The sequence below is a fragment of the Capricornis sumatraensis genome, chromosome 5 (genome assembly GCF_032405125.1).
Source record: "Capricornis sumatraensis isolate serow.1 chromosome 5, serow.2, whole genome shotgun sequence".
Taxonomy (NCBI): Eukaryota; Metazoa; Chordata; class Mammalia; order Artiodactyla; family Bovidae; genus Capricornis; species Capricornis sumatraensis.
Window position 1 is genome coordinate 56,906,567 of NC_091073.1, and position 72,089 is coordinate 56,978,655.

Consider the following 72,089-nt stretch of genomic DNA (forward strand, 5'->3'; position numbering starts at 1 on the left):
ATTTCTCTGGGAAAACTCAACATTGTAAAGATGTTGATGAACTGGTTCTCAAGCATATATGAAAGAAAGAACAGCAATACTTAGGAAGTTACATTTTTGAAAAAGAGAATCATGGGATTTGCTCCACTACTAATAATCAGAACATAATATAAGGCATTTTGGCTTAGGAATAGGCAAACACTATTAATAGAAAAAATAGGATGAAAAATGAGGAATAAGGTTTATAGTAAAGATGTCAACTCTAATCAGTAAAAATGTTCAGAGCTTCTCAGTTAATCACATTATGACAGTTGATTCTCCTTTTGGGGAAAATATTAAACTTGTAGTTCATATCATAAACAAAGGTACATATTGGAGAGCCTAATTAGAGTAAGTGTTGAGAACAAATTATAAAAGTATTTGAAGAGGATATAGAAAAATTATAACTCTGAGAATTAGGAAAGTTTTCCTAAGTAATGGATAAAATTTATATACCATAAAAGAAATTGTATAAATGTATAAATAAAAACCTTCTGTGAGATAGCAATTTGAAAACGAAGTTAAATTATATGCTACAAACTAGTAGAAACATTTGCAACGTGTACAAAAGATTTGCATTATATAAAGGGTGCCTCCATATGAGTATGCAAAACACAAAGAACCAGATAGAACGCAGACAAAGGATATAAAATACCCTTTGCAAAAGAAACGCATGTGGCATACATACGATGCTCAGCATATATAAATTAGACAATATTTATGAGAATTTAAACTAAACCTATTCTCTGACCTTGCAGTCTATTTCTGTGAATCTGTCCCACAGAAATACTCACTCATAGTATAGTACATTTATAAGAATATTCTCTTTTATAATAGCAAATAATAGAAACAATATCATCAACAAAGAAGATAGTAGTAAACTTACAGAACATTTTATTATTATAAAAAAAGAGTAATATCTGTATATATTAAAGTAGAAAATTCTTTAAGACCCAGGTGAAAACAAATTGACATAGTATAATAGAATCATGTATAAATGTATATGACCTATGCTGCTGCTGCTGCTAAGTCGTTTCAGTCGTGTCCGATGCTGTGCAACCCAATGGACGGCAGCCCACCAGGCTCCCCCGTCCCTGGGATTCTCCAGGCAAGAACACTAGAGTGGGTTGCCATTTCCTTCTCCAATGCATGAAAGTGAAAAGTGAAAGTGAAGTCGCTCAGTCGTGTCTGACTAGTAGCGACCCCATGGACTGCAACCTACCAGGCTCCTCTGTCCATGGGATTTTCCAGGCAAGAGTACTGGAGTGGGGTGCCATCGCCTTCTCTGTATATGACCTATATATATACACAAATACTTTGTGTTTATTTGTTTTTTAATTTCATATGCTTTTGTATGGATTGATTCTTCTACTGTGAGAATATATTCACATGTTTCTTAACTGAAAACAATTTTTTTTTTAATCAAAGAGGAGTATTCAAGGAAGATCATGCCTAGTGGCGCAAACTCTTTTTCACATGATAGATAACTGCTTCAAGGAGCATTTGAGAATCACATGTCTGTCACTGCTGTGGTTTGGACCTTTCTCTAATTATATTTTCTCTTGACCTCTGGCTGTGCTACCAGTTTTCCTTTTCTGGCGCATGTTGAAATGGACATAAAAGGAAATTCTTTAAGAATGTTCAAATTCTTGTTATGCAAAATTGTGTTTCTGGAAGGGGTTTTAGATATGATCTAATCCAACTCTCAAGTTTTGCATGGAGTCCTCATTTCCGAGATGGCCAGGAAATGTTAATGGGAATGTCACATTTCTCACGCTTGAGTCACATCCCCTTGTCCAGAAACCTGGGAAAACTTTACCACTGAAAACTCAAATAGGGTGGTACTATTCTCCCAGCTCTTAAGCCAACAAATATAAGAAAACAAAAAGATAATTTCATTCAAAAGAATAAAAATTAATAAATATTTTTTCAGCAAACAAATGAGTATTGTGCTGCTATCTGATGACCCACAAAAAATGACTCAATATTATTTAAATTCTTTGTATTAGTACCTTTTAATCCATGGTTTGGATTAAAAGGTAATCTCGTCCAACACTTGCAAACCTTTGGTCTGTAGCATGCCAGGCTCTTCCATCCATGGGATTTCCCAGGCAAGAATATTGGAATGGGTTGCCATTTCCTTCTTCAGGGATTCTTCCTGACCCAGGGATCAAACTCTGGTCTCTTGCATTTCAGGCAGATTCTTTACCACTGAGCCACCGGGGAAGCCCTTTTTAACCCATAAACTCTGCCATGTAACCATCCATCATCTCTGTCCATCACTAGCCTGGTTGTTTTATCTCCATTTGACGAATCACTCTAGAGAGGGCCAAGTTGCTATGTTTAAACCATGTCATATTCTCTTAGTCAAGCCCTGTGTGTCCTAAGAGCCCTTCAAGAAGCTCACTTATCATTAGATGTTAGCAAGGAAAAGTCATAAATCTCTCCTCCCAATTTGGTGATTTTTTTTCTTAGCAAGAGCACTACTTTGGCAATAATGTGCCCTATACCTTTGCTCAGAGCCTATCTGATTTGCATCCAGCTAGACTGTCTCTGTTCACTCAGATGTATTTCCCTATAAGAAGACATCTCTCCACTTTTAGAACTCCACTCTACCTTAACTTATGCTTGAATGGACTATGTTATTGTTCAGTCGCCAAGTCGTGTCTGACTCTGTGATCCCATGGACTGCAGCTCACCAGGCCTCCTCCTGGACTATAGCTTCACCTATAAGATCAAATAGATCCTTAAACTCCCTGAGCCAGTGAATCGCTTTCATTTAGCCCTCAAATGAATAATATGCATTGTGCAAAGGTCATTGGAAAGTCATAATTCCTCTCTGGAGATCCAAACTGGTTTCCCATGGGGACCCATGTTCCATTTTAACTGAGTTTATCAAGCTCTAAATTCCTGATTAAAGCCCAGAACCTTGAGATACAGGAGGTTAGCAGAATGACTGCTCCAACCTCTCCCATCACCCAGATATTTGTAGAACGTACACAAGGACCTTGGACTCCTGAATCTAAGGCTATTATAATAAATTAATATAAATTATAATAATATAATAACTTAAGAAATGTGTTTTTCTATTTTAAAAATTTTAATGTAAAAATGAAAATCACTATGATGGAAATGTTCTTTTTTTCCTAAGTTCTTTAATGTTGTATTATCTTTATATGTTTTCAGTGTAAGGAAATGATCCTATTGGCTGTCAGTGAATGAGGGAGTGGAATAGAGCTGATGAAACAGAGCTAATATTCAGCATAAATGCCTATAGTTTTGTTTGTTTGATGTGGTGGCTCTTGGGCCTACAGAAAGACACCTTCTGTTTGTGCTTCCAAGTGTTCCTTTTATCTTCAGATAAAAGTGTACAGGGGAAGTTGCCAAAATTATCCCACCTTTTGGGCCCAAGCCATAGTTAAACTTAGATGTAAAAGAGATCAAAGCTTTTCCATTTGATCCAAATAGCTGCAGACCAGCAGTGTAGCTCCTGGTGGTGTGGAAATGGCTGAACACTTTCTGATTTGGAACATCTAAGTGATACATTCTAGCCTGCAGGGCAGAAAGAGAGGCAGCATGCATATCTGGTTTTGAAATGACTGCCTGCCTTCTAGGATTTGATAAAGAAACACTTGTTTGGAGGTTGGTATGTAATCTAGTGAGAAGCTCCTAGTTACTTCTGAAAGTTGCCTCAGGGGGGCTCTATGGGTGGGATATTTTCTCTCCTTTCTCCCAGAATGAGTTTGTTCATGGTCCTTATGTGCTTCTTTTAGGTGAAGCCAAGCTACTGAGAATTCCTCTTTGCAAGATGACAGAAACTCTCCTTTCCCCTGCTTCTTATATACATTCTTTTAGGTTCTAAGATCGGTAAAGCATCAGACTGGTATCCATGATAGACTGAAGACTCTTGGTCTCCGTAGGAGTTTGGTCACTAAATTATTTGTTATCCCAACCACTGTTGTGAGTGAAAGGGGCACTATTAGTAACTAAACCTAGATAATTGGAGTAAACTTAGACTGCCTTGGCAAATGGGAATGTATGGTCACCCGTTGTGTGGAATGTGTGATGTCTGGTATCTAGAACCTCAATTCTAATACTTCTTTACCTGTGCAAAACTGGACATTTTCTAGTTACTCCCTTAAATTATTAGGTGATCATTTTCTGCTGTTGATAGCAGATATTTAGTAATAAGATAGTTAATTTCCATATAACTTAGAAATTACTTAATAGCCCTCTTGTTAAGTAATATAGTTCTGGAATAGAATTTGTTGCAAAGCAAATATTCTATACAAATTCTTTAAAGAAGTCTTTCAAGTGTATCTTTTTTTTTTTTTTTGGATGCCATCACCCGCTGTTTACAAAGAAAGTCTTTAAGGGAAGCAGCAGGCCCCTCAGGCCATTTCTAGCAAAGATGTACATTTAGTACCAAGAACACAAAAGCACTGTTGTAACTACACACAAACTATTTTTTGTGTCCAATGTATTTTTGTCTTCAAACTGCAGTCAGATTGCAGTTTCCCTTCTGTTTGTTTTACCACTTCCCTTCTAAATATTTTGCATCATCCTGGAGATTTTCCCAAACGTGGTCTGCTCACTGGAGGGCCACATTCCTCTAACTCGTGGCATTAGTCTTGTCACCATGGCAAGGCTTGTTTATCATAAGGGAATACTTTACGGGATGGGCACCTCTCACAACAATTTCAACCTCTTTTCCTGTTCTCCCACATGCTCAGATATTCTGAGACAGCAGCCCAGATATGGCTTTCTCTAATCATAAGCTGCATTCCTAGAGTGTGAACTTTTCTTTGCTCTGCTTTCAAGATAGGGAAATTTTTGGCTTTGTTTATTTCTTTCAAACTGGGCAGTGCCCTCTTGACTATTATGACTAATTCACTTGTCAGGACTGGAATCTCCTAATAGTTCTCTCCAGGTAAATCCCATTGCTCAAACTTGTGGGGAAAAAATTGCCATAGAGGTCAAAGGGTGACCCTGTGGTGGCCACAGGCTGTCCACTGGACAGAGATCTCTGTTGACCATGGAGATTTTTTTCCATGAGAAGGAGAGGTTCGTCAGAACCTGACAGTTCTTACATTCTTGCAGAGGAACCCACTTGGGAAGAGATAAGAACTATAGGTTGACACCCTGATTATGCCTACCTTTTTATTTGTTAAATGTGGAAATTGACTTCATCCAATTAATAAGAACAGGAAACAGTTTTTGTTTTCTCTTTGTAGGAAAACATGAAGTAACAGTTTTATCTTAATTTGTCAGGCATTGCCCAAGAGACTACAGCCATGTGGGCTGCTGGCCAAAAAATCGCTCTAAGTCCCAAGTATTAACACTCAGATATAAAAAGAATGCTAATTGGTTTTCCAGCTGAAAAATAATAAGGTACTTGGTGCCAAAAATGCTGTATGGCATGGAAACCCCATGTTTATACAATAGGGCCTGATTACAATCTGGGGTCTCCATTTGTACTCATACGTAGAGCTAAACAAAGAGAGGTGTTTCGCTCCTCTGCCTTTGTAGAAAGCCTCTGCTCCAGATCTCAGCCTGGTGTTGCACCAGACTTCCCACAGTCTTCCTGCCAAATCTCCAAGTTTTTTCCTGGCTGCTATTCAGGAAAGTACAGCTCCGTTCGTAGGATGGAAAGTTAAAAAGGCCTTGCTTGGATACGCTGAAATATATACAAACACTGCTTGACGTATGGAGCAGGCAGGGTTTGCACAGGCTGCTCCTGCCTACATTCTAAGAAAAAAGAATGCAAGACTTTAAAAAGTCATTTTAGTAGAGCAATGGAGATATGAGCTGGAAAAAAAAAATTTTTTTTTTTAAGCAAATTCACTGTTCCCCTTTAGGCCAACAAGTAACTATCTTGCCCAACCTGTCCAGCTTGGGCAATCTTTAACCTAAAGACATGTTTCGTATATACAGAAGATACTGAATGTAGATACTTCAGTGAGAAGATCACTGGGAATGATCTGGTGAGAGTCACTCCGGGCTATGGGTACAGCTCAGGTCGGGGCTGGCACTGTGATGCTTATTGGCTGATTGCCAGCCTTACTATGGCTTAACACATTGACTCCAGATCTACATAACTGATGGGAAAGTGCTTGGATTAAAAAAGATCTCTTAATAATTAGAACCTTACTCTCATTATTTACAGCTGATGGTAAATACCACTGCTGAATTCTCAGCATTTAACCAATATTATCCAGGTAAGAATACTGGAGTGGGTTGCCATTCCCTTCTCCAGAGGATCTTCCCCACCCAGGGAACAAACCCAGGTCTCCTCCATTGCAAGAAGATTCTTTACCATCTGCACCACCAAGGAAGCCCATACATTATCCAAAATGCTTTTAAGTTATGTTGTTGTTGTTTATTTGCTAAGTCCGATTCTTTTGCAGTCCCATGGATTGTAGTCCACTAGGCTCCTCTGTCACGAAGGCAATGGCAACCCACTCCAGTGTTCTTGCCTGGAGAATCCCAGGGATGGGGAAGCCTGGTGGGCTGCCGTCTATGGGGTCACACAGAGTCAGACACGACTGAAGCAACTTAACAGCAGCAGCCACAACAGCAGCAGCAGCAGCAGCAGGCTTCTCTGTCCATGGGATTTCCCAGGCATGAATATTGAAGTGGTCTGCCATTTCTTTCTCCAGGGCATCCTCCCAACTCATCAATCCAATCTGCCTCTCCTGCATTGGCAGGCAGGTTCTTTACCACTGAGCCACCAAGGAAGTCCTTATAGTTAATACTGAAAGTAAAAGTGTTAGTTGCTCTGTCTTGTCTGACTCTTTGCAACCTAATGAACTGTAGCCCACCAGGCTCCTCTGTCCATGGAATTTTCCAGGCAAGAATACTGGAGTGGGTAGCTATTCCTTTCTCTAGGGGATCTTCCCAACCCAGGGATAGAAACCAGGTTTCTTGCATTGCAGGAAGATTCTTCACCATCTGAGCCACCAGGAAAACCCATAGTTAATACTAAAATTCACTATTTCCTGTCACCAATAATGATTATAGACTATGGCCATGTCATAGTCTAGTCATGTATATAAAAGTGAAAGTGAAAGTTGCTCAGTTGTGTCCAACTCTTTGCGGCCCCATGGACTGTCCATGAAATTCTCCAGGCCAGAATAGTGGAGTGGGTAGCCTTTCCTTTCTCCAGGGGATCTTCCCAACCCAGGGATTGAACCCAGGTCTCCAGCTGCAGGTGGATTCTTTACCAGCTGAGCCACAAGGGAAGCCCATGTATATAAACATGCAACTAAGTTTAAAATTTTGTTAAAAAAGAATTACTTTGGTGATAGAAGTAAAACATTGTCTCAAAATAACCCACTTTTGTCAAAGTATACAGAAGATAAAACAGGCTATAAGGGTCCACTGATATGTAAAAAATAAACTTTTTTTAACAGAAACTGGCAAGCATTGTCTGTTTCTTTCTACAGTGCTTTTCATTTGTTTATTTATTTATTTTTGGTTGTTATTATGAGAGTGTTTCCGCTAGAATAGTGAGATAGAATGGGATGTATTTAAGCATTTAAAAAGCATTTATTTAGAAGTATTGAGCATTAGGATTTTTTTTTAACATGCAGGAGAAACCAAGAAATAGAAGACCATTGAATTATTATGTCTGCCCTTTAATCAGGTTCATCCTCACCAAGCTAAATTATTTTTCCTGTGTTCCTCTTCCTAAACACAGGTGCCTTCTTTGGTGCATTTCTGCTTCTGTGGCTTTGTGCTTGCTCTTTCTCTCACCTGGAGTGAGCTCTCTTTTCCCCTCCATCTTCTAGATCCCAGTTCAGTTCCCACATCATCTGTAAAGCCTCCCAGTCCACTCCAGGACCCTTTACTTACATCTTACAGTTCTTACTGTTTTCACAAGAAAAAAGAAGGATGTTGAGGGTTCACAAATCATGTGGGAATCCAACTGGGACCCAGAAAATGAAGAGGAAGAAGGAGCATTTTTTTTATTGCAAGAAGCAGAAACTCACGCAACTAACCTACAACAAGGAGAAGGTATTATAAACCTACAGCGGGCCCTGCAGGGTATGCAGTGGAACCAGTCTGAAGGCTAAATGGCTCTCTCTCTCCTGTTATCAGGATCATATTACCCCTCTGACTCTTTCCCAGGAATATTTACTTTCATACTCTTCTCTTTTCCCTCTGCCAAATTTTCCTGCCTTATTTCAGTTTTTTTCAGCTCAGCTACCCACAAATGGCTGAGTTAGACTTTGGGGATCTTAATTCCAAACTTCCAGAGATTTAGTTTTCTTACCTTGAACTCTATATGCAGATCTTCATTTAATCAGTGTGGTTAGCAGGAGCAGCAGTGATTTTTTGGTATAGACAGTTGCCTAAGCCCATTCATGTGACAGCTTACGGGTGATGTTTCAAGGAAGGGTGCAATGAGTAGGTAGCCATAAGATATACTGTATTGTTCCTTCAAGACAAATTCCTTAGGGGCAAGGAAAAGTTTCTAGTTGCTTATTTCCATTACTGTGTTTAACACAGTGCTATTCACCCACCACAGTGATTCATAAACCTGGCTGCACAGTAGACTCACCCGGGGAACTTTCAGAAGCATTTCCATGTCCAGTCCTCCCCCTTGCCACCACCAGAGATTCTGATTTCGTTCGTGGTGGGTATGGCCCAGACACCAGACATGGAACACTACTGCGCTTTCCAGATGCCAGATTTATTTTATTTTATATTTATTTATTTATATATATATAAATATTTATATTTATATTTATTTATATTTATTTATTTTATATTTATTTTATATTTATGGCTCTGAGCCACAGAAAACTTTACTCCTATAGGTGAAAAAGTGATTACCCTCATAACTAAAACAAGACCTGTTAAATAGCTTAAAATTCTTGCTTGGCCTTAGCAGGAGGGTAATTATTTTCAACTATATACATGTTGTCTTAGGTAAGGCGAATAACAGTAATATTGGTGACTTTAGAAAGAGCATAGAAATTTTTGATTTTACACTTTTAATTTTCTCCCATTCATGTAACTGATTTCATTAAATCATCAGTAGTTATTTATGCAAGATTTTTTGATTATATAATTTAATACATCTATAAAATGCAGCCCTATTCGTGGATTCTTTGAAGAATAAGTCTCACTGTTGTTGTTCACTCACCCAGTCATATCTGACTCTCTGTGACCCTCTGGACTGCAGCACACCAGACCTCCCCGTCCCTCACCACCTCCCGGAGTTTGCCCAAGTTCACATCCACTGCATTCCTCATTTAATCAGGAAAATTTAAGATTTAATAGTAACTTCTGAACTGATGACAACTCATAGTGCCACTTGGATGATAATTGTTTTTGTGGTAACTCTGAAATTGGCATTTGATTAATTTGGACTAGGCAAAGTAAGGAGCTGTTTTATTGCAGACGCTATACAGAGATGTTCTTTCAGCAAACTCTTGGTGGTATCTTTGGGGTTGCTAAGGTTTGCCTTGAGCTTTCAAACCATAGTTGTGGTGACTATTAATAGTTGGAGAATTCCTGGGAAATAGTTTCTGGAATTCTTCAGTATTATCAGTGAAACCAAGGGGGAGAATGCAAGCTTTCAAGTAAATGAGCTCAATTACTATGTCCTGAGGAAATCACAATTTCTGGCAGTTGCCTCTGAGACCACCTTAGGATGTTTGCTAACAACTTCTAGAAGTCAAACCATCTCGGTCTTATGAACACATTGGGCATTAATTTCTGTACAGAATGTGATTCATGGATCTTCACTTTTCCTACCCCGTTTTCCTTCTCTAACAGGGAGCCATTTTACCCAATGCATCTGATGTACTCCTAAGGAAGACCTGGTAACATCCACCTCTTTGGCAAAGAGTCTAGAGAGAGAATACTGTGGAATACATTGTTACCAAGTTTTGACTGAGCATAATCAGACTAGTTTCCTTTTTGTACCATGGCACAGACCAGGGCAGGCAAACACTTTGTTATCCATAGCTTATTGTCTTGCCTGGACCCTCTGGGTATGAGGATCCCTTCATGGAGTTGCCACCATATATCCAATGGTCAGTAATGTAAATTGTGATGCTAGTTCTTAAACTTCCTTTGGGGGTGATGTGAATGGTTTACTCTTTTCTTTGTAAGATATCAGATTTGCTTGGAAAGGAGCAGAAATGCTACTCTTGCAGGATAAACAGGGGCTGGTGTGTCTGCGCTAAGCGGCAGGTACTCTGGAGTACTAATTGCTGTGCAGCAGGCTCCAGTGACCAGCTTGGCAAGAAGGCTATGCTTGCTTGAGGCGTACAGGAGTTAGGCAAGAACTTGTGTCCTTACTTACTGTTTGCTTGTCTGCATCGTTGATTCTAGGACCTTTGCCTATGTTGGGTTTGATCCCAGCCAGATGGTCCAAAAATAGTCACTAAAGGTTTCACTGTAAAATCCTTCTCTAAAACTACTGTGCTATATGTTGTCAAAGTGGTCCCTTGAATTGTACAACTCAGAACAATAAATAGTTCTCTAGTTCTGCTTTAAAAAAGTCTAAACTTGAAAAAAATTGACTGTCACTGATGAAAGCTGTGTTCTATTCTCCACAAGGCTGTCAGTTATGCTTATAAAGCAGGAACAAAATTGTCGAATATAAGTTATATTATGGGCTTCACAACTCTTCAGAGCAACATGCCTTTTCTTTTAAGGACTTTGATTTTGTTGCCTCAAGATTTGAATTCTTATCATCATATGGTTCCCAGGGAGCAAATTTCTGAGCAGAAAACTTTCAATGTGCCCCCTGAATAGAATTTTAAGCGCAGGGCCTTAAGTGGTGGTTTGAGTCAGCTGTCTTCCAGAATTATTTGTTTTTCAGCTTAATTTTGAAGAAAAACTCCCCAGTATTTCCTTCTTGACCCCCTCCCTCACTCTCTCCCATCCTCTCCTCTATGCTTTCTTCATTTCCTGTCCTTCCTTCTCCCCTTCCCTCTCTCTTACTTCATTTTTCTTTCACCAAAACTTTTTGAGTTATTTACATCATGATGGACTTTTTCTGAAGATGTAAGTATTAAAATATGATCATGATCCTGAGAAAACTTTCTTCTTGGTGGGGAGGGAGTGGAAAAGTAAACATGACGAGCATCCTGATAAGGTCTTGATATTTAAGGTGTTGTGGGGAAGTGTAGTTGGATACGTAAGCCATTCTGGGTGGAGTAGGGCAATCTGAGATGGGAGAGTTAGGGTTAAGTAGTGATAGGAAAGGTGTCCTGGAAGAGACAACTTTGAGTCTCTTTGGTAAGTGGAAGAAAACCTGTTTCAAGATGTAGAGGTGGAGAAAAGAAGACAAACAATTGAACATAAAGGCAAGAGAGTATGGGGCAGTGAGGGAGTGACAAATATTTCTGTGTTAGTGAAATGTAAGGTGGGGGGTCGGGAGAGAACAGGAAGTGACTCTAGCGAGGTTGACAGAAACTAAAGCAAAATTAGCATTACATTTTTGTTAAGGATTGGGGATTTTCCTAAAGAAGTGTGGATACCTTAGAGAATTGTAATGATTGGATTTTCCTGTTACCTAGATCATTCTAGTGATATGCAGAACGTAGACTGGAGGGTTGAGACTGAAGGTGAGTAGATTTATTAGAAAGGTATTGCTATAGGCCAGGGAAGAAATGATGAGGGTCTGACATAAGGCAATGAGAGTGCAGTAGAGGCGAGGATATAGATTGAAATAATTTGAAAAGGTACAATGGACAGGACTTAAATAGATTTTGTGAAGAAGAAAGCACAAAACCTTCATCAATGAGGTCCTTATTGCTGCAAAGACCATCTATTCCAAATATATCTAAAGTCACTGAAGATTCAACCAGAGAAATTCAAACTGAACAACTGCAACCAACATAACTGTTGAAGCTGTAATTCCTTGATACACATATCATGCACCCTCTGCTATGTTAGATGCTTGCTGAAGACCATGTTGGAGATTCTGTCAAGTTATCTTCTAGTTTTTCTCATGGAAATCCTCTCTAAACAACTCTTGTAGATACCACAATATATTTTTCTAGCATAGAGCCTCAGAGTTACCTTTCATGTACTTTTCCTTCTATTGGTAATTTGTTCTTTTTCAAACTCTGTCATAAATTATGCTCCCCTGATGACTCAGCCGTAAAGAATCCTCCTGCAAATGCAGGAGACATGGGTTCAATCCCTGGGTCAGGAAGATCCCCTGGAAGAGCAAATGGCAACCTACTCCAGTATTCTTGCCTGGGAAATCCCATGGACAGAGGACCTGGTGGGCTACAGTCCATGGGTTGCAAAGAGTCAGACTTGACTTAGTGACTAAACAATAACAACAAATCACAAACTGTAGCTATTAAATAAGTATTTCCATAACAAAGACACCTGTCTAGTGAGTCATGACAGCCAGCATAATTTAAACTACTGACTTCCCTTTTTGCAAGTTTTCCTTGTGGAAAGTAAATGGTGGTAGTGACTTATCCTCCCCACTCTAAAACCCAAGTTGCAGCTGTTTAGAGAGATGGAATAATGAACCTGAGAAGGACTATGGCTTCTTACTCATTTATTAAGAAGTCAGAATGTGAACATTCTTACTTATTGGGTGTAAGAGAGAAAGGCTCCCACACATCAGAATGACTATTGGGAAGCTCAGAGGCTAAGTCTAGGCCCTTGTGCTAAACTTTGCTGCCTTGAATCTAACTTATCTTACATATAATTCTTAGAAAGCTCAGTTATCTATTTTCCAAGCTCAGAAAAGATTAGAAGCAAAGTAAAGGCAGACATTCTGGCAGAAGCAGACAGATTTGAGAACTAAGTGAGGGAAAGGTCTAAAAATTGAACGTAGGTACAAAATTGTGTTTTGCATTATAGCATAGTGTAAAAAAAGATAAAAATTATGGATCACTGCTATCAAGGAAATTAACTATGACTTGTGTTTTTTATTTGGAACACAGGAAGATTGCCATCAAATTTTGTTAAAATAAACAGAGCTTAGGAATTCAAGATTTTCATTGCTTAAAGAATTAATGACATAAAACATATCTTTCTCCTATAGTTTCTGCCATTAACCTTTCAGAAAAGTCACAGAAAGACCATGGAAGTGAATGTCTCTCTTTTATGGACATTCTCAAAATAGCCCATTTCACTTTTTAGTTGCAATCTTACTTTCTCTCTTACCTGCTATCCTCATCTTTTTTCCTATAATTTGTACTTCATACTCTATATATTTCCTTAGCCCCTGTGTTGGTAGTTGAGAGCTTAATAGCTATGGTTTGAGTATCTGTGTCCTTCAAAAATTCATATGTTGAAACCCTAACCCCAAGGATGGTGGTATTGGATGTGGGACCCATGGGAGTTGCTTAAATCATGAGAGTAGAAACAAATTCTGAAACATTTACAACTAAAATGCTGAGAGATAATCAAGAGATTTGAATTTCAAGTGTTATAATTATTATTAATAACTTGGCAAACTAACTTTGCCAGAATAGATAAAGCTTCATTTTATATCAAAAAGCAACTCTCTCACCGATTCTCATAAATCATATCATTCCACTTTGTAGCAGGTGTTTCTACCATATATTTGTGGTTAAATGTTAAAGTTAATATATCCATTTACTCAGAAATCATATCTCTGTAGAAACAAAGCACTCAAAGTTGCAAATATACTCTTAAAATGACTCAACTGTTATGGAATGAATGTTTATATGTGTCACCCTTGTGTTGGAGATGCCTGGAGCAGAAGGACTGTGATTAATTTATATTGGTATCATGCTTTAATTGGGTTAAGTTCCTACTTAAAGGTCTGGGAAAAATCTCTTCACTGATCATTCAGTCCAAAAAATTGTCATCAGCTTCCATATTTGGAGGTTTAACCAATGTGACAAAATATCAGAAGGAAGTCATATCAGAGAAAAGAAAGCTAACAAGTGCTACAGTTAGTTACTGGCTATTCCCAAATGACATACTCAATTCCTTTTTCTGCAAACTCTGTCCGAGGGGTTTTCTAACACTAATCCAGGGTTTCTCACCTCAACGTTATTTGTATTTTTGACTGAAAATTTTTTTGTATTGTGGGGAATATCTTATGCATTTTAGGATGTTTAGCAACATCTCTTGCCTCTGCCCAAAGATGCCAGCAGCATCTTCTAATGTTAACAACCAAAACTATCTTCCTACATTGACAAATGTTGTGTGTGTGTGTGTGTGTGTGTGTGTGTGTGTGTATGTGCCTGTGTGTCTGGTGTGATAGAAAGATACAAGGGAAGACAAATTAACCTCAGTTGAGAATCACTTCCTTTACCATAACCCTACCCCTTGAATTAACACCCTATTATTGCTCTTGAAACGTAATATCCAAGAAAAGTTTCTGTTGTTCATTGAAATAACAAAAGGGATATTGTTCTCTAAGCTGTTCTACTTGATTATAACTCCATTCATTACCTGTAAGATATCCTGGTTGCATCAGACCCAAAGTACCCAGGAGGATACTTTATATCTCCTCACAGAATGGTATACTTCTCTTATTTCATTTTCTTTTCTTTGGACTAAAGTCTTTTTGCAACTGATCCTACACCTAGTTAAGCTTACCTTTTGTGGGGTGAGCATGCATTCTGGTTTATCCAGATCAGTCCTGAAGCATGCTTGTTAACCAGGCATCATTATTACTAGCACCCAGAGAAGACTATCGAGAGTCCCTTGGACAGCAAGGAAATCAAACCATTCCTAAAGGGAATCAATCCTGAATATTCATTGGGAGGACTGATGCTGAAGCTGAAGCTCCAATACTGATACGAAGAGCCAACTTATTGGAAAAGACCTTGATGCTGGGAAAGATTGAGAGCAGGAGGATAAGGGGGCAACAGAGGATGAGATGGTCGGATGGCATCACTGACTCAATAGACATGAGTTTGAGCAAACTCCAGGAGATAGTGAAGGACAGGGAAACTTGGCGTGCTGCAGTCTATGGTATCACAGAGTCAGACATGACTTAGGGTCTGAGCAGTTCAGTCTGAAAGTGTCCTGGTTTGGATGATTAATCAAAGTTATCTTTTTTTACTTCTCTGGAAAATTTTTCATTTTAATTTTACCAAAAAAAAGTGTGAGATAAAATTCCATTTATGATAGAATGTATGAGAAAGTACATTTACTGTACCCCCCACCACTATTTTCTTATTCCATTATTCTGAAGAGAAATCACTTAGGGTGGAAGGGTGCTCGTGATTAGACCCAGCAGTTTGAATACATTTCAAGGCAGAAGCATCTAAATAGTTACTGATAGATGAATCAGAATGGAACTGGAATCGGGATACAACTGGCAGTAGAAAAGGAGGTTCCAGGCTATAGCTCTTTTTTCTGACAAGTCTCTGTGGAGTTTTCATGTCCTTTCAGCAGCTGTTCTGCCAGGCAGAACTGGGAGAGAGGAATTGATTGAAGGACTAGCCATGGAACTGAGTTACAATTCTTGCCAAAAGTGGAATTTTTTTTATGTGTACCATCTTTTCACTCCATGACTATGTATTAATTACTTTTACCTTGATGAATGCTATATGTGTTTCATCAAGTGTACAGTAGATCCCATTTAGAAATGTGTATCTAATGCACTTAGTTATGACAACAAAGTATTTTTAGTATGCAAAAAATTAGCAGCTTTCAACCCATCTTTACAGCCCCTTTCTAAATCAGAGGACTGATCTCCAAAGAAATTGACCAATCATCCCAAGTCCTACAACATCTAATATGGATTTTGGCACTTCAGAACAAAATGTGAGATGATAGGGAACCCAGCTTGCATCACTTTCTCCCACATTCCTTCCGAAGGTGTAGACACTGTACACTATAAAGAAACAGAAATCCTGAAGAAACCCATACCAACTATATATGCTAATTTAGTTTTTTGTTAGCTAATATGAATAGCCAACTGTGGGCCAACAATTATTAAGGAAAATCTGTAAGGCAAAAAGCATAATACAAATGAACAAACAGAGTAATTGGCTTCAAAGGAAACAAGTGAAAAAAGTAAAATTATTTTTATCAGAAAGATCAGACTAGTTGCAGTAATAAAATAAGCTTAGGTTGCCATAGAGGATGAGCACTTGAAGACTAAGCAAGAGATTTTGGAAATTGAAAAACAGTTACCAATGCAAAAAGTGAAAGGAAATAGTAGAAGACAAAGTCAGTTAAATATCTCAGGATACAGAGCAAAAAAGATATAAAAGTTAAATACGAAGAGCCAATTTAGGACAGTGAGTACCTATTAAAACTTCTAAGAAGAGTGGAAAATGGAAGAATTAAAATAATCCAAGATGTAATAGAGGAAAATTATCCAGAGTTGAAAAGAGACACAAGTCTGAAATTTGAAAAAGGCCACAAAGTGCTAAATGGGATGAACGAAAACACCCAACCTGGACATATCCAAGTAAATTTTCAGAAATTTAAAAACTTGAAAAGAATATACAGAGAAAGAGCAGACTATTTACTTCTATAGTAAATAATACTGCTAAAAACATGATATTGTAAATGTTGTTTATTGTTTTTTACGTATAATGAATCACTTATAGATAAGGCTTTAAAGATTGATTATAGATATACAAGGATAAAATGTAAATATGATTAAGGCATCTATGTGAACCCACGTGGTTGTACACTGCCTAACTCTAGGAGGCAGCAGCTTAGCAGCATTGACTATTAAAATCTTTGCTGATGGAAAGTAAAGATGCTACAGAGGATGAAGAGAGAGCAATGGAGGGCACAGTGTTGAGACAATATGCAGGACCTGAAGTTGAAACAGGGCTTCCCCGGTGGCTCAGTGGTAAAGAATCCGCCTGCCAATGCAGGAGACATGGGTTCAATCCTTGGGTTGAGAAAATCCCCTGGAGAAGGAAATGGCAACCCACTCCAGTATTCTTGCCTGGAAAGAATACTGAGAGCCTGGCGGGCCACAGTCCATGGTGCTGCAAAGAGTCAGACATGACTGAGCGACTAAACAATAACAAAGTTGAAACAAGGACTCATGGTTTGGTATATTATTTAACAATTATTAAACTGCTAAAAGAGCATGTGTGTGGGTATGCTTATTTGTGTTCATACATGTGCATAAAACAAAACTCAGAAGAAAGGACAGATGGGAAGCAGTGTGTTTTCTGAATGTCTTCTATTGAGAATCCAATGATATTATCTAAACTTTATTAATCAGAAAGTGGAAGTATAAACATATCAGTCAGAGTGAAGAAGAAAGAGAAAACCACCAGAACTAAAAATGGAAACTTAGGGAAGCAGGATAAATGGCAGAAGGTAGGACAGGAAATGTAACTTTCTGTTTAATTCCATTTGAATTTTTCCATATATGTATGTTGTTAAATTAATTAAACAATGAGGCCATTGGACCTGAGATGGCTCTAATGCCATGGTGGCCTACATGTGCAACCCAAAATCTAAGCCAGTAAATGCCTTGAGGTGATGGAATCAAAATGCTAAGGACAACCAATCACAACCAGCCAACTAGGCTTTAAGTTACAGTCAAGCAACAGTATCTTTTCTTTTTTTCTGCACTTTCTCTATGTAAGTCATTCCCTGGGTCCTGTCAGGCAGAGTGGTCTTAAACACTTCTAATCTGTCACTGTCCCATTGGAATCTGCCTTTGCTCAAATAAACCCTTTAAATATTTAATATGCTTTAGTTTATCTTTATTGATGTATTGTTTGATAATAATAATAATGTAGGGGGAGGGGATGTCAGTCTGTTTTTTTTTTTTTTTTTCACATCATTAGCAGTCACTCAGTTGCCAATGACTTTGTAGAATGACACTAGTCGCTCAGTTGTGTCCAACTCTTTGTGACTCCATGGACTGTAGCCTGTCGTGTAGGCTCCTCTGTTCATGGAATTCTTCAGCAAGAATACTGGAGTGGGTAGCCATTTCCTTCTCCAGGTGATCTTCCTGACTCAGGGATCGAGCCTGGGTCTCCTGCATTGCAGGCAGATTCTTTACCGTCTGAGCCATGGCATGTAAAAATGTACAAAAGTACAAAAATCAAACAGACCTCAAATCACTTCAGAATTACTATGCCTCATGTTTTTTTGGCCTTGATGAAATTGAGGCATGGGGTACTATTTTTATATTATAATTTTTGTGAACAAATTATCAATGGGTCATACTTCTCATGGGGCATAGAACTCTTTTCTTTTTGGGTATTGATGAATTTATCTATTTCAAATATAACTAGTACTAACACTTCAAGATCTTTATTATATATTGATTCCTCAAATATAAAATATATACATTTTATTTGAGCCTCATCAAAATTCTGTGACCGTTGAAGCCAGCCCTTACTGTTTCCATTTTATTGATAAAGTTGAGTGAGGTTAAAAAGCTTGTCTTAGGTCACTGAGATTGATGGGGAAAGAACCTGCAGTTAATCTGTCTCCCTTCCTCTGCACAACATGGTTTCTTAAGGAGAAAGGAAGATTGATAATATTAAAACAAAAAGGTAGCTTTTTAAAAATGTCAAAAACACATTATCACAGAGCAAGAGCCATCAAAACCAGGAAATCCTTGTGAATTCTCACCCTGAATTCTTTTTGAAATTGAACAATATAGTAGTTAAAAATGTATCTTGCAAGACTTCCCTGGTGACCCAGTGGTAAAGAATTCACCTGCCAATGCAGGGGACATGGGTTCGATCTCTGATCCAGGGAGATTCCACATGCCTCAGAGTAACTAAACCTGTGTGGCACAGCTACTGAGCCTGTGCTCTGGGGTCTGTGAACCACAACTACTGAAGCCTGCATGCTCTAGAGCTCATGCTCTGCAACAGAGAAAAGCCACTGCAACAAAGAGAAACCCACGCACCAAGCTAGAGAGTAGCCCTCATTGGCCACAACTAGAGAAAACCCTTGCAATGAATACCCAGCGCAGCCAAAAACAAAATTAAATAAATAAATTGTTGTTTAGTCGCTAAGTCATGTACAACTCTTTTGCGACCTCATGGACTGTAACCTACCAGTCTTCTCTGTCCATGGGATTTCCCAGGCAAGAATATTGGAGTGGATTGTCATTTCGTTATCCAGGGGCTCTTCCTGACCCAGGGATTGAACCCGTGTCTCCCACATTGTCAGGTGGATTCTTTACTGCTGAGCCACCAGGGAAGCCCTAAATGGATAAACAAATAAAATGTATCTTGTAAAAAAAAGCTACTGAAAAATGCTGAAAAAGTGAAGAGAAGTAAGTTAAAGGAAAAAAAGCAAAAAACTTTTCTTAAAATCTATAGTCTTTTAAAATTTCTGTGCCAATCTCAGTACTTGCCTTTGTCTTATGAAGCATCATATGATTTAAAATTAAAATTTGGTTGTAATGGAGATGAAAAAAAAAGAAAAAAACCAGTATAGGGTTAATCTACTTACCTCCCTTCCTACATTTCTTAACCTTTTCTTTCTTTGCTCAGAATCTATGCAAAAAAAAAAAAAAAATGGGGATGGAGGAAGTGGGTAGGGGACATGGGAAAAATAGGAGGTTATTGAATAGGAAGTGTAAATTATCTCACACATTTGAATTTGTTGAATATATGCAAGTATGGAGAGAAGTGATTAAACCATAGGTATGAGAGTACAGACACTGATGGATCCTTTTCCATAATGCTGTCTGATTTTTTAAAAGTTAAAATTTTATTAGAAGATCAAAAATCTAATCAGAAAATTTCAGGGAATATTCTGTTTCTGTTTTTCTATTACAGATTTGAAGCTTTGCCTTCATAAAGCAGAACGTTTGACTTAAATTCAATATAAAAAAAAACTTAAAGGAATTCAGTGCAGGAAAGTCACTTTTTTCTGTGTGAACCTTTGATGAACTTTATCCAAATTTTGGTTCTTCCCACATTGACTCAGTTTCTATCCAATAGAACAAGGTGACCTGTCAAAGTAGAAAGGATGAAATTCAGTGACTCACAGAAGTGTTTTTTCTTTTATTTCTAAACAAGTTAAGTGCAAAGGCCTTTGATAAGAGTGATTTTAACAACCTTGTTATCAGTTTGTAGTGAGGCAGTTCCTCTTCCTTCCTCCCCTCCCAGCCACCCCCAATAATTAAGCGCTCACCCAAAAGAAACATTCTACAAAACTTTTAAAGATATTCTTGTTGCTTTGAATGTAGATATTAATTCTCGGAATTATTTTGAATTTGGAGTGCTTAACTAAATTTTCCTTGACAATTACCATTGCAAACAAGGCAAAATGATTCTTAAATTGGTAGCCAGCCATAAAGAATTCAAGTGTAATTTAGCTTAAAGCCTTCACTGACTGCTTCAATCTCAATGTCATAAAGAGATGTGTTTGGATCAGGAAGTGATTTACATTACTGGTGTTTAATTGGCCTGATGAGATATGCATAATTAGGAATTATATAACCTCACTGTATCTACATTTATCAGATACAAGTGAAAATAATGAGGCTTATTTCTTCAATAGATTTCGATGTCTTTGAAAAAAGTGGACTATCAGTTGCTGCTATAATAAAACAGCACAATGCTACTGTTTTCAAAACTCTAGAGTGATTAATAACATCACTTAAAAAAAATCTAAAGCGCTTTTCCCTGGAGGAAGGCATGGCAACCCACTTCAGTATTCTTGCCTGGAGAATCCCATGGAAGAGAAGTGTGGCTGGCTATGGTCCATGGGGCCACAGAGAGTTGGACATGACTGAAGCGATGGAGCATGCATGCAAAACCCTTTTAGTAAAGGCCAGAAGAGTATAAATATTAAGACAAGGGGAAAAAAATATAGTTCAATATTTTTCTGTATCTAATATTCAGTATGAATGCCACTGTCTTTCAGATTTCTTCTTCCCTAAATTGGCATTGATGACAAAGATTGAGTTTTGTATAGTTCACGAATAAAGACCTTTCCATTCATTTTTTGGAAAAGATTGAAGTTGTTTAATGAAATATATTATTTTCTTCTTCCTTTAGTAACTATTTTCTCAGCACTCTGTATTACTCAGATGATGCTGGAACCTCCTACTGGTCAGAATTTTCAACACTGAAGATCAAGGCCTTTCAAAATGACATGCTTGTGTTACATGAAATTGCCTTTCACCTAGAAAGAGCAGATTATCAGGTCCCATGAAGAATCTAGGTGTTGCTTTACTTTCATGTTACCAAGTTAGCCTGCCACAGTTTCATGATGCTGGCAGAAGACACAAGACTCCTGGTTCAGAGAAAGGACATTGTAACGGCTAGCAGGCAGCATGAGATTTATATTTGCATTGATTCTCCCTCTCCTGAGATTCCCATGGGTTTGATACGAAGAGGCCTAGATGGATTCTGTCTATGCAGTGGTGCTCGGTCACAACTGAGAAACTCCAACCTTAAGGAATTTAATTATTTTAATGAGATAAAATTTGCCCGATTTTTATTCTGGGAGAGAGACACTATCTTTATTATAATAGACAATATGCAAAGGTGCTCTGTGATCCACAGGAAGACCTATCTCCGTATTCCAGAGCTATTAACTGTACAAACATTCTTGAAAAGATAAAGTCAGTCAGTGCCACTGCTCATAAGACATTCAGAAGATTGAGAGACCGTAGAGAATTGCCTCCCAACGCTGGTAACCATTGTGGTATGGCTTCTGGGGACTGGCTGATGTGTGAACCAGGGGATACACAAATATTTAGTGTAATTGATTTTATCTTAGTTTCCTCCTTTCAGCAGGTAATTTTTACATACACCCCACATCTTCCTTGCAGCGCTCCTCATCTGTTATGTTACCTAGAGTTGGGTGTTGTCACTACCAGTGTCCCATAAGTCACTGTTTCAGCAAACATGGTGGCTTGGCTTACTACAAATTTGTATTCTTACCTTATTTTTCTTCCTATTTTCTTCATTCTTCAGAATATACTGCACAATGAACTTTATAAACACCTGGTACTTCCTTTAAGCTTTTCTTCTCTTTGATTCTATAACTTGAGATACTTAAAGACATGAGGCATGTTAGCACTTATATTTCCTCTTTTATCTCTTTAAATAGTGATCTCTAGATTCATTTTATATTTTCTTCCTTCTGTATCAGAGTAAGTTATAATAGAGGAAATAAGATCTGAGAGCTGGAGGAGAAGACAAAGCTTAGGGTACAGGTACAAAAGTAGGAATCATGGAAATAGGAAAACCCAATTACACCTGTATTCTCTTCTTTTGATATTGGATTTTAATCTCTATCTATAAACACACACATCTATTGTTTTTCTATTGTCTTACTGAGTATGCTTGATTATAAGCATAGCGGAATTACGTATGTTCTCTATAACCTGTATGTGCAAAATATTTTGTAATTTCCCTATTTTACTTAGCTAATTTCACCCTGCTTTCACGATTCAATTCCAGGAAAAGATTCAGTTCCAAGTATAGCCTTTCCGAGTATAGATACCTCAGACTCCTTTAAGGAAATATAAATTGGGTTCCAAATTTTCAACAATTTAGAACCCAATTTTGACTGTATCTTCTGTTAGCAAATGCTCTCCCCTCCTCATCTTTCTTCCCAATGTGAAAGTGGAGGTTGTACCTGTCTTCAGATGGCAAGATTTGGGACCACTGTTTTGCATATTTTTTTTTGTCCTTTGCTATAGAAAGGTTGATCTGGTCCCCAAGAGTTCAGTGCTAGTGTCCTCTGCAAATGTGGCTGGTTCTACCTGAACCTGTTGAATATTTTGCTGGTACTGACTTCTGTCTTGGTTTCTGTCAGTTGCCTCAACTTGTGTGCCTATACTGTGTGGTCTCCTTTTCCCAATCCAGAGTCCCTTCTACGTCCTTGTAGCATTTCTGCATTCCCTCACTGACCCACATAGGAGCTGCGGGGTCTCTGACAAGCCATGCAGAGGCTGAGGGAGGTCTGGTGCACCCTCTTGGATATGTCACAGTGTTGAATGTCTCCCTCTGCAATCCTACTATACAACTCTTTGACCTATTTACAGAGAAGCAGAGCACCAACCTTTTATTTAACCTATTTCTGCTTTCTATGGACATTTTGAGTTTCCTTGTTCTCTCCCTTTGGTGGAGGCACAGGGAAGGCAGTGCAGCTGTTCTGGTTCTGATAGGCATCTCATCAGCTTAACTGCATTCCCTCTGAGAAGTGTGATTTCCTTTTGTGGCAAAGACATTTTTCCTTTTCTCCTTTTCATACAGAATATATCCCTTGAATAATATACTTAATCATTTCACTACAGTTCTAATAAAACTCAAGGATTAACATCTATTAAGCCTATATCCGTATATAAGAATTGGAGTTTAGGGGATTTAGAAAAATCTTATCCCTTTAAACAAAGCCTTGGTTTCAAGAATATCACTGGGTGGAATTCCCCAGTAGTCCAATGGTTAGGACTTGGTGCTTTCACTGCCATGGCCTAGGTTCAATCCCTGGTCGGAGAACTAAGATCCCAAAAGTCACACATCACTGCCAAAATATATTTGTGTGTATTCCACTAGGGATTAAAAAATCTAATTTTGGTCAAAAGCTGAGTATGGTTACCATTTCATCTTACATTCCTGTTTTAATTCCAAACTTGCCTAAGATAATGACCAAGGTTCCAGTAGCTGAAGAGGGGAGGGTATCAAATACAAGGAAATGTGAGAAAGAAAAGCACATATTAACATATTTTGAAATAGTCCCACAAAACTGGCTCTGGCTAACTTAATCAAAGGCAACATTTTGGAAGGCCATTGAGTTCCCAGAAAATCAGAGGGAGGCTGAGGGATAAGTATGAGAATAAGCTGGATCCTAGGGTAATGCAGAGTACTAAGATGTGGAAAGCATGAATTACAGCTAGAATGCCACAGTTTAAGATCCAAAGTGCAGGCAGAGAGCTGAGCTTACGCGGGAGTCTATTCTCTGCCTTTGCTAGGGATGGGGAGAAGGGGTGTCTGTCAGGTTCAGCTTCCATAGTAAGTTTCCTGCACCTGGATTACCATCAAAATCAGTGCAGATGGTGATTGCAGCCATCAAATTAAAAGACACTTACTCCTTGGAAGGAAAGTTATGACCAACCTAGACAGCATATTAAAAAGCAGAGACATTACTTTGTCAACAAAGGTCCATCTAGTTAAGGCTAGTTTGTCCAGTAGTCATGTATGGATGTGAGAGTTGGACTATAAAGAAAGCTGAGCCTCGAAGAACTGATGCTTTTGAACTGTGGTGTTGGAGAAGACTCTTGAGAGTCCCTTGGACTGCAAGGAGATCCAACCAGTCCATCCTAAAGGAGATAAGTCCTGGGTGTTCATTGGTAGGACTGATTTTGAAGCTGAAACTCCAATACTTTGGCCACCTGATGCTAAGAGCTGACTCATTGGAAAGGACCCTGATGCTGGGAAAGATTGAGGGCAGGAGGAGAAGGGGATGACAGAGGATGAGATGGTTGGATGGCATCAACTCAATGGACATGGGTTTGTGTAGACTCTGGGAGTTGGTAATGGACAGGGAGGCCTGGTGTGCTGTGGTTCGTGGGGTCGCAAAGAGTTGGACATGACTGAGCGACTGAACTGAACTGAACTGAACACAGCTGTTGCTGGTGGATCCTGGAGTCTTAGTTAGCCTCCAGGAAGGAAATTAGGGTACTATTAGAAAACCTTTCTCAGGAAGCCCTAATTGGCAAATATATATAATACCTAAATGAAAACGAGAAAAGATAGGGAGGAAGGGCTAAAAAATAGAAGGTGGGGGGTCTTCAAAAGTGAATTTTTACTTTGGATTCCATCAAGGATATTATCAAGAACTCTGGGGGTTGGTGCATGGTCTTGACCCTAGCATGCACTCAACACCGCCTCTACCCTCTGCTTTTCTCTGCTTCATTCTTCTTCTCTGGAGGCTGCTTTCTCTCCTTCTCTGTGTAAGTGTCACCTCTACAGCATAGAGTTCACAGGTCTTCCATTTAAGGAAAGTGCAGATTTACTCAGTTCAGTTCAGTCCAGTCGCTCAGTCATGTCCGACTCTTTGTAATCCCATGAACTACAGCATGCCAGGGCTCCTTGTCCATCACCAACTCCCAGAGTCTACCCAAACTCATGTTCATCAAGTCGGTGATGCCATCCAACCATCTCTTCCTCTGTCGTCCCCTTCCCCTCCTTCCCTCAATCTTTCCCAGCATCAGGGTCTTTTCAAATGAGTCAGGTTTCGCATCAGGTGGCCAAAGTATTGGAGTTTCGGCTTCAACATCAGTCCTTCCAATGAACACCCAGGACTGATCTTCTTTAGAATGGACTGATTGGATCTCTTTGCAGTCCAAGGGACTCTCAAGAGTCTTCTCCAAAGAGGCTCATAATTCCAATTCTAAACTTTTAAGAGAACAAACCTGATTGGACTAGTTGGGTGTCTCTACAGCTTATTAGCTATAGATACAGGGGGGAATGGGTAGGTACAGAGGGTTATGAAGCACAAATTCTCTGTGGATGCTGTGAGGATGGCAGTGGTTCTGAGAGGAGAGAATGGGACATTGAGTGATAAGACAGGCTAAAGTGTCTACTGCAGGTTAATAGTATGTTAACAAGTGGCTATATCACAACTTATTTTAGTAATCCATTATTATTGAATATTCTTTCATCTCAGGTTTATTCTATTATAAACAAACTATGGTAGGCTATACTCCAATATAAAATGTTTTGGGTTCTAGAAAAATAAAAATAAAATTTAAACAAACTGTGATAAAAATACTTGGAGGGGTTTGGGGGAGAATGGATACATGTATATGTATGGCCGAGGCCCATCAATGTTCACCTGAAACTGGCACATCATTGTCAATCAGCTATACCTTAATACAAAATTAAAAGTATTAAAACAAAAAAGATTTGCTACATATGTACAACGGAATACTACTCGGTCCTGAAAAAGGATGAAATAATGCTATTGGAGCAACACAGATGCACCTAGAGACTATCATACTAAATGAAGTAAGTCAGAAAGAGAAAGACAAATATCATATGATATCATTTATATGTGAATTCTAAAATATGACACACATGAACTTATATATGAAATAGAAACAGACTCATAGATACCGAGAACAGTCTTTGGTTGCCAAGAGGTAGGGGTGGTGGGGGAGGGACAGACTGGGAGTTTGTGATTAGCAGATACAAACTAGTATATATAGAATGGATAAACCCAAAGGTCCCACCATATAGCACAGGGAACTATATTCAATATCCTATAATAAACCACAATGGAAAAGAATATGCAGAAAAGTATGTGTGCATATAATATGTATGTATAACTGCATCACTTGGCTATATAGCAAAAATAAACACAACACTGTAAATCAACAAAAAAGTAAACTGAAAAAAATTTACTTGGAGCTAAGTCCCTTTTGATCCCCCTTAAGAGTAATTCCTAGAAATGGAATTGCTGGTGCAAAGAATCATTACATATTAGAATTTTTGATATATGTTGAAATTGTCTTCCAGAAAGTTTGCGCCAATTTATGCCACCTCCAGATACTTAAAAGTACTAATTTTTCTGCACTCCTGCTTAGGTATGTTAATTTGGTTATTAGATATATTAAAATAGTTCATTGCTTAAATTTGCATGATTTTAATTCCCAATAAATTTGACCCTTTTTAAATAAGCATATTAGTCATTGTATTTCTTCATATCTTTTATTTATTCACCTATTGTGTAAATCTTTACTGATTTTGATGACTCTTTAGTTGTAAAAAAGTAGCTCCTGTGCCTTATATGTCTCAAGAATCTCCCCAAGTTATAGTATGCTTTTTGAAATTTTATAACTAGATTTTTAAAGTATAGCTTTGAATAGCTTAAAAAAAAACCCCATGAGTGTGTTATATAACTCAAAATTTAGGCAGAAGGAAATTCTTCTTTATAGAGTTTTTAATTTATTTTTTCCTTTGTGGAATATACTGATCTTTTGTTCTGCTTTCTGCCTTTAGGGAATAGAGTATCTGTTGGCCAAAGCCACCAGAAATGCTGTAACTTTATGCACAAGTGATGTTGCTGACTTGTTGATAGATTTTGTCACATAAATCCAAGATATAGATGATCTATGCTCATTTTATTTAGTCACTTAGGGACAGGAGAAGAAGGAAACAAAGAGAGTGGGTGGTAATGAAGCACCGATTTTTAGCATATTGCCTCTGTTTCTAAATCTCCTTTCAATTTTCCAGTGATATCCAAAGGTCAAGATTTTGCTGAGAGCTGACCAGAATTAACTTCTATGTGTCAAATGGAAATTGGCTCAGAAGCTATAGTGTAGTGGGAGGTATTACATCTTCTTCCAAGAGATGTTGGCTGAGAGGCTGCCTATTTATGTGCTATGGAGCCTTTCAGATTAGAAAATTAAATTATTTTATCTTTGGCTTTAAGGAATAAATGTGTATTTCCATGCTTTCTAGCTCTAAGTGACACCATACATACTTTGCTAAGTTATATTTTCACCAGCACCTGAAAAATATTATTTCCTTTTTGTTGTCACAGTAAGAAATTAGTCCTCTTGATGTTATAGACACTCAGCATTCAGCACAATCTGGATAAAGAGTATTATGAGAATGTAGTAGTTTAATTCAAATTGCTATGGAAAGTTCACTAAGGACAGAACTTTCTAGATGTACACTGTTTGCTGCTGCTGCTGCTGCTGCATCACTTCAGTCGTGTCCGACTCTGTGCGACCCCATAGACGGCAGCCCACCAGGCTCCCCCCGTCCCTGGGATTCTCCAGGCAAGAACACTGGAGTGGGTTGCCATTTCCTTCTCCAATGCATGAAAGTGAAAAGCGAAAGTGAAGTTGCTCAGTCGTGCCCGACTCTTAGCGACCGCATGGACTGCAGCCTACCAGGCTCTTCCGTCCGTGGGATTTTCCAGGCAAGAGTACTGGAGTGGGGTGCCATTGCCTTCTCTGAGACAGCTCCTGTAACACATCAAACACAGTGCATCTGAACTGTGGCAAATACACCGTAAAATGACTTCCAGTAGGTCCTTCTCTCCTATTATCCTGTCTTTTGAACACTGGCAGAACTCGTGACTTGCTCCTAACCAATCAAATATGGCAAAGGCAATGGTATTTCACTCTTTTTATTAAGCTATATCATATGCCGTGTTGTGCAAGATAGAGCTAGAGAATCTTCCATTAACTTTGAAGAAGCAAATGGCCATGTTTTGAACTTCCTATGGAGAGTGCCATATGGCAGGGAACTCCTTCTAAGACCTGACGGCAACCTCCAGCTAGCAACCAGTTAGAAGATGGGTTCTTGCTGCATTGTTCAGTCGCCTGCCCAGTCATCTCCAACTCTTTGAGACCCCATGGACTGCAGCACTCCAGGCCTCTCTGTCCCTCACTGTCTCCCAAAGTTTGCCCAAGTTCATGTCCATTCCATCAGTGATGCCATCCAGTCAGCTCATCCTCTGATGCTCTCTTCTCATTCTGCCCTCAATCTTTCCCAGCATCAGGGACTTTTCCAGTGAGTCAGCTCTTCACATCAGGTGACCAAAATACTGGAGTTTCAGCTTCAGCATCAATCTTTCCAATGACTATTCAGGGTTGGTTTCCCTTAAGATTAACTGATTTGATCTCCTTGTCATCCAAGGGACTCTCAGGAATCTTCTCCAGCATCACAGTTCAGAGACATAAAATTCTTTGGCTGGGACCCTCAGTTATTTAGCCATCAAGAAACAAATTCTGTCAGAAACCTGAAAAAGCTTGGAAAAGTGGATCTTCCACAGGCAGGCCTCCAGAGGAAAACATAGCCCGATCAACACCTCAGTTATAGCCTTGTGAGCTCCTGAGAAGAGAATCTATTTAAGTCATGTGCAGACTGCTGATCACAGAAACTGTGAGATAAAAAATTTCTTTAAAAACTACCAAGTTAATAGGAATTTGGTATATAGCATATAAAACTAACATACAAACCTAAACTCATTACTCTCTTTCCCAGTCTTTATACAGACATACATACATACAGTACAACTTTATTTTCCCCATGAAATTCACCATTGATTCCCAAAGCCAAACAGCTACCAAATCCTGCTGATTTTATATTTAAATTATTTCATTTGTAACTCTACTTGTTAATTTCCTCTTCTGTTTTTCTGATTTATATCCTCTTTACTTCCTACCTAGACCACTGGAGATCTTTTCCTTCCCTGGGCCTTTACTGTACCTTTGTCCTGTGCAATGCTGGCACAGTACTCCACCCAAAACTGTGCTTCCCAATGCATCTTTTACAGAGACCAGTTCCACAAAATTCCCACAGGAGCATAAACTCCAAAAGGGGAAGAAAGGAGGCTGCTGCTGCTAAGTCGCTTCAGTCGTGTCCGCCTCTGTGCGACCCCATAGATAGCAGCCCGGGATTCTCCAGGCAAGAATACTGGAGTGGGTTGCCATTTCCTTCTCCAATGCATGCAAGTGAAAGTGAAGTCACTTAGTGGTGTCCAACTCTTAGCGACCCCATGGACTGCAGCCTACCAGGCTCCTCCATCCATAGGATTTTCCAGGCAACAGTCTTGGAGTGGGGTGCCATTGCCTTCTCTGAGAAAGGAGGCTACTGGTTCACTACTATATATCCCATTTTAGGCTCTCTTTTTTACTCAAAATCATCTTGATTGAGATAATTTGAAGTTAGTGGGTGGTGGATAAGGTGCTAATGTGTGAGAATACGAGCTCAGATAACCAGGTAGTTTTCATAATTCAAGCTTCCAGAACAACAAAGGAAGTGAACTGGGAGGAAGTTTATAAACTTGTGAAGTTGAATATTCTTGATTTTTTGTTATTATTAAACCACTGCAGTTTGCCAAGTCCTTTCACCCTGATTGTAAATCTCAAAGGGAATCCAATCTCATGTGTTTCTGATTAGTTTGAAGTTGAATTATCCAAAAGTTTTGTAAGAACCACTTGAAGTACAAAAAACTTCGTAAAATAAATCTTTTAACTTAAAATTTTTATTCATTTATTTTTGTTTGCTCATGGTTTTAAGGGGAGAAAGAGTTAGCAGTTTACTGAAGAAGAGTATTGAAAAGAAATATTTTGAGTTAGAATCAGGCTCATGAAGAAATCTTAAAATCTCAAAAAATGATCAAATTAATTCTTAAAACTTAAATCTGTTGTTCATATCAATATTGAGTGTGACACAGTAAGATTTCCTGATTTTTGGAAATTAACTTCTGCCTATAATTAAAATCCACATATTTTTAGTAAATATAGCATTTATATAGTATTAGCACAGAGTTGGACACGACTGAAGTGACTTGGCAGCAGCAGCAGCAGATTTCAAAATATCTTTGTTTTCTTTCTAGATTAGAGATTACTTTAGATGCTTGGTTGTATATCATTGACTGTTAATGTGATTTTTCTTCATCAAACGAGTCATGAGAATGTCCAAGAGCAGAGAAAGCAAGGCAGTATTAAGCAAAATAGAGATTACCAAGGTTATCAATCTGTCTAAAGGACTTAAAAGTCAAATATAAAATTATAATATATATATCTTAAAGTGATTTGATACATAATCAAATTATGATATGTGTGCAGTAATATCATTTACTGAGTAAATTTGAAATTGAATGACTGTTTATAAAAATAAAATAAAAATTTGTAGAATTGATACATTTAAAGTGAAAGTGAAAGTCACTCAGTCATGTCCGACTCTTTGCAACCCCAGTATAGTCCATGGAATTCTATGGGCCAAAATACTGGAGTGGGTAGACTTTCCTTCCTCCAGGGGATTTTCCCAACCCAGGGATCAAACCCAGGTCTCCTGCATTGCAGGCAGATTCTTTACCAGCTGAGCCACCAGGCAAGCCCAATACATTTAAAGAAGCATTGCAAATGTATTTTATCATACAGAAAGCACACAGACTAGTGAACTGTTCTCAAAAACTCCATTTTATCCCATTTGTTTGTTAAGTTTCAGCATCTCAGATTCCTGACTGAGGGTGCTTAGTATGCCATTGTGCCTGGAACTTAGGGAGTGGTCATCTCACCCCACTGACTCTTGTTAAAGAATGTATTTGGTCCAGATTTACACCATTGCATATTGTATCTAAATATAATGGCAGATTTTCATGAATAATGAGAACAATAACTTAAAATTATGAAATGGAATTCTTATGAAACATTATTTCTTAATGTTCTGAATTTTATGCCAGTAAACATCCAGGACTGGAGCATACTTCTTAGCGCACAACTCTCTGTTCTTATTGTTAACCATCCCCTACTACATTCAGTACCTTTTAATCTGGCACAAAGGATCTCAGTGCTATCATTAATTTTCTATGAAATTCATGCTTACCATATTCTATGAACAGATGAGGATTTTATAGAACATGTTTGATTCCTTTGGGAAACATGTTTATTTTGGGGTTTCTGAGCAGGTACATTTATGCAGTTGACTAGCAGTTTGCCAAGAAGTTTCTGAAACCTAGCTGTTTTTAAAAGGCCGAAAGAGTGGTGTAAATTGTTGACCACCTGTTAGTGTTCTTATGGAGAAATTACTATCTCGGGTAGAGCAAAGTAGACAATGAATTCTTAGGTGCCATCTGGTTCTAGTATTCTATTATTCAGTCACCTCAGATTTACTTATTATTTCATGTAACTTAGAGAAGTTTTCTTTGGGACTAGCTATGCATAGATTTGTGTCTTTTGGGATACATAAATAGACTTCTCAAGGCTGCTTCTCTACTTTCGCTAATATTTCTTACTAATATCTGATGATCAAATGTTTTTTCAAGAGTAGGAAGATAATACTTTTCATGTCATGTTAGGCTTAAAATATAAATCCCTTAAGGAGAGAATATACACCAATTTAAATTTCCACTGAAGTAATGACTGAGCCTGTTCAGTGAGCAGATTGTAATAGCAGTTGCTAGATACCCCTGAAGGTGTGAGGAAGGACAGACACCTCACAGGGGAAGGGGAGCCACAGTGAAGAGAGTATGGGGAGCTTTTCTCTTTTAGAGTTGGTCTGTATAGTTGCATGCTTCCTACAGACAGAAAAGTATTACATTCCATCCACAACTTTAGACTTTGATAGTTAAGTACTCCCAAAGTGTAGGAGAGTACCCTTAAGAGGATGGAGTACAATATTATTTATTTCTACAAATGTTAACATTCTTTCATTATTTTCATTAGGTAAAAAAGGGCAACCAACCTACAGATATTTAATTTTAGCAATGAACTGCTACAAGAAATGTAAAGAAGTACAAAAGGCAACAGCTATTTTAAATAACATATAAGGAAAGGGAAAGCTAATCTTGGAAATAAATTGCCATTCTAATGAATTAAAACCAAAATTGTATTTTTTGCATCAAATTAAAAAATGTTTTATCCAAATTAATTTGTCACAACATCTACCTTATTGACACAAATTAGGCTATTGTTTAATCAGAAAAAAATGATAGTAAATTCTGATTTTTCATGTACAGTAGTAATTGTATGGGCATAGGGACAAATTGGTTTCTGTTTATTTCAACAGGCCATTTATGACCCTATTAGGAGATGTTTTAAGGGCGTTTCTTAGCATTTTGAACAAAATATTTGTACTCCTACTGAAAATAGCTTAATATGAAGTCCCAAAGGAATCCTGTCTGCCTTATAAAGTTGCTTTTAGAGTTTTGAATTTCTGGCCTCCTCCTTCCAAATGCATAGTGGATATACATTCTGACTCCAAATTCAAGTTTTGGAGAAACAGTATATTTCCCTTCCTAAATATTTGCCCAACTCTTTTAATTGGTCAATTTGCTACATTGAAATGCATAACCTCTTCATCTATAGTTTTTAAATGGTGAAATATAAATGAATTTCTTACTCTGTAATTCTTAATACAGTCTCCACAACTTCCCTTTTCATACATAAAGACACACGTACATTCTTTTACCGCCATCTATATACCAACCTGAGAGGCCATGCACTAAGTTGAAAGTGTGGCATCAAATTCTTGCTCTACAACTTGCCAACTGTACAACCTTTCAGCAAATTACTTACCCATTATAACAATTCCAATTCCTGGTCTATAAAATTGTATCATAGTAGCAACACAACCACCAGATACAGTTGCTGTGAGGACAGTTGTTGTCAGTGAACTGTGAGACAGCGAATGTGAAGTTGGCAGCATAGCCCCCTGCGTGTATAGCAAAATGCTCTCTCTAACTTTTAGCAATTTTTCCCCTAATATTAATTCATCCCTCTCATGAAGTTTGTTAACTACATCCTATTTTGCTAAAACAACCTCTCTGTTTACTTAATAAAATATAATCTTGTGCAAATATAAGAATTACAGACTGAATGTCAATTTGTGACCAAGTACAGGATATACTGAGGCCATTATCTGGTGAATACAGTGTATATAGATAATATAGGTAGCCAATCTAAACAATTTATTGAGATAAGTATAAACAAAATGAACAGTCTGGGAAAGTGTGTTTAATATTTTTTTGAAATCTAATACTATATAATGTCAGGCAAATCATAGATCCAAGTCTAAATAACTTCTAAGATCTACCTTCTACAGTTCTCATATGATATACATATTCCTCATTTTCCTTTTACTTTTAACTTTTTGTGTCCTTATACTTAAAGGGGTTTCTTTTAGTCAGCAGACAGTCTGTCAATCTCTGTTTTTTATTTAGAGTGCTTTTATCATTTGCAATTAAGTCTACCTGGAGATCCCTCTATACTCTGTACAAGGATCTTAACTGGCACGGGCATCATTGGAGAGTAGACAGTGACAAAAATTTTGCTAATGTGTTCTTCAATAGCAACATTTTACAGCAGAAAAAAGTCAGAGGCAGTAGTGAAGTCAATGAGCTTTCTAGTAATCTTTCAAACTGGCATTGGGAAGCAAGTTCCTTTAGAAGTAAGTAATCTTGTAGAGTTCTTGGAAACATTTTGTTGGTTAGAGGAAGTGTAAAGTCAGAATATAGGAATAGAAAGAGGATATGGCTTTTCAAAAGTGTAATACTAAACTTTCTGATTAGAGTGATAGAGGCTATTAAACTAGAGAAGTAAAATAGACATAAAGTGGAACTAAAAACCCTCTTGATGAAAGTGAAAGAGGAGAGTGAAAAAGTTGGCTTAAAGCTCAACATTCAGAAAACGAAGATCATGGCATCCAGTCCCATCACTTCATGGGAAATAGATGGGGAAACAGTGGAAACAGTGTCAGACTTTCTTTTTCTGGGCTCCAAAATCACTGCAGATGCTGATTGCAGCCATGAAATTAAAAGACGCTTACTCCTTGGAAGAAAAGTTATGATCAACCTAAGGTTCGTCTAGTCAAGGGTATGGTTTTTCCTGTGGTCATGTATGGATGTGAGAGTTGGACTGTGATGAAGGCTGAGCGCCGAAGAATTGATGCTTTTGAACTGTGGTGTTGGACAAGACTCTTGAGAGTCCCTTGGACTGCAAGGAGATCCAACCAGTCCATTCTGAAGGAGATCAACCTTGGAATTTCTTTGCAAGGAATGATGCTAAAGGTGAAACTCCAGTACTTTGGCCACCTCCTGGGAAGAGTTGACTCACTGGAAAAGACTCTCGTGCTGGGAGGGATTGGGGGCAGGAGGAGAAGGGGACGACCAAGGATGAGATGGCTGGATGGCATCACTGACTCGATGGACGTGAATTTGAGTGAACTCTGGGAGTTGGTGATGGACAGGGAGCCTGGCGTGCTGCGATTCATGGGGTTGCAAAGAGTCAGACACGACTGAGTGACTGAACTGAACTGAAGTGATACTTGTCTCTCAGAGAAGGCAATGGTAACCCACTCCAGTACTCTTGCCTGAAACTCCCATGGACAGAGGAGCCTGGTAGGCTGCAGTCCACGGGGTCGCTAAGAGTTGGACACCACTGAGTGACTTCACTTTCACTTTTCACTTTCATGCATTGGAGAAGGAAATGGCAACCCACTCCAGTGTTCTTGCCTGGAGAATCCCAGGGATGGGGGAGCCTGGTGGGATGGGGGAGCCTGGTGGGCTACTGTCTATGGGGTCTCACAGAGTCGGACACGACTGAAGCAACTTGGCAGCAGCAGCAGCATATTTGTCTCTATATAGGACTTATAGAATATACAAGATGTTTATCTTAAGTTTTGATGACAAAAATATAGCCATGCTGTGATATAGTTTTTAACTTATTTTTACTAATAAAATAAAGATACATTTTTTTCCCATTGAATTAAATAATTTTCTATAATGTAGTTTACTATGGAGCCATAATTGTCTATTGTAAGATTATACCATGAAGTATAGAACAGTTTCTCTTTTGATGAACATTTAAGACATTTTTTTTTCTATTTAATAAAAAATCCCTGTGATATATGTATATATATACATGTAAATAATAGATAGTAATATATAAAACAAATATACATTTATGTCCTATGAATATATACATGTATGTGCACACAATATACATCTATAAATTATATCTCTAACATATATAGTTATGACAATATCTTTTGTATGCATTCAGGATTATTTCTTTAGGATAACTTTCTAGACATAAAACTTAAAGCTTCTGAAATATATATTGAATATAGGTTACTTTTATTTGAATGAGAAATCAGAAGAAATTAAATAAATTTAGTGTAAGAACTGTAGAAGGTAGATTTTAGAAGCTATTTAGACTTGAATAAATGATTTGCCTGACATTAGATACATTTTTCTTTTTCAAAATATATGATCCTAGACTTACAACTCTTCTGTTGTCTTTTTTTAAGTTCTCTTTGTCATAGATGAGTTTCTTTCTTTTTTTTTTCCTCTGATAACCATTCAAGCAATAATGATCACTACAACAGGGAAAAAAGGGTATTCTTTATCATCTCCATTACTAATTATTGTCCAGGAAGCTTTAGTCATTTTAATAAAGCAGAAAAGATAAACGTGAGAGAAGCAGAACCAGCAGGAGATTTTACATATATAATTATCTTAAGGAGTTGCTCACACAGTTGCAGAGGTGGCAAGTCCAAAATCTATAGAGCAGGTTGCAGACTGGGGACTCACAAAGGAAGTGATGTCCTAATTTTGTGACAGAATATCTTCCCCATGAAAACTTCATTTTTGCTCTTAAGGTCTTTCAACTGATTAGATGATGCCTATCCATTTTATAAGGGTGTTCTTATAAACACAAGCGATGTGTTCTGATAACACAAGCGACTTAGCAGCAGCAGGAGCAGCAGGAGAAGGAAATGGCAACCCACTCCAGTGTTCTGCCTGGAGAATCCCAGGGATGGCGGAGCCTGGTGGGCTGCCATCTGTGGGGTCGCACAGAGTCGGACACGACTGAAGCGACTTAGCAGACTTAGCAGGTGACACATGCTAAGCATGTCTTACCTTCATATCTTCATAGAAGTACCTAGATTAGTATCTGATTAAATAACTGGATACTCTAGCATATATATACACACACGCACATATTTATCTTATATTCCTTATATATTTTTTCTTCTCCCCACAGAAGTGTTAATGATATTTAACTCTATATCTTAACTCTATATCTTGATATTTAAGACAGATTTATCGAGGAAAGAATATAACTGAACAGGAGTAAACATCACTCAGAGATGGGTAAATTGAAGGTTTTGTTTTCACTTTTATTAGTGAGAGTGAGTGTATCTTTAGTTAGGTACAAGTATAATACTATTGTTATCTTTAATCAGAAGTTAACATGGGTAAAAGGTTAAGTGGAAACTGGATTGACAATGGTATGGATTACGCTCAATTCTTAGCTGTTGACTTTGCAGTATTCCCATTTCTAAGAAATTAGATTTTCAGGAATCCCTTTCTCTAGTTTGTTGATCTCATGCAATGAGCTCATGTAAGTTTTGGATGACATGATGGAGAAGGCATTATTCTAGGGATGTGTGGTGGCCAGATGTAGTGGCTTTGTAGATATTTCCATGAACTTCTCTTTGAGGTCATGGTGACCTGATGTGACAGCTTCATAGAATTTACTGTCAGCTAACATTTCATAGCTACATAGTGTCATAGTGACAGCCAGATGCAGATTCTCAGACTTCCCTCCAAGCTCTAATTTCTCCAGTATGTTCTAAGTTGGGCAGAAGTGATTAGTGATTGAGCCTCCAATCCTTTGACTGCAGTCCTCAAACTACCTTCCACATTTGCGTAAGCTCTAATTCCTCTATTAAATTCCGTAGTGCATCTGTGTTTACTAATTTTGCCTAGACTGCTGCATAAACTGAAATTCAATAATTATTCACTGGATTATTTATGCAAAAATGGGCAAGTTAACGGAGAAGGCAATGGCAACCCACTCCAGTACTTTTGCCACGGGAAAATCCCGTGGACGGAGGAGCCTGGTAGGCTGCAGTCCATGGGGTCACTAAGAGTCGAGTACGACTGAGTGACTTCATTTTCACTTTTTGCTTTCATGCATTGGAGAAGGAAATGGCAACCCACTGCAGTATTCTTGCCTGGAGAATCCCAGGGACAGAGGAGCCTAGTGGGCTGCCGTCTACGGGGTCACATAGAGTCAAACACGACTGAAGCAACTTAGCAGCAGCAGGGCAGGTTAAAGCTATAGAATAAACAATTCATGGTGGTTGTGGTTTAGTCATTAAGCCGTTTTCGACTCTTTGTGATCCCATGGACTATAGCCCACCAGGTTCTTCTGCCCATGGGATTTTCCAGGCAAGAATACTGGAGTGGGTTGCCATTTCCTTCTCTAAACAATTCATAAGTAACTCTTAATAGGTAAAACAATTTAGTATATAGCAAAGCTAGCAATTCAAATTACAAAATAAAGGCAATATTATTTAATAAATGGTAATAGCCGAAGAATTGATGCTTTTGAACTGTGGTGTTGGAGAAGACTCTTGAGAGTCCCTTGGACTGCAAGGAAATCCAACCTGTCCATTCTGAAGGAGATCAGCCCTGGGATTTCTTTGGAGGGAATGATGCTGAAGCTGAAACTCCAGTACTTTGGCCACCTCATGCGAAGAGTTGACTCATTGGAAAAGTCTCTGATGCTGGGAGGGATTAGGGGCAGGAGGAGAAGGGGATGACAGAGGATGAGATAGCTGGATGGCATCACTGACTCAATGGATGTGAGTCTGAGTGAACTCCGGGAGTTGGTGATGGACAGGGAGGCCTGGCGTGCTGTGATAGGATATTTGAACAGAATAGGATATTTGGTTAAATATTTGGAAAAAATAATGATACACATTTCAAAGTTTGGTCAAACATTTTTTCAATAAACTAAAGAGTTAAATTAAAAAATTCAAGTAGCAGAAATTAGAAATAAATATTTGTTGTTTGAGGAAAAGAAATGTTTTTATGGAGTCAAAGAAAAGGAAAATATTAATTAATGTAGGAAAATTCTAACATAATAACTTTCAGTTCAGTTCAGTCGCTCAGTCGTGTCTGACTCTTTGCGACCCCAAGAACCGCAGCACGCCAGGCCTCCCTGTCTATCATGAACTCCTGGAATCCACCCAAACCCATGTCCATTGAGTCAGTGATGCCATCTAACCATCTCATCTTCTGCGTCCCCATCTCCTCCTGCCCTAAATCTTTCCCAGCATCAGGGTCTTTTCAAATGAGTCAACTCTTCGCATCTGGTGGCCAAAGTATTGGCGTTTCAGCTTCAACATCAGTCCTACCAATGAACACCCAGGACTGATCTCCTTTAGGATGGACTGGTTGGATCTCCTTATAGTCCAAGGGACTCTCAAGAATCTTCTCCAACACCACAGTTCAAAAGCATCAATTCTTTGGTGCTCAGCTTTTTTTATAGTCCAACTCTCACATCCATACATGACCACTGGAAAAACCATAGCCTTGACTAGATGGACCTTTGTTGACAAAGTAATGTCTCTGCTTTTTAATATGCTGTCTAGGTTGGTCATAACTTTCCTTCCATGGAGTAAGCATCTTTTAATTTCATGGCTGCAATCACCATCTGCAGTAATTTTGGAGCCCCCCAAAATAAAGTCAGCCACTGTTTCCACTGTTTCCCCATCTATTTGTCATGAAGTTAACCGCAGCACACCAGGCCTCCCCGTCCATCACCAACTCCCAGAGTTCACTCAGACTCACGTCCATCGAGTCAGTGATGCCATCCAGCCATCTCATCCTCTGTTGTCCCCTTCTCCTCCTGCCCCCAATCCCTTCCAGCATCAGAGTCTTTTCCAATGAGTCAACTCTTCGCATGAGGTGGCCAAAGTACTGGAGTTTCAGCTTTAGCATCATTCCTTCCAAAGAAATCCCAAGGTTGATCTCCTTCAGAATGGACTGGTTGGATTTCCTTGCAGTCCAAGGGACTCTCAAGACTCTTCTCCAACACCACAGTTCAAACGCATCAATTCTTTGGCACTCAGCCTTCTTCACAGTCCAACTCTCACATCCATACATGACTACTGGAAAAACCATAGCCTTGACTAGATGGGCCTTAGTCAGCAAAGTAATGTCTCTGCTTTTGAATATGCTATCTAGGTTGATCATAGCTTTCCTTCCAAGAAGTAAGCGTCTTTTAATTTCATGGCTGCAGTCACCATCTGCAGTGATTTTGGAGCCCCAAAAAATAAAGTCTGACACTGTTTCCACTGGACAGGGAGGCCTGGCGTTCTGCAGTTCATGGGGTCGCAGAGAGTCGGGCACGACTGAGCGACTGAACTGAACTGAACTGAACTGATGGGACTGGAGGCTATGATCTTAGTTTTCTGAATGCTGAGTTTTAAGCCAACTTTTTTACTCTCCTCTTTCATCAAGAGGCTCTTTAGTTCCTCTTCACTTTCTGCCATAAGGGTGGTGTCATCTGCATATCTGATGTTACTGAGATTTCTCCTGGCAATCTTGATTCCAACTTGTGCTTCCTCCAGCCCAGCTTTTCTCTTGATGTACTCTGCGTATAGGTTAAATAAGCAGGGTGACAATATATAGCCTTGACATACTCCTTTACCTATTTGGAACCAGTCTGTTAATATTAAATTTAAAAAATTTAAAGGTAAAAAATATTCTAATTTTTGCCATGATATGGTTATTGTTTTGTACTCTACCTAAGGATCAGCAAAGTCTTTCTGAAAGAGGCAAGATAGTAAATATTTTAGGTTTTGTAGAACAAAAGGAGATCACTGGATATTATGTAGGTAAATAAGTAACAAGGGAGAGAACAAATTTCCACAAATATTTTACTGACAAAATTAAAAATATAATGATAATAATTGAGTATAATGATTTTTTGTACTACCAATCCACTATGAGAATAACAGCATTCTCTTTCCTCTAAATAACATTTTGTTTAATTGGGACTCAAAGTCAATATTCTCTATCATCAAAATAGATCACTGTTAATGTTGGTCAGTACTGAGACATTCATATATTTCACTCTGAAAAATGTCTTTTTTATATAGACAGGTATTATTAAAATGCTGATATTTATCCAAGAACATATAATTTTAACTAAGCACAAGTATTATTTAGAAAGCATTTATAGAATGGTATTAATTCTCCTTCATACTTGGTTTTTAATATATCACTGCGTTGCAGATTACTTCCAATTGAAAAAGTTTAGGTGGAAGCTATCAGTTGAACAGTTAAATAGATTTTGAAATATGGAAATTTCCTTATTAGTATTTAATTCTGAAAAATGCTTCTGCAACTGTAGTTTGAGGTCAGTACATATATCTGTTATAAAATTAAATTGGACTGGATCTCACTTCTTATTTTAACTTTTGAAAGAATAGCAGTATAACGTGGCTTAACATTTTTTGTGATTCAAAACACTAGTTGTCATTGTCATTACTAAGTATAAATTTCACATATAAAACACTGGTTTGCCTTGTAATTTAAGGTTAAATTAACTAAGAAACATATTCTTCGGCAAAAGCCAATTTCTAAATTCAATATAAAGCTAGTTTACAGTTCAATTATAGAGGCTAAGAATGGCTCTTTTTCAATCAGAAAAAATTCAACCTTAGCCCTGAGCTCAAAAATTTTCAATAAAAATTTATTACTGCTAAGCCATTGCACTCTGTATGGTAAGGCAAGTCAGATTTGTTTAGCTTCTGAAAGTGAAAGTGTTAGTCTCTCAGTCATGTCTGACTCTTTGTGACCCCATATACCATAGCCCACCAGTCTCCTTTGTCCATGGAATTCTCCAGGCAAGAATACTGGAGTGAGTAGCCATTCCCTTCTCCAGGGGATCTTGCTCACCTAGGGATCAAACCCAGGTCTCCTGAATGGCTGGCAGATTTTTTACCATCCGAGCCACCAGGGAAGCCCTGTTTAGCTTCTATTTCTGACAAAAATTCACAGAAATGATGGTTAAATCCTTGAAAGTGAATGCAGTTCACCATTGATGCTACTAGATCCATGACAAATGATAGATTCAACTATTTTCTGCAATGTATTTGCTGATGAGCATACAATGAATTCACAGTTTCACAAGTTTTATAAAATGTGTCCTATTTCATTCTTTATACATATTCTTACTACTGTCAGTTGTAACACATCTTTGCAGATTCCACTTCAGGTTTTATTGAATTAGTGTTTTCTCAACTTCTATGAAAATATTCTCATCTGTAGTTGTTCTAATGCAGACTTTTTGGAACCATGAAGCTAATTATTTAGCCACCTTAAACTTAATGTTTTAAGTCTTAGTCATCAAAAACCAAGAAAAACCACTTGAAATTATTTGCCTTATTTCTCAATTGACTATTGATTTTGCTTCTAATGTCCTCAACTCTTGAAGCAACGGGTCGTATGGAAAGGCTAACAGTTTTATTCAAGTTTATTTTCTCTGGACATATCCTTTAGTTGCTACAATCAGATATGATTTTATTAACTCACCATTGATAGGTGGCTTTCTTTGTGTGGGTAACAAATGATCTGCTCAGAAACTTAATTTGGTTGCAACTTCATTCTTGACTTTTTAATTTTGTGTAGAACTTCTGCTATAATGAGATAGTCCATTTTAAGTTTTCTAATTTTTCTGACTGTTAATTTCTTATGAGTGAGAATACTGTGACAAATTCTTAATCTCGGAATATTGACCCATACTGTATTCTGTTAGCAAAGCTATAGTGTCATTGCATTGCAAACACAATGCTTTGCCATATAACTCAGTTTAAAAAAAATCCATACTCCACTGTGCATTAAAAATCCTGTCTGATATCCCAGACAGGTCCCCACCCACAAGCAAGACAACACCCACCACACTAGGCAGAGCCTGCAGCCAAGAGGGCCAGGGGACAACCCCACTTACCAGCTGGCAGGCCCACACTAGTCATCCCCACCACAACACAAGGGTCCATGCATTTCACATAGGGAACATCCTGGAGCATAGCTCTGGTGATCAGAAGGGAGTGTGGTGCTGGGCCCCACAGAACATCTCCTAAATTAGACCACTTCTCCAACAGACATGCCTAATACATAGGTATTAACACAGAGAATCAGGTAAAATGAATAGACAGATAAATATGTTCCAAATAAAGGAACAAGACAGAACTCAAGAACTAAGTGAAAGAGAGATAAGGAATCTATCTGATAAAGAGTTCAAGGTAGTGATTATAAAGATCCTCAAACTCGGGAGAAGTTTGTATGAACATAGTTTAACAAAGAGCTAGAAAATATAAAAAAAAAGAACCAAGCAGAGATGAAGAATACAATAACTTAAAGAATACACTAGAAGAAATTTTAAAAGTAGATGATACAGAGAAACAGATCAGCAAGCTAGAAGATAAAGTATTGGAAATAACCTAAGCTGAACAGAAAAAATAGTTTTAAAAACTGAGAATAGTTTAAAACACCTCTGGGGTGTCAAGCATACTAACATTTGCATGATAGGGGTCCCAAAAGGAGAAGAAAGAGAGGAAAGGGGGAAGAGAAATGATATGATGAAATAATAGCTTCACATAATAATAAAAATTATGTGAAGAAAAGTTCCCTAACCTGGGGAAATAAACAGGCATCCAGGTCCAGGAAGCACAGAGAGTCCCAAACGAGGAATCAAAGGGATCCACACCAGGACACATTATAATTAAAATGTCAAAAATGAAAGATAAGAATCTTAAAAGCAGCAAGAGAAAAGCAACTAGTTATGTACAAGGGAACTCCTGTAACACTATCAGCTAACTTTTCAGCAGAACTTTATAGGCCAGAAGGGAGTGGCACCATAATTCAAAGTAATGAAAAGGGAAAGCCTACAACCTAGAATACTCTCCCAGGCAGAAGTACCATTCAGTTTTGAAGGAGAAACAAAGAGTTTTAAAGATAAGCAAAAGCTAAAAGAGTTCAGCACCACTAAACCAGTTTTATAAGAAATGTTTGGAGGGACCTCCCAAGGTGGAGCATAAAAGACCACAAAGAAAAAGAGAAAAGAATCCAAGCATAACAAAACAGAAACAAACTCATAGATATAGAGGATATACTGGAGGTTTCCAGAGAGGAGGGAGGTAGGATATGAGGGAAATGGGGGAGGGAGAATAAGAAGGACAAACTTCCAGTTTTAAAATAAATAAGCCACAGGGATATAGTATACATATAGGGAATATTGTCAATTGTAATATAATAACTTCGTATGGTGGTTGATGGTGATGGTGGTGGTTTAGTTGCTAGGTCCTGTCTGACTCTTGGGACCCCATGGACTGTAGCCCGCCAGGTTCCTCTGTCCATGGGATTTCTCAGGCAAGAATCCTGGAGTGTGTTGCCATCTCCTCCTACAGAGGTCTCCTTGACCCAGGGATTGAACCCACGTCACCTGCATTGCAGATGGGTTCTTTACCACTGAGCCACCAGGGAAGCCCTAGTTGGTCGTAATTAGACTTATTGTAGTGATCATTTTGTAATGTATACAATTATCAAATTGTGATGTTGTACACCTGAAACTATTATAATATTGTAAATTGATTATACTTTTTAAAGTATGGTCTAGGGTTTCCCTGATAGCTCAGTTGCTAAAGAATCCACCTGCAATGCAGGAGACTCAGGTTCAATTCCTGGGTCGAGAAGATCCCCTGGAGAAGGGAAAGGGTACCCACCTCAGTATTTTGGCCTGGAGAATTCCATAGACTGTATAGAACATGGGGCTTCTAAGAGTCAGACGTGACTGAGTGAATTTCACTTTCTTTTTGAAGTCCATGTTTCTGTTCCTATTTTAATATGGTAAGTATACACTGGAAAGAAATAATGGTGTTGCAACATGGTGATATGCATGATACCCAAACACTGTCAAGTTCTAAGTGTTTCATTGTGATTTATGGTATACTAGACAACACTACGAACAAAGCTCCTGGAGGTGATGGAATTCCAGTTGAGCTGTTTCAAATCCTGAAAGATGATGCTGTGAAAGTGCTGCACTCAATATGCCAGCAAGTTTGGAAAACTCAGCAGTGGCCACAGCACTGGAAAAGGTCAGTTTTCATTCCAATCCCAAAGAAAGGCAATGCCAAAGAATGCTCAAACTACCGCACAACTGCACTCATCTCACATGCTAGTAAAGTATTGCTCAAAATTCTCCAAGCCAGGCTTCAGCAATATGTGAACCGTGAACTTGCAGATGTTCAAGGTGGTTTTAGAAAAGGCAGGGGAACCAGAGATCAAATTGCCAACATCCGCTGGATCATCAAAAAAGCAAGAGAGTTCCAGAAAAACATCTATTTCTGCTTTATTGACTATGCCAAAGCCTTTGACTGTGTGTATCATAATAAACTGTGGAAAACTCTGAAAGAGATGGGAATACCAGACCACCTAACCTGCCTCTTGAGAAATCTGTATGCAGGTCAGGAAGCAACAGTTAGAACTGGACATGGAACAACAGACTGGTTCCAAATAGGAAAAGGAGTACGTCAAGGCTGTATATTGTCACCCTGCTTATTTAACTTATATGCAGAGTACATCATGAGAAACGCGGGACTGGAAGAAACACAAGCTGGAATCAAGATTGCCGGGAGAAATCTCAATAACCTCAGATATGCAGAGGACACCACCCTTACGGCAGAAAGTGAAGAGGAACTAAAAAGCCTCTTGATGAAAGTCAAAGAGGAGAGTGAAAAAGTTGGCTTAATGCTCAACATTCAGAAAACTAAGATCATGGCATCCATTCCCATCACTTCATGGGAAATAGATGGGGAAACAGTGGGAACAATGTCAGAGTTTATTTTTTTGGGCTCCAAAATCACTGCAGATGGTGACTGCAGCCATAAAATTAAAAGATGCTTACTCCTTGGAAGAAAAGTTATGACCAACCTAGATAGTATATTCAAAACCAGAGACATTACTTTGCCAACTAAGGTCCATCTAGTCAAGGCTATGGTTTTTCCAGTAGTCATGTATGGATGTGAGAGTTGCACTGTGAAGAAGGCTGAGCGCTGAAGAATTGATGCGTTTGAACTGTGGTGTTGGAGAAGACTCTTGAGAGTCTCTTGGACTGCAAGGAGATCCAACCAGTCCATTCTGAAGGAGATCAGCTCTGGGATTTCTTTGGAAGGAATGATGCTAAAGCTGAAGCTCCAGTACTTTGGCCACCTCATGTGAAGAGCTGACTCATTGGATAAGACTCTGATGCTGGGAGGGATTGGGGGCAGGAGGAGAAGGGGACAACAGTGGATGAGATGGCTGGATGGCATCATGGACTCAATGGACATGAGTCTAAGTGAATTCTAGGAGTTGGTGATGGACAGGGAGGCCTGGCGTGCTGCGATTCATGGAGTCGCAAAGAGTCGGACACGACTGAGTGACTGAACTGAACTGAACTGAGACAACACTGTGGAGAAGGCAATGGCAACCCACTCCAGTACTCTTGCTTGGGAAATCCCATGGATGGAGGAGCCTGGTGGGCTGCAGTCCATAGGGTCGTGAAGAGTCAGACATGACTGAGCAACTTCATTTTCACTTTTCACTTTCATGCATTGGAGAAGGAAATGGCAACTCACCCCAGTGTTCTTGCCTGGAGAATCCCAGAGATGAGAGCCTGGTGGGCTGCAGTCTATGGGGTCGCACAGAGTCAGACACGATTGATGTGACTTCGCAGCAGCAGCAGACAACACTGCAATGCAAGGGGAATACCACATTCAGTCCTTGTCCTGACTATTGTAGCAGGAGAACAGCCACAGGCAATATCTAAATGAATGAATATATTTCTCTTCCAATAAAACTTTATTTATGAACAATGAAATTTGAATTTTGTATAATTTTAATACAAAAATATAAGGTAATATTTTTGGTTTTTTAAAACCACTTAAAAATGCAAAAAACATACTTAGATCATAGGCCATATAGGAAATGGAGGTAGGCCAGACATGACTCATAGACCTTAGTTTGTGCCTCTTGCTCTCCTTGAGTCTAAGTACTTTTGTTTTTATACACCTCATGCAGTTTCTTTCCTAGTTGCCTTTTTGGTTTATGCTGTCTCCCCTACCTGAAATTCCCTTCACTCACTGCCTGTCTCACCCTCCCTCCACCTTTATAAGATTAACTGCCCCAAATCCTTTAAGATCAGCTTACTTTACTTCTCCCTTTCCCAAAACTTTTCTTGATGTACTTCCCTCCATTAAGATTTCCTTATTCACTCCAGTACTGTTGCCTGGAAAATCCCATGGACAGAGGAGCCTGGTAGGCTATAGTCCATGGGGTTGCAAAGAGTCGGACACAACTGAGCGACTTAACTTTCTTTCACTTTCTTGTTTCCATAATAACTAGTACAGAACTGTTACTGATCTTTTCTTACTATATTAGAATTCTATTTATGCATTTTCTCTCCAACAGACTATGCAATTGAAGACAAAAACCATATCGTTTTTAAAAAATTCCATATTGTAGCTACCTATGCAAAGAAAACATAAGGCTTACATATATATATGCATGTATATGATATACATAATTCATATATATATGTGCACACATTTTCATACATGTGTATTATATAAATTATTACATATTACATCTGTATATTATTTTTATATGTATATTATTTATATCTGTATATATGTGAAAATCATTTTGTTTTTATCATTTCCATAAAACAAAAATTTTCAGCATCATAATTTATTGAAGTCACTGCCCATGCTTAACCTTATGAAATTTAGAATATTTGGAAAATATTTTTTTGAGCTCATGAAGTTGACTTTTGTAAGGAAAGCCAGGTTGAGAGCAGCAATGCTAATTCCACATTTTCTATGACTTAATTGAAAGTTTATGTGCAGATATTTGTCAAGACAATTGTGGTAATTGGGCTATGTATATATTCATGAAAAAAGTGTCTAGTTTTATCCCATATTTATTTGTGTCTCTATTCGTATTTTCCTCTCTAAAAACAGGCTATATTACTGGGTACATTTTAATACCACAATTAGTCATGGATGTGGTGATTCATCAGGTTGGCTTAAAAAGCGAAAGCAGCCTTGCCCTTCCTAAGCATTGACTGTTGGCAACTCTCTTTTCCCCCCTCTGAATCAGACATGTATTTGTTTGAGTAATCAAGAAAGAACTGTCTGTCTTATGACCTTAGAGGCTGGTGAAAGGGAGCAACTGAGTGTTTTTGGCATAGGAAAGTTAGCAGAACAATGCAAATCTGTAGAGCAGAGAGTGCTCTGCTTGGCTGCTTACTCTGGGCAGACTTGAATGTCACACAATCCTCTAATTGCCGGCAGGATTTTTACCCTCTGCAGAAAATCATTTCAATATAAGCAATATGGATTTCAAGTTATAAAAATAATTCTTAAACTCTCTCTGTGTGCATTTTACTGAATTCTCTACCATCTATTGAGACCTGCAGTCTTTCCAAAATGAGCACCCTGAATCCTACTGTGATAAAAGCCAGTAAAAGACAATTTTACACCATGGATGCCGTTAGGGAAAAATCACATCAAATAACGCTGCTGGGGAATGAATGAATCAGCCTAATGAAAATTTAGGTGAGGCAGTTGAACCACACAGAGGAAATTTATGTCCTGTGTCTTGAAATCTTTAAAGTACATATTCTCTTGCTTGCTATCAGTAGCCAAGCTGTGCTGGGTATATACCTTTTTTGATTCATGTTCCCAAGTCATCTTATTCCAAATATGATTTGGGGACAGTTATGTGTGCCGTTCTGATATCTTCCTAAAAGGAAATTATTTTGGAAGAAAAGTCACTGATAAAATCAATTCAGGAAAATGCAGTTTGTAAATGAACATTACTAAAGCCCATGTTATAAAAATATCAATTATTTTAACTGGATAGCAGCTCGAATAGAACAATAGCATACTTTTAAAGGGAGAGTTGAAAGGGCCCCAATTTGAAAAATATGAGGCAGAAAAAGTTCTAAATCAATATATTTGAGGATTACCTATATTGTAAAAGACAATTCTCTATATGAAATGAAACACAAAAGGCTAATATGAAGGGAACAATAGTTAACAATATCAAAGGAAACAAAGTTAAATCAGGTTTCTTTTCCAACATGGAAGAGTCTCCTTTTTTCTCTGGTCTCCTGTTTCTATGTGGAGAAACTTCCTTGAACGTGTCAGTCCCAGCTCTGGCTGCTCTGACTCATTTTCCCTAGAGGGATGAGCAACTCAGGCCAGTCTCCGACCCTGTGGGGATGGCCTGGGAAAAGCCTGCGATTCTCCAGCTCTGCTTTGGACTCTCAGGGTCTAATTTTCTCATTCAGGGACTAAGTATTGGAGGTCAGTAATGGCTCAGATGTAAAGCTAAGTTCCAAATCACCTCCTGTGAGGCTACTGGTATGACTTGGCCTCTCTCACACAGTTGCTTATGCATTCAGTTCAGAAAGAGAAGAGTCCATTTGAGATCTTAATCAAGCTCCAATAGTTAAAAAACAAAATTACGTGAGACACAAAGTGTGTATCTACGTATCAGTTAGAAAAAATAAATAAAATTTATCTTTCTGAGAAGAAGCAAAAACCAGGAAAAAAAAATACAAACCAAATCGCTCCATATTTATTTGTTTGTATTGATGTATGACATCAGACAGGGAGATGTATGAAAGAGAATTAGTGTAGAGGATGCATGAGGTGCCACAGTGATAAGTATTAATTGAAGAAGAACTGGAACATCAAAAATCCTGAAAGAAGAAAAATATTTTGAATTTTACTGCTCCCTCTCCCTTCTAAATGAAAGGAATTGCAAATGTTTGAGAGGGGAAGCATGGTCATAGACGCTGTCAGACCATGGAGTAATATCAAATCCCAGAATAAGGGTAATTTATTTCAGGATTTCAACAAGAGTCAATTACAATAGGGTAAATGAGATATCATGAGGCTGTGCTTGAACTGCTGCACAATAGGACAGGGGAAGGAGTGTTCACTAAAGGAAGGAGACCACATCCCTTCATAACAAAGGAGAAAGAACTAAAATGGTAGTTACAAGGCAGCTAGAGGCTGGAGGGAAACAGGGGGAGTGGCATGTGGCCTTACCAAAGACAGGCAGAACAACCAAAATGTAGATGCTATTGTACTTGGACTAAGGAAGACAGTGACAACTTCTTATACCTTATCATACCTTGAGCACTTCTCATTGAAAACCCTGCTTTCAGCACCATAAAACTCAGTGAGGACTTTAGAATGACAGAATCTTTAAATAACAAGTGACTGAGATTCATTCTGTCCACAGCTGCTTTCTCTGCCAAGCTTGTCTTCTTCTCTATTTCATACCCCTTCACCTCACACCTCTCCACCACCCACACCTCCACCTCCAAACCTTCCACCTCCCATTCTTCTTCCTCAGCTTTCTGCCTTTCATCCCTCCGCCACCCACCTCTCCACCTCCCATCCCTCCATCACTTAACTTTCCACCCCTCCACTACCATCACTATTGAGTTGGCCAACACCTACTCATTCAATACGTCATTAAAAAAAAAAAGAAAATAGGGCTTCCCAGGTGGTGCTGGTGGTAAAGAACCCACCTGCCAATGCAGGAGGCACATGAGACGTGGGTTTGATCCCTGGGTCAGGAACATGCCCTGGAGGAGAGCATTGCACCCACTCCAGTACTCTTGCCTGGAGAATTTCATGGACAGAGGAGCCTGGCAAGCTACAGCCCATAGGGTCACAAAGAGTCAGACATGACAGAAGTGATTTAGCATGCACACATAAGTAATTTAATGTTATGTTAGCTTCAAGAATACAGCAAAGTGATTCAGATTCTTTTTTCATTATAGGTTATGACAAGATATTGAGTAGAGTTCCCTGTGCTATACAGTAGGTCCTTGTTGTTTACCTATTTTATATGTAGTAGTGTGTATATATCAGTTCAGTTCAGTTCAGTTCAGTCGCTCAGTCATGTCCGACTCTTTGTGACTCCATGAATCGCAGCACGCCAGGCCTCCCTGTCCATCACCAACTTTCAGAGTTCACTCAAGACTCACGTCCATCGAGTCCGTGATGCCATCCAGCCATCTCATCCTCTGTCGTCCCCTTCTCCTCCTGCCCCCAATCCCTCCCAGCATCAGAGTCTTTTCCAATGAGTCAACACTTCACATGAGGTGGCCAAAGTACTGGAGTTTCAGGTTCAGCATCATTCCTTCCGAAGAAATCCCAGGGCTGATCTCCTTCAGAATGGACTGGTTGGATCTCCTTGCAGTCCAAGGGACTCTCAAGAGTCTTCTCCAACACCACAGTTCAAAACCATCAATTCTTCAGCGCTCAGCCTTCTTCACAGTGGAACTCTCACATCCATACATGACTACTAGAAAAACCATAGCTTTGACTAGACGGACCTTAGTTGGCAAAGTAATGTCTCTGGTTTTGAATATACTATCTAGGTTGGTCATAACTTTTCTTCCAAGGAGTAGAATCTTTTAATTTCATGGCTGCAGTCACCATCTGCAGTGATTTTGGAGCCTCCCAAAATGAAATCTGACATTGTTCCTACTGTTTCCCCATCTATTTCCCATGAAGTGATGGGACTGGATGCCATGATCTTAGTTTTCTGAATGTTGAGCATTAAGCCAACTTTTTCACTCTCCTCTTTCACTTGCATCAAGAGGCTTTTGAGTTCCTCTTCACTTTCTGCCATAAGGGTGGTGTCATCTGCATATCTGAGGTTATTGATATTTCTCCCAGCAATCTTGATTCCAGTTTGTGTTTCTTCCAGCCCAGCATTTCTCATGATGTACTCTGCATATAAGTTAAATAAGCAGGGTGACAAATACAGCCTTGATGTACTCCTTTTCCTATTTGGAACCAGTCTGTTTTTCCGTGTCCAGTTCTAACTGTTGCTTCCTGACCAACATACAGATTTCTCAAGAGGCAGGTCAGGTGGTCTGGTATTCCTATCTCTTTCAGAGTTTTCCACAGTTTATTGTGATCCACACAGTCAAAGGCTTTGGCATAGTCAAGAAAGCAGAAACAAATGTTTCTCTGGAACTCTCTTGCTTTTTCCATGATACAGCAGATGTTCTCAATTTGATCTCTGGTTCCTCTGCCTTTTCTAAAACCAGCTTGAACATCTGCAAGTTCACAGTTCACATATTGCTGAAGCCTGGCTTGGAGAATTTTGAGCATTACTTTACTAGCGTGAGAGATGAGTGCAATTGTGTGGTAGTTTGAGCATTCTTTGGCATTGCCTTTCTTTGGAATTGGAATGAAAAGTGACCTTTTCCAGTCCTGTGGCCACTGCTGAGTTTTCCAAACTTGCTGGCATATTGAGTGCAGCACTTTCACAGCATCATCTTTCAGGATTTGAAAGAGCTCAACTGGAATTCCATCACCTCCACTAGCTTTGTTCATAGTGATGCTTTCTAAGGCCCACTTCACTTCACATTCCAGGATGTCTGGCTCTAGATTAGTGATCACACCATCATGATTATCTGGGTCGTGAAGATCTTTTTTGTACAGTTCTTCTGTGTATTCTTGCCACCTCTTTTTAATATCTTCTGCTTCTGTTAGGTCCATACCATTTCTGTCCTTTATCGAGCCCATCTTTGCATGAAATGTTCCCTTGATATCTCTAATTTTCTTGAAGAGATCTCTAGTCTTTCCCATTCTGTTGTTTTCCTCTAGTTCTTTGCATTGATCGCTGAAGAAGGCTTTCTTATCTCTTCTTGCTATTCTCTGGAACTCTGCATTCAGATGCTTATATCTTTCCTTTTCTCCTTTGCTTTTCACCTCTCTTCTTTTCACAGCTATTTGTAAGGCCTCCCCAGACAGCCATTTTGCTTTTTTGCATTTCTTTTCCATGGGGATGGTCTTGATCCCTGTCTCCTGTACAATGTCATGAACCTCATTCCATAGTTCATCAGGCACTCTATCTATCAGATCTAGGCCCTTAAATCTATTTCTCACTTCCACTGTATAATCATAAGGGATTTAAGTCATACCTGAATGGTCTCACAGTTTTCCCTACTTTCTTCAATTTGAGTCTGAATTCGGTAAAATGGAGTTCATGATCTGAGCCACAGTCAGCTCCTGGTCTTGTTTTAGTTGACTGTATAGAGCTTCTCCATCTTTGGCTGCAAAGAATATAATCAATCTGATTTCGGTGTTGACCATCTGGTGATGTCCATGTGTAGAGTCTTCTCTTGTGTTGTTGGAAGAGGGTGTTTTCTATGACCAGTGCGTTCTCTTGGCAAAACTCTATTAGTCTTTGCCCTGCTTCATTCTGCATTCCAAGGCTAATTTTGCCTGTTACTCCAGGTGTTTCTTGACTTCCTACTTTTCCATCCAGTCCCCTATAATGAAAAGGACATCTTTTTTGTGTGTTAGTTCTTAAAGGTCTTGTAGGTCTTCATAAAACCGTTCAACTTCAGCTTCTTCAGCGTTACTGGTTGGGGCATAGACTTGGATAACTGTGATATTGAATGGTTTGCCTTGGAGATGAACAGAGATCATTCTGTCCTTTTTGAGGTTGCATCCAAGTACTGCATTTCAGACTCTTCTGTTGACCATGATGGCTACTCCATTTCTTCTGAGAGATTCCTGCTTGCAGTAGTAGATATAATGGTCATCTGAGTTAAATTCACTCATTCCAGTCCATTTTAGTTCACTTATTCCTAGAATGTCGACGTTCACTCTTGCCATCTCTTGTTTGACCACTTCCAATTTGCCCTGATTCATGGACCTGACATTCCAGGTTCCTATGCAATATTGCTCTTTACAGCATCAGACCTTGCTTCTATCACCAGTCACATCCACAGCTGGGTATTGTTTTTCTTGGGCTCCATCCCTTTAATCCTAAACTCCTAATTTATCTCTCTTGCCTGCTCTGTATCCGTTTTGGTAACTATGTTTGTTTTCTAGTGTGAGTCAATCAGAGAAAGACAAATATCATATGATTTCATTTATTTGTGGAGTATACCCATCTGAATGCAGAGTTCCAAAGAACAAGGAGAGATAAGAAAGCCTTCCTAAGTGATCAAGGCAAAGAAATAGAGGAAAACAATTGAATGGGAAAGACTAGAGAACTCTTCAAGAAAATTAGAGACACCAAAGGAACATTTCATGCAAAGATGGGCTTGATAAAGGACAGAAATGGTATGGACCTAACAGAAGCAGAAGATACTAAGAAGAGGTGGCAAGAATGCCCAGGAGAACTGTACAAAAAAGATCTTCACAACCCAGATAATCACGATGGCGTGATCACTTACCTAGAGCCAGACATCCTGGAATGTGAAGTGAAGTGGGCCTTAGAAAGCATCACTATGAACAAAGCTAGTGGAGGTGATGGAATTCCAGTTGAGCTCTTTCAATCCTGAAAGATGATGCTGTGAAAGTGCTGTACTCAATATGCCAGCAAATTTGGAAAACTTAGCAGCGGCTACAGGACTGGAAAAGGTCAGTTTTCATTCTATTCCCAAAGGAAGGCAATGCCAAAGAATGCTCAAACTACCACACAATTGCACTCATCTCACACGCTAGTAAAGTAATGCTCAAAATTCTCCAAGCAAGACTTCAGCAATATGTGAACTGTGAACTTCCAGATGTTCAAGCTGGTTTTAGAAAAGGCAGAGGAACCAGAGATCGAATTGCCAACATCCATTAGATCACTGAAAAAGCAAGAGAGTTCCAGAAAAACATCTACTTCTGCTTTATTAAGTATGCCAAAGCCTTTGACTGTGTGACAAACTGTGGATAATTCTTCAAGAGGTGGGAATACCAGACCACCTTACCTGTCTGCTGAGAAACCTATATGCCTCTCAAGAAGCAACAGTTAGAACCAGGCATGGAACAACAGACTGGTTCCAACTTGGGAAAGGAGTATGTCAAGGCTGCATACTATCTCTGTGCTTATTTAACTTATATACAGAGTACATCATGCAAAATGTCGGGCTGGATGAAACACAAGCTGGAATCAAGATTGCAGGGAAAAATATCAATAACCTCAGATACGCAGATAACACCATCCTTATGGCAGAAAGTGAAAAAGAACTAAAAAGCCTCTTGATGAAAGTGAAAGAGGTGAGTTAAAAAACTGGCCTAAAACTCAACTTCAAAAACAAAGGTCATGGCATCCGGTCCCATCACTTCATGGCAAATAGATGAGAAAACAAAGGAAACAGTAACAAATTTTATTTTCTTGGGCTCCAAAATCACTGCAGATATGGTGACTGTGGCCATGAAATTAAAAGATGCTTACTCCTTGGAAGGAAAGCTGTGACCAACTTAGACAGCATATTAAAAAGCAGAGACCTCACTTTGCCAACAAAGATGTCCATCTAGTCAAAGCTCTGATTTTTCCAGTAGTCATGTATGGATATGAGAGTTGGACCATAAAGAAAGCTGAGTGCCAAAGAATTGATGCTTTTGAACTGTGGTGTTGGAGAAGACTCTTGAGAGTCCCTTGGATTGCAAGGAGATCAAACTAGTCAATCCGAAAGGAATTCAGTCCTGAATATTCATTGGAAGGCCTGATGTTGAAGCTGAAGCTCCAATACTTTGGCCACCTGATTCGAAGAACTGACGACTCATTTCCTCATGCTGGGAAATATGGAAGGCAAGAGGATAAGGGGGCAACAGATGATGGGATGGTTGGATGACATCACTGACTCAATGGACATGAGTTTGAGTAAGCGCCATGAGTTGGTGATGGACAGGGAAGCCTGGCATATTGCAGTCTATGGGGTCACAAAGAGTCAGACACAACTGAGGGATTGAACTGAACTGATAAGTGGAATCTAAAAAATAATGATACAAATGGACTTATTTACAAAATAGAAATAGCCAATATTCAGTTTTATAGCATCTCCTCCCAGACGCTTTCCTCAGTCCCTTCAATTCCCACTCACCCAGCACTGCCTCCTCTCAGGTTTAGACTGCCTGGCCCAGTGTTTTAAGGATTTCAGCTCCACTGCCAAAGACCTGTATTTGAAATCAATCTCTGCCCTTTGCTGTCTGCATGATCTTGGACATGTTGTTTAATCTTCTTTAACCTTAGTTTCTTCACTGATAAAGTCTGGTAAATGATAGCATATATTCCATGAGGTTGTTGTGAATATAAACAAAATAATGTACACAGAGCTCTTGACATTGTGTCTTGGCACACTTAAAGAATCCAGGAGATGGAGGTCATAATTTTGGGCTGGTTCTTCCCATTTTCTAGCTAACACTTATGTTACGTTTCATTTGTCTGCGTATCTATCTGTATTCTGTTTGCATGCAAACTGTGAATTGGAAGTTGACCTTCCAGTGTCTAGTACAATGTGAAGCCCTGTAAGTGTATGTTGAATTAATTCAAAGAGTAGCTTACCCCATAAAGTGAAAATGAAAGTGAAAAAGTGAAGTCGCTCAGTCGTGTCTGACTCTTTGCAACCCCATGGACTGCAGCCTACCAGGTTCCTCCATCCATGGGATTTTCCAGGCAAGAATACTGGAGTGGGTTGCCATTTATGCTTATGTCTGTGGTTATAATTTAGAATGGGCATGAAGGGCAAGAATTTTCCCAAATCAAACTGCATCATTGCCTATTCTTTCAAAATATGTTTAAAAGGAGATTTTACAATCCACTTTCTTAATAGTCTCCTGTCAACATTTTCTCTAAGTCAAACATACCCCTATACTTTAAAATGAATGTCTATCACTTAATATTTATATTAGTGGAAAAAGAAAAGAGCTGCCTTCATTCCCTATAAAATAACCTGTCCTCCATGTAAACATTAACGTTGACTTTCTTTCTCACTCTCCTCTTACTAAAATATATCTATTCCTTTAACATTTTAAATAGTCCATTTTCTTCACCCCTTTCATAACTGTGGCTCTGAAAAATACTGTCACAAAGTATAAAACAGTGGAAAAAATTTTTTTACAACAGTCAAAAATTTTATGAAGCCTCAGAAGTGGGTCATTTAATATCTGAAGAAGGATACTCATTTTAAAATAGAAGAGTTACATTATTATATTGGTGAATGAAGTCTTACTAGTTTCAACCAGTTGTACTATTAATTCTTCTTACTTTTATAAAATATATTTGCCAAAGGTTGACATACTGATTAAGTGGCTGTATAAAGAATCTTAAAATGTTTCATCCTTAGACATTAACTACATTTCTAAAGATCTAACCAAAAATATAAACTGGTATAGCCAATGTGGAAAAGAGTGTGGAGGGTCCTCAAAAATTAAAACTATAACCACGTGTGATCTAGCAATCTCCTTCGGGGTATATATCCAAAGGAAATTTAAAAAAGGATCTCAAATAAATATCTACAAGCTCATGTTCTTTGCAGCATTATTCACAATGGCCAAGATATGGACGCAGTGTAAGTGTCTATCAATGGATGAATGGATAAAGAAGATTTGAGATAGAAAAACAGAAACCCTGCCATTTGTGACAAAGTGAATATTGAAAGCATAATTATGCTAAGTGAAATAAGTCACACAAAGATAGACAAATATTATATAATGTCACTTATATGTGGAATCTAATAAAGCTGAAATAGAGAATAGAGTGGTAGTTACCAGGGGCTGAGAGCTGGGGAAAATGTGGAGATATTGGTCAAAGCATACAACCTTTCTGTTATAACATAAGTTCCGGGAATCTAATATATAGTATGGTGATTATAGTTAATACTACTGTATTATACACTTGAAAGTTACTAAGAGTAGACATTAAATGTTCTCACCACAAAAAAGAAATGGCGATTGTTTGACATGATGGAGGTGTTGGATAATCTGTGTGGTAATCACTTTGTAATATGTAACTATCAAATAAACAGGTTTTTGTCATTCAGTTGCTAAGTTGTGTCCAACTCCTTGCCACCCCATGGACTGCAGCACACCAAGCTTCCCTGTCTATCATTATCTCTCAAAGTTTGCTCAAACTCATGTCCATTGAGTCAGTGATGCTATCCAACCATCTCATCCTTTGTCACCTCCTTGTCTTCCTGCCCTCAATCTTTCCCAGCATCAGGGTCTTTTCCAGTGAATCGGTTCTTCGCATCAGGTAGCCAAAGGATTGGAGCTTCTGCTTCAGCATCAGTCCTTTCAATGGATATTCAGGGTTGATTTCCTTTAGGATTGACTTGTTGATCTCTTTGCAGTCCAAGGGATTCTCAAAAGTCTTCTCCAGCACCACAGTTCAAAAGCATCTATTTTTTGGTGCTCAGCCTTTTTTATGGTTCAACTCTTACATCTGTACATGACTACTGGAAAAAATCATATCATTGACTCCAGTATTCTTGCCTGGAGAGTCCCATGGACAGAGGAACCTGGTGGGCTACAGTCCATGAGGTTGCAAAGAGTTGGACACTACTGAGCAACTGAGTATGACTATATGGACCTTTGTTAGCAAAGTGATGTCTCTGCTTTTTAATACACTGTCTAGGTTTGTCATGGCTTTTCTGCCAAGGAGCAAGCATCTTTTAATTTTGTGGTTGCAGTCACTGTCTGCAGTGATTTCGGAGCCGAAGAAAATAATATCTGTCACTATTTCCACTTTTTCTCCACATATTTGCCATGAAGTGATGGGATCTGATGCCATGATCTTCATTTTTTGAATATTGAGTTTTAAAGCAACTTTTTCACTCTCCTCTTTTCATCCTGATCCAGAAGCTCTAATTCCTCTTTCTTTCTGCCACTAAAGAGGTATCATCTGCATATCTGAGGTTGTTGATATTTCACGCAGCAATCTTGATTCCAGCTTGTGATTCGATTCATCCTTTAAACTTACACAATGTTATATGTCAATTACATCTCAATAAAGCTATTAAAAAAATTTTTTTAGATAATAAAGATCTGGCCTAAGAAGGATTATCAGTAGGTTCATCATGCTGCTACTGCTGCTAGGTCGCTTCAGTCGTGTCCGACTCTGTGCAACCCTATATACACCGGCCCACCAGGCTCCTTCGTCCCTGGTTTTCTCCAGGCAAGAACACTGGAGTGGGTTGCCATTTCCTTCTCCAGCCTGATGTTTGCTGCTTAGAGACAATATCTTGAACAAAGCAGGATTTCACAGCATTCTTTATTAAAAGTACTCTCAATAACAGTAGAATGCCAGATCTAAGGCTGTCACTAATGCTGCCTTCTCCCTTTACTTGGGTTCACACTCTTTCTTGGCCTCCCTGACTCTGCTTCTCTGATCCAACTTCCCAGAAAACAATTACTATTTCATAGGATTAATGAGAAAATGATATTAAATACAATTCATTATAAAGAACTGTGCTTGATATTTAATTTTACCATAATACAGACACACTATATGGATCTGATCAAACAAGAGAAGGAATTTATATTCAGAAAAACTAGAATTAAAATACTCTATATTCAGATTTATTTAAACCAGTTCATAGGTAAAACGCCAGTCATTTTGTTTATGTGCATAAATATGTTTGTATTTTTCTTCATGCTTGAGACCCAAAATGACCTAATAGCCCAGATTATGGGCTTACTTCTATCCTATTATATGGTCAGATTCAAACTGAAGAATAAGTCAAAAGATGTCTTGTGGCCCAAAAGTACTCTTCAAAGCTAATGACCAAATTATCCACAGCTTAAAAGCTAAGAATTATTCCATACTTAAACACTTACTTTAGAGCAGTTATCTAAATCAGTGTATCCCAAATTCCAGATAAGCATCAAAGGTTTTGGAGCACTACCAAAGCAAAGAATCTGTCAGTTTTCCTCAGGATGAATTTTGGCCTTCAAGCCCAGCTCTTATTTAGGCCAACCTTGGAAGTAGGGAGAATTATTCCTAGGGAATTTAACCAATGACATTCAACGCTCTCCAATAGTTATCCTGCATAATCATCTAGAGATAAGGAAGTAAACCAAAAGCCCATGGATTTCTATTCCTTTCTAATATTTCTCTTAATATTAACAGACACGCAAAGATAGTAATATTAAGGGACACACACAGAGTCATCCCCAACTCTTTGCAACCCACCCCAAGGACTGTAGTTCGCCAGGGTCCTCTGTCCATGGGATTCTCCAGGCAAGAGTACTGGAGTGGGTTGCCATTCCCTTCTCTAAGGGATCTTCCCAATCCAGGGATCGAACCTGGGTCTCCTGCATTTCAGGGAGATTCTTTCCCAGCCGAGCCACAAGGAAACCTACTCCCTTAATACATTTCTACACTAATTCTGATGAAGATAAAAATGACACCAAAATAATAACTTATTATAAACAACATAGGGCTTCCCTGGTGGCTTAGATGGTAAAGCATCCACTGGATCGCAAAGAGTCAAACACGACCAAGCCACATCACACACACACACACACAAAAAAAAAAACCACACACAAACAATAAACAATATAAGGGATCATTTTTTAAACAAAACAGAGTTTCTGAGAATAAAATCCAGCAAAACTATTATCCACCGGATTTAAGGGGACTTCCACAAAATTAAAAAATTTTTTTCTTATATTCTGAATAAAAGGCTTTTTCAGCAAGTAGAGAAAAAAAATTACTCCACATTAACCACAGTACCAGGTATAAGAAATTTTATGATTAATAAAATCCAGATGTTATTGGTATCATATTTTTCTTAGTTTGAAAGTTATCAACTTCTCAATCTGTACTTGACTATAAAATGGAATAAATGTTGAATTGCTTTAAAACTGTTCCATTGGTTCTTGCCTTAAGGAGAGATTAAAAAGACAATCTTAAGGATTACTTCTTGACTAAGCGAGCCTACTGGGAAATTATTTGTAAATAATCATATATGGACAAGGCTGTAATGGAGTAGTTTACAAAGTAATTCCTGTGACATAACCTTTGGAATTGTAACTTACAAACTGGAATTTCTATCCTAAACTTGACCTCTCCTCCAATGAATTAGAGAACACTCAAGGTTACATAAACTCCTTCATCCAGATTTCCTAGATAGCGGAATCTGCAGTTATCTGTCCACTTTGTCCAAATGCCTCTGATTCCCTAAACTTACTACTCTTCACAATACAAAAAGTCTAACTCTTAAATCCTGCTCACCCTCTGTCAACCCATCCATAGGTTGTGAAAGAGACATTCCATCTGATTAAGAATTAGATCGCATTCAAGTGCTGAAAAATAGTCAAGCCACATGATTCCAAATGAACATTTCTTCAGTGCCTAGTCCACACAGAGCCCGTTACAGGACATTTCCTACTATTTAAAGTAATGTTACTATTATTGGCTATTAGTCAGTACAGCACTGTCAATGCCATGTTAAAAAGCCTGGTGGTAATGAAGCATACAATACGAGAGTATTTATAAAAGTAGCACGTTACCTGTAATACAAACACACAGACTTAGTATTCACTTAAGGCCTTGCAAATAGCTGTGAAAAGAAGAGAAGTGAAAAGCAAAGGAGAAAAGGAAAGATATAAGCATCTGAATACAGAGTTCCAAAGAATAGCAAGGAGAGATAAGAAAGCCTTCCTCAGCGATCAATGCAAAGAAATAGAGGAAAACAACAGAATGGGAAAGACTAGAGATCCCTTCAAGAAAATTAGAGATACCAAGAGAACACTTCATGGAAAAATGGGCTCTATAAAGGACAGAAAGGTATGGACCTAACAGAAGCAGAAGATATTAAGAAGAGGTGGCAAGAATACACAGAAGAACTGTACAAAAAAGATCTTTACGATCCAGATAATCATGATGATGTGATCACTCACCTAGAGCCAGATATCCTGGAATGTGAAGTCAAGTGGGCCTTAGAAAGCATCACTATGAACAAAGCTAGTGGAGGTGATGGAATTCCAGTTGAGCTCTTTCAAATCCTGAAAGATGATGCTGTGAAAGTGCTGCACTCAACATGCCAGCAAAGTTGGAAAACTCAGCAGTGGCCACAGCACTGGAAAAGGTCACTTTTCATTCCAATCCCAAAGAAAGGCAATGCCAAAGAATACTCAAACTACCACACAATTGCACTCATCTCACATGCTAGTAAAGTAATGCTCAAAATTCTCCAAGCCAAGCTTCAGCAGTACATGAACCGTGAACTTGCAGATGTTCAAGCTGGTTTTAGAAAAGGCAGAGGAACCAGAGATCAAATTGCCAACATCTACTGGATCATCAAAAAAGCAAGAGAGTTCCAGAGAAACATCTATTTCTGCTCTATTGACTATGCCAAAGCCTTTGACTGTGTGGATCACAATAAACTGTAGAAAATTTTGAAAGAGACGGGAATAGCAGACCACCTGACCTGCCTCTTGAGAAACCTATATGCAGGTCAGGAAGCAACAGTTAGAACTGGACATGGAACAACAGACTGGTTCCAACCAGGAAAAGGAGTACATCAAGGCTGTATACTGTCATCCTGCTTATTTAACTTCTATGCAGAGTACATCCTGAGAAATGCTGGGCTGGAAGAAGCACAAGCTGGAATCAAGATTGCTGGGAGAAATCTCAATCACCTCAGATATGCAGATGACACCACCCTTATGGCAGAAAGTGAAGAGGAACTAAAAAGCCTCTTGATGAAAGTCAAAGAGTAGAGTGAAAAAGTTGGCTTAATGCTCAACATTCAGAAAACTAAGATCATGGCATCCAGTCCCATCACTTCATGGGAAATAGATGTGGAAACAGTGTCAGACTTTATTTTTTTGGGCTTCAAAATCACTGCAGATGGTGATTACCGCCATGAAATTAAAAGATGCTTACTCCTTGGAAGGAAAGTTATGACCAACCTAGATAGCATATTCAAAACCAGAGACATTACTTTGCCAACAAAGGTCCATCTAGTCAAGGCTATGGTTTATCCAGTAGTCATGTATGGCTGTGAGAGTTGGACTGTGAAGTAAGCTTAGCACTGAAGATTTGATGCTTTTGAACTGTGGTGTTGGAGAAGACTCTTGAGAGTCCCTTGGACTGCAAGGAGATCCAACCAGTCCATCCTAAAGGAGATCAGTCCTGGGTGTTCACTGGAAGGACTGATGCTGAAGCTAAAACTCCAATACTCTGGCCACCTCATGTGAAGAGTTGACTCATTGGAAAAGACTCTGATGCTGGGAGGAACTGGGGGCAGGAGGAGAAGGGGATGACAGAGGATGAGATGGCTGGATGGCACCACCGACTCGATGGACATGAGTTTGAGTGAACTCTGGTAGTTGGTGATGGACAGAGAGGCCTGGCGTGCTGTGATTCATGGGGTCGCAAAGAGTCGGACAGGACTGAGTGACTGAACTATGATCTTCCGTAGAAAACCACACACCACACACCCGTTAGCTTGAGTTTCAGTTTCTTTTTTGTTACCCATATTGGTATATAAATATACAACAATATAAATAAACAACTGTTATTTTAGACAAAGAGGTGAGAGAATCAAACAAGGCAGGGGACGTGGACGATTCAGAAGTTGGGAGACACATGAACCCCTTCGTGTTCTGGCCTAGAAAGAGTTGAAGAGCCTATCCACAAAGGGTGAAAGGGGCAAAAACAAAACACAGGGGGTAAATAACAATCGGACAGAGTCCTAACCTGTGCATTTTCCTGTAACTCGAAGAACTGAGGCAATTTCACAACCATTCAGTGAAAAGTGTTAAATTTCAAAGTACCTTAGCTCTTCACCACCCTTTGAAACCCCATGCAGAGTCCTGAGACACTCTTCCTTGTTTGGTCCTAGACTTGAGGATGGGACGCGAGGAAGACAAATGAGCGAAGAAGGTCAGAGTTCCTAAGATTCTTCAGCGAGTACAGCAGTCCAGGGGCCGTCCGGACCTCTGGGATATTGAGGAAATACCGCAGGAACCTCCCACACAAAACACTAGTTTTCGAAAAAGTTTCCGGTGCGCCGCGGCCCCCAAAAGGGCTACGCGGAGGCTTCCCTCTCTTAAACCCGCTAACTCACAAGTGTCCTCGGGAAAGGACTGCGCAGGAGGGTCAACCAGCACCCCCAGCCCAGGATCTCCAGGGCCAGAGGAGCGACGGCCTGGCGCGCTTGGTCCTAGCCTCCTCCCGAGCCAAAGGAGGTAATGCCCACGCGGAATGGATAGGCCCAGCTCCGGGCTGAGCGCTTAGTCTCGCCTCGGCAGCAGGGAGGAGCGACACAAGAAAAGGCAGGGCCTGCAAGGGTGTGGCAGCTCGGGGGCGGTGTCAGCAGGAAAAATAGGAGGTGATCAAAACACCATCCAACAACTGTTCATTAAATATTCTTTTTATAGTTGGTAAAATTCTCACCAAACTATAAAGTGTCATAGAATCCATTTTCTCAGCCTTCCTTGTTGGACACATGTTTATGACAAGGTTTCCACCCAGGCAGCTGCATGAGACTTTGACCTGAAACATGAGCAGTTAGGCCTTCAAGAAAGTGCTCTCTTGATGAAAGTGGCAGTGGTGGTAATTGACAGTTCTTGTGCAACAGTGGTGAGGTTCTCTTATTTAGTCCCAACCATAATTATGGAGAATTGCAGTATTTTTGATGGCTGCAAGGTAGCAGTCAAGATGTGGCAAGAATGGCAGGATTAGACAGACATGGTTCCTGGCTGAGTGGCTTCTTACATTGGGTCTTTGACTCGCACAGGTTCTGTAAGACCAAAAAGCTTTTAATGTATTTCTTTACAGTTTAAAGTAGCCCAGGTTAATTCAGCAGGGCTTCCCAGGTGGCACAGTGGTAAGGAATCTGCCTGCCAAAGTAGGAGGTGCAAGAAATGCAGGTTTGATCCCTGGGTCAAGATTCCTTGGAGTTGGAAATGACAACCCACTCCAGTATTCTTGCTTGGAAAATTCCATGGACAGAGGAGCCTGGAGGGCTATAGTCCATGAGGTCGCAAAGAGTCGGAAACGACTGAGCAGCTTAGCATCCTGACTGAAATAATAAACGGTATCCAAATAAAGTTGCAAGCATCCAGATCCTTAAAGAAATGAAAATCTGAGATTGTGTGACCTGCTTAGGTCTGAAAGTCTTAGAGTAAAACTGTTACAAGCTAATGGAACCCTGGCATCCATGGCAAGCAATGGAGAAACAATTCTTCACCTGGCAGGAATATCACCTGGAATGGCAGACTTTAGGAACCATATGTCTACTGATCTGGAATAGCTGGACATGTCTGAGAAATGCAAGGGTTGTGGAGTAGATTGGTTGTTTCTAAGTGTACTGGAGAATTTATAGAAATTAATAAGCTTAGCACCTACAATTCTTTTCTTGATACATCCAAGAGGAGATAATTTCCTTGATCATTTGAAGTGATCTTCAAATTTTTTCAATAATAGAACAATCATAGTTGAAAATAAAATTCAAAATTTTTATCTTGAGGGTCAGGGGATTACCAAGTCAGTTTAACTTGTAGTCTTGTTCTCAAGTAAAAGGGCATTTCTTGGTTAAGATGGAAACCTATGAGCTACGCAAGGGCTAAATGAGAAGAACCAGATCATGAAGAGTGTACAAGCCCCCAAGTTCCATGGAATCTCTTCTAAAGGTAGACGCAGGTTCTTCCCGTTGTCGAAAGCCTTTCCCTGCTTTGATTTGAGATTTATAACAACCTCACCTAAGACAATACAGCTTTATACAGGGAAGCTGCCTTCCCTCATGCCTCGTTTCACTGCTGTCAGTATAACTAGAGTCAGATATCAGCATGTTCTGGGAGACTTCTTTCACATAAAAAGAGGAGAAGGAAGCTTATATACAGCTGATTTGAAATACTTTATTAATTTGCAGTGGCAAAAATCTGGGGAATATATGTGGGAATTAATTTTGAAGAGGCTAGACTAGGAGGGTGTTAGTTTCATGTGTGTTCACTTTGCAAAACTTCTTTGACCTGTTCATTTTTTATATATGCCCCTTCCTTTACGCATATTTCATTATGAACTTTATTCCAGTAAACTTTTCAAATGTCAGTAATGCTTCATGTTCATTCAAATCTGAACATGATCCCTGACCCAACTAAAGTTTCTTCTTGTTTTCTTCTTGCAAGTGTTCCCCAATAACTTTTGAGTTTACCTTTTATATATATGTGAATCCCTTTTGACAAACATTCATTAAACTCATCTCCTTTTATAGGTTCTGGTTTCCATAATTATAACAAAGCAGTTCCTTCCAAGATTTGAGCAGAAAAGGGTTCACGAGGGTTTTGGTTATAAGCCAACTCTGATTGTCTCCCCAGGTCTCTCTCGCTCTGAGGAGTCTGCTACATTGATTGCTGCTGCCTCTTTACCTCCCAACTTTTTACCACTCTGGTTTCAACATATAAAAACCCTTTCAGTTGCTTCCACTTGGAAAAGCTAAGACTAGTTGATATTTTCAAAACTAATTCTCCTAAACAGGAATAAAAAAGTGCAAATAGAAATCCCGGGGGGGGGGGGGGGGGCGGGGAATTAAGCCGTTTAGAAACAACTGACTTTCCAACACAGATCTCTCATTCTGTCATAACTACCTTATTTTTGCCTTCATCACTCCAGTTTTCTTACTCTTTTGCATGCAGAGGGCTTGGTAGTAGGTAATCTTAGTATTTAGTCCTTAGCTCACAAAATATAAATACAAGATCATGATGGAACTAGAGGGGGAAATACTATTTCTGAGAGATCCTAAATGAAATCAGTTGTAGTGACTAATGAGATTTGGATTGTCTCATTTAACAATGAGTAAATAGTGGCATAATGTTGGATGAGAAAACAGTGTTGTTTGGAATTTTAAATAGGAAAGGGTAAGTGTTGACAATTGGCATCAAAGAATAGTTAATAAACACTTCATATTTGTGATTGACATATACATTTTGTAAATATTCTTTCTATACTTTGGGAAGCCATTGCCGCATTTCTCAATCTTCTTTGCAGCTAGAATTTAGACATGTAATTCAGTCAGATGCAGACACAAAAGTAATTAGATGAATGAAAAGCATCACTTTGAAGCCAAAAAAAAAAAAAAAACCCCATGGAGAGAAAGAGATTGGAGTCTTTTATTTTCTCATAAAATAGACTGTATTCTTATTTGAGAGTATGGTCTCAACCTGGTATATTTATATTCCATGAGGAGGAAGGGAAGCTAGATTTTATCCATTTCTGAAGTTGGACCATCTTATGAAAAAGGCATATGGTCACAAATTTGGCTTTATATGTGTCTGTATGCACTATCACAGAGATCCCAACCTTGGGGCTGCAGAGCAGTACCTCCTGTCAGATCAGTGGCAACATTAGATTAGAAATAAAATGACAATGTGATGCACTTGAATCACTCTTCCATCCAGGGGAATCCATCCATTCCCCTCCTTCCTGGTACCATGGATAAATTGTATTCCATGAAACTAGTCCCTGGTGCCAAAAAGCTTGGGGACTGCTGTTATAACACTTATTGCTTTACAGATAGTAGAGATTCAGTGAGGATTGTTCTTATTATTTTAAAAACCACCCAAGTATGTTTGCAGTTCCTCCATGTCAATGTTAGTTCGACAGGATATATGTTGATACATGCTAAACCAGCATATACTGAAGGATTTAGTTTTCATTTTAATTCCATAATACTGGGGTACAGAGAGGGAATGTAGGGAAAAAGAAAACATCCCACCCTGGAGCTAGGAAATATTTTGAATCTGACGTCATAATTAATATGAGAGGAAAATGAAATTTTCCTAAAGCGTGAATTCAAAATTCCACAGGTTCTTGCCAGGCAGGGGCAGGCCTTGGTCCAGCTGCAATAGTTGTGTTAGAGCCAAACTCTGAGATAGAAGAGATAAGAGTAAAACAGGAGCCAAATATGTAATTTAGAAAATGTAGAGGCTTTTTAAAAGAAAACTGTGAAGTGCCCAAGAAGTCACATTTGTTGTTAGAATGATATTTGGCACTCTGATAAATTGAAATCTCACCTGACTCCGTGTAATGAAAGATCACAAGTCATGCCAAAGCCTGTTCCCCTCATAATTAAAATCTCTATAGGGATACCCAGAAAGTCAGATACCTTTTTATCTCAATTACATTTTGTGCTTAAATACTTTTGAATATCAGACATAAAAAATATTTACTCACCCATATTTTTGTGAAGTACGATTTTTTCTTGACAGCATAAAGACGGAAAGAAATGGTGGTTCTTGAAATTATGTTTAGAGGACTATTAGATAAATCTAAGTTAAAGTAAAATATTCCAAGACTGAAACTGAATGACTTAGCTATCGCCTACTTTGCTGACCCACTTCCTTTTCATCCTCTTTCAATAATGTTAGTTAGTTGATAAGATTTTGAAAAGAAAAATTTATCTTTACCATTAATTTTGACTTTTCCATAGATCAAACAGCAGCTTTTGCCTCAAGGTTACTAAGTATTGGAGGAAAAGCTTTCCATAAAATGCTATATTTTATTTGATTAACCAAACATGGTGAAAAATATCATTTATCTCTAATTGGCTCATGCAATTTATTTAGCATATTGTTTGGATACTTGGCAAGAGTTTCAGAACAAAAAAAAAGCCTATAGCTACTCACTTGTTCATCACTCATCGAAGAGGCTTCTTAGATGCTTGGTGGAGCAAACAACAGAGGGTGAGGCTATGAACTAATTGCCAAAATTAAAAATAGTACACTGTGTCATCATCAGTCATATTTACAGTCTTTTCTAGAAAGGTTTAAAACACTACAAAGCCTTTGGAGTTTTGAACTGTTCTGGTAGTATTGGGATAAACAGTTGCTTAAGGTTAGATTTAAGTATAGTAGTCTATCTAGTACCAGTTCAGATCTTACTGTAATGTGTTCAAAAATATTAAAGGATGTTTCCAGTTGAATTTTATCCTCTTGAATTTTTTCCTCACTGCCTGCTCTGATTGCCCAATCATTTCTCCCCTTGTTCTGGTCTGTTTCTGCTGACATGACACCTGGCTGCCCAGGGTGGTCTGCTCCAGGTCTGAATCATTCAGCAAATATTTATTGAGCAACTGCAAGAAGCCAGACACTGTCCTGGTTGCTGAGGATGCAGAGTTAAATAACACTGTCCCTTCTCTTGAGTTACCCACAGTCTAGTGGTGTGGAAACAGCTATCTATTCCTCTTTCTTGACAAATTCCTTGACCCCCCCAAGAAAACTAAAATGATAGCTTTAACAATGAACTGAAGTAAACAAAGAAAAAGCAGAAGACACATCCTAAAAATAATAAATAATAATAATAAAAAAGATGAGATGGAATTACATGTAACATGTGAATGTCTCCAGGTTGGTCTAGAAGACTTAAAAAAGACAAAATTTAGTTGCTGTCAAGGGTCTATCAAAAACTAAAATATATTAAACATTGATTTGTAGTATTTGAGATTAAAAAGAAAAAAGATGAAATCTTAAGTTAGATTAGGGTCAATAGTTTCTAAGATCCCATAGGACTCTCAGTTTTATCCAAAATCTGAGGCAAGTTTTATCAGTTGGTGCAGATTTCCCACCAATGGGAAGCTTGTCCTAGTGGTATTAGATTTTCATTTTCTGTGGCTCTTGCCCTAGTCCCAGCATAGAAATGCATCATTCTCTTTTATCTCCAGGTATTTTTTTATTTGAGTTTTAATCTATATTAAAATGACTTTCTGATGTTTTCTCTCCCCTTCCAATATATTCCCCACCACCCACAGCTCTTTGCTCTTCTGGCTTATTCTCATAGATTGTCTACTACTTTCCTAAGCCCCCCTCTTCTTGTAATAAAGTTTGGCTTTTCTACCCACTGCTTCAAACCCATGGTGCTAAAGACTGCAATTACTTCTTCCTCATTCATTTTCTTCTCTTGGAAAAAAAAATTTTTTTCAAATTGCAAGCCCCCAGTGGAGGGAGTATCACATGGACCATGACAATAACCGATTGAACCAAGTGTGAAAGACTGACTCAAACTGGGCCAAAGTGTGCAAGCTTAAGAACTGACATTGAGACACATCAGTGTCAGGTAACAGCAAAGCACTGACAGCAAGGCCGTGGGGAGTCTATGCTGCAGCTGAAGCTGCAGTGAGTCAGAACCCCATGAAAAGTAAGATAGTAAGGGCAGAGGGGCCAGTATGAAGGCCATCATGGAGAATATTAATCTTCAGACAAGGGAGAGAGATAAAGAGGGGGGTGGGGATGGACTTTCAAATGAAACGTAAAGCAATAGAAAGGCCTCTGAGTAGGAATCATACAGTTTCAATTGTCAGATTTTCTTCAGTTTTCACAGATAATTTGTTCCTTTTCTGCTCTGAGTCCTTTGGAGAATTAGAAGAAAATAAAATTTAAGCCATGAAAATCTAACTATATGTTTCTATTTATATTTTCAAATACTAAAATAAATACATATTTCATAGAATTAACTTGGGGAGTTTTCCCAATGAAATATTAATAATTACTCCTCCTGTCTCTGTTTATATATTCACATGTAAACTGGGTAAGTTGCTCAGTGTCCCTAAGCCTCTATTGCTTCATCTATAGAATGGGAATAAAAGTATCTATATGCATACTAAGTCGTTTCAGTTGTGTCCGACTCTTTGCGACCCCGTGGATTGCAGCCCTTCAGGCTCCTCTGTCCGTGGAATTTAGGACTTTTGTGAGGGTTAAATGAGGTGACATATAAATGAGATAGCATACATAAAGGGCTTATCAGTGCCTAGCTCTTGGTTAAGCACACCAGAAATTCTAGTTATTAATTAGGCACTTTGGGGGGCTTTGCGTGTGTGCTCAGTTGTGTGCAACTCTTTGTGACCCCATGGACTATAATCCACCAGAATCCTCTGTCCATGGAATTTCCCAGGCCAGAATACTGGAGTGGGTTGCCATCTCTTACTCCAGGGGATCTTCCTAACCAAGGGCTCAAGCCCACATCTCTTGCATCTTCTGCATTGGCAGGCAGATTCTTTACCCCTGAGCCACCTGGGTCATCAACATCATTTTCATAACCAAGTTCGCATCCACTGCCATTTCTTCACATCTTCCTATGTCGGGACAGATTCTGTCCCCCAGCCTCTTACAGCTGATTGTAGACAATGGGTCAGCTCTTTTCCAGAGCGTCTAGACTCTAAAATGATCTCTTTTCTCATTTTACTTTCCCTCATTCCTTTGTCCACCAGCCCTATTCCCACCACAATACCATTGTTTGAGATTTCACTTAGTGTTTAAGATGGAAGCAATCTTATTAAAGTAATTTACATTAAAGATAGAATTTCTAAATTACTCAGGATTGGCTTCTTAAAAATAATACTTTTTAAAGAGATTCAACTTTGAAAAATTTCTCAGACTATAAAGAGAGAATGAACTGTTTCTCTAAGATTTTGAAGGAAAGACTGATTAAAATTGTTTTAAAAATGAGTTGAAATAAATGTTACAGCCCATTTTAGAGTAGTGTTACATTCATGACATCTGTGAAGGGTGCAATGTTCTGGACCAGTGGATTGAATAGTTTCTGAAGCTTTCTATTTCAGTTCCAAAACTAAAAAAATAAAGGGATAAGGACGCCCTTATATTTTCATGCAAGTTTTTGCTAAGTCACCAGATAGGTGGAGAGGTGGTGTTGGATGTTATAGAATGGAAAGAGTTGAAATACATAGCACCACTAAATGCAGAATCAAATCCTGATTCTGGCATTTATTTACAATATGGCCTTAGACACTTACAGTCTTTTACCCTCAGTATCTCATGTTTAAAATAGTAACAGTACTGTTCATTTGATATTGTATTTTTATTAATATTTTCTGATTTTATTATTAATCTAAAAACTGGAAAATACCATAGCAGTTAGCTGCTATTATTCAAAAGTGAATTATCATAATATTGAAGATATATATATGTTGGGTAAACAGAAGCTATGTGGATTAATTTTTTCAAATCTCTATGAGTAGCCCAAGTATTGGAGAAGGTGATGGCACCCTACTCCAGTACTCTTGCCTGGAAAGTCCCATGGATGGAGGAGCCTGGTGGGCTGCAGTCCATGGGGTCGCGAAGAGTCAGACACGACTGAGCGACTTCCCTTTCACTTTTCACTTTCATGCATTGGAGAAGGAAATGGCAACCCACTCCAGTGTTCTTGCCTGGAGAATCCCAGAGACAAGGGAGCCTGGTGGGCTGCCGTCTCTGGGGTCACACAGAGTCAGACACGACTGAAGTGACTTAGCAGCAGCAGCAGCAGCCCAAGTATAATATCACTGCATTCCACACTTTGAAGTTCTGAGATGTTTGGTGACATATATGTCTAACACAGTATGGCAAGTATAGCCTATATTTAATAAATGCTTTCTGATTTATGGAAGCTGACCTGATGACTTCATTTGCCAACATTGTCTATAATCTGGCACATTCATCAATGGTAAGGAGATTTTACTACAAAATTTTTGTTGGCAGTGAAAGAGAATACATTTTTTAGTATTATATAATAAAATAGAAATGCAATAATTTAAAGCCTTATAATCCATATGGCATTCATTTTCATTTTCTGGCTCTGTGAGTTACAAAAACCCAAACATCTAAGTTATGTAAGTGTGGATTTCCATGTTTTTATTATATAACCTTTTACACAATTAACACATAAGAATATTCTTGTTATAAAGTTGAGTGAGTTGAGAAGTATATCTAGAGCAGCCCTTCAGCATTACCTTTGTAGTCCCATTTGCTTTCCCAAAGTACATTAGTGTTTAAAAAAATTTATTTGTTTATTTGGCTGCATGGAATCTCAGCTGCAGCACACGTGGATCTCTGGGTCTTCACTGCAGCATACAGTCTCTTTGTTGTGGCTCAGGCTTTTCTAGCTGTGCCTTGCAGGCTTTGTTGCCCCAAAACATGTGGAATCTTAGTTCCCTGACCAGGGTTCGGACCAGTGTCCTCAGCATTGATGGGCCACCAGGGAAATTCCACAAAGTACATTATTAATAGTTTGTATACACCCTTCCAATAGCTTTCTAGGCATTTATACAAAATCACATA